The 72,089-nt window shown below is 39.6% G+C and overlaps 1 protein-coding gene and 1 long non-coding RNA gene across 2 annotated transcripts in view; one reads left to right on the plus strand and one right to left on the minus strand.

The window, feature by feature from the left end:
• LOC133659135 (uncharacterized) overlaps positions 1 to 1,876 on the plus strand; it is an 8,958-nt gene extending 7,082 nt beyond the window's left edge. The window contains exon 5 of the mRNA XM_062061869.1: positions 1,844 to 1,876. Coding sequence (XP_061917853.1) covers positions 1,844 to 1,876 — 33 coding nt within the window. The remainder of the gene's footprint in view (positions 1 to 1,843) is intronic.
• A 9,657-nt stretch (positions 1,877 to 11,533) lies between these two features.
• LOC133659346 (uncharacterized) lies at positions 11,534 to 41,824 on the minus strand. Its single transcript, XR_009827623.1, has 3 exons — positions 41,754 to 41,824; positions 11,864 to 12,145; positions 11,534 to 11,629 (listed from the first exon to the last, which is right to left on the minus strand). It is a non-coding gene; the product is annotated as an uncharacterized LOC133659346 (long non-coding RNA).
• Between the last annotated feature and the right edge of the window lie 30,265 nt (positions 41,825 to 72,089).

The following is a 72,089-nucleotide window of genomic DNA, read 5'->3' on the forward strand; positions in this document are numbered from 1 at the left end:
AGCTCTCCAATCAGCTAAACAGACTCAATAACTCCACAGTGACGTTCTGGTGAATTTACGGAACTGAAACCATACGAAAAGAAGGCCATTGTAAGTTAATAATACTAACACAGATACATGTAAACATGTTACCATATTTGCTAATATCAACAACGCTAGCTTGATTACATTACGATAGCACGTACAAATATGCATGAAAACACTCCTACAGACATCACACATGGCACTGTTTAATAAGTATGAATTGTTTTAGTTAAATTGTAAAATGTAAAAACGTGGCTTGGAGTGACGAATGAAGAATCTTTTTGAGCAGCTTTCGAAATGCAAAGCACAAAAAGGACGTCGATTTTCAACCGCCGCACCTGCAAGTGAGCGAACTTGGCCAAAAGATGGCACTGTAGCACAAACAATAACACACCTTTTCAGTGTCTCTGCTGGTTTTAAAATCAATGTGTTGAATACAAAACATTATGGCCGTTAGCGAAGAAAAATGCATGAATTAGCCGCACCGTTTTATAAGCCGCAGGATGTAAAGCATAGGGAGAAAGTAGCAGCTTATAGTCCGGAAAATACGGTACCTTTGAATGTTGCACAATACTCCTCTTGTTTGGCTTTTTGAATTTGTCTTACTTGTGGAGGACAACTCGCTCTTATTTTGCATCTGACTGTCGATTGTTCAGCTGCTGTGAGCTGTCTATCAGTGTCACTTTGGCAAGAAGGCAGCCCTTTGAAAGCTGATCAATGAGCTTGTGTGTGGTCTAAAGGGACAAGACTCAGCCCGAGTGTCCATTTTCTTCTTGGCACAAGTGTTTGACTTGTCTCCATTCAATAGCGTAACATTATTTTTGGACGGTAAAAAGTGCAGGGAACTGAAAAACATTACAACTATGCCCAAACGCATTATATTCTCTGCTCAACTCACTGTGCCACACTTTGAACACCCCTGCTCTATGTGTGGCGGTTCTCGCGGGAATTCGGGCATTGCCTCATTCAAATTCTGATTATTGTTTTTTGCCGTCTGGCCTTGGTAGTTGGGGATGAGAGCAGTCCACAATGAATCATGAATGAATGTCAAGGCTATCTCATCTGACATTCACTTTGGTTAACAGAAAAATGAGATTTGGCAAAGGAGCTGGGGCAGTTCATATTGTTAGAGACCAATCCCTCTGGCGGGCCAGTCGTCTTTCGTCCCTGCTGATTTATTTCTTCAAGTAGAGAACACTGAGAAATACTCGTGGCTCCATGCCTTTTTTTTTTTTTTAATGAATGTTCAAGTTTAGGTCCCAAAAGCTATTCCAACAAACTCTTTTAGGTGTCCATCTACTTATTAGCTGGACACCCTACCCACCCAGCCAACCCCCTACCGGTATGTGTGCAGCACTCATCATCGTCTCTTGTCAAATCCAAGGCTTTCCACCCCGGGAAGATAAGGGAAAAGCTGATCTTATGAACCGACACTGCTGGGGAGGATCTTTAATAGGAACAGAAGGGTTTGATGTTTTTTTTTCCAGAGTCCAATAATACGATATATAAGACAGATGAGTGCGTGGCAAAGACGCGGAGACGCTGATCGTGAAATAACCTTTGCGCTGGGGTGGCGGTGTGGAACTTGGTTCAAACTTTTTTCTTTCTTTTCTAATTTATGGCATCTTGTATCTGACAGTTTGGAGTCAGCACACAGTTTTTGTTTTTCTCTCAGGGACGCAGTTTGTGTTCACAGTCTGTGAGCACTGATTAGGCAATATGACGGTCGAAAAACACTTTGTGTGTATTTGCAGCGGGCCAGGAGGATTAGACTGTTAGGATACTGAAGTGCATTTCTGGTCTTGTCGCCCTCTCCCAGGCAGAAGGGCAACACGGCTGCGTAACTGGATAAAAGGGAGGTCGGAGACGCCGTACTGAACCAAAAGTTGCTTTATTACAAGCGTGCGTCATTACACAGGACTGCAGTTTCTGGGAGGATGTCAGGTCAAATATGAAGGACTCCTAAACTGGAGAAGCCAAACCACCAGTCTTATATTCCTACCTCCTGTCTGTGTGTGTGTGCTGGGTCAGGAGAGCATATCCTGACCATAAAAGGAGATGTTTGTGGGTAAGTGTCTGGAAAACAACTGCTTTAAGTCACAACTTAAATGTTGGCGTTGAGCTAGACAGGTAGTCTCCTCTCAAGGATATGGTTATCGCTTTTGCATTCCGAAGTCCCAATTAGGGTCTCTTTCCTACGAGAAGTGATCCAATCCACCTGCAAATTTCAAACTAAGGGGCCTTATCTTATTATGTGCTTAAACTGAAATGCCACTGTTTACTTAAACTTGAAAGTTTCCTTTCTCCAAGATGAATATGAACATTCACCATGTACAAAACATATAATGAGTTAAATACTGTAATTCACTTCAATACAAACCAAGGTATGGTGTGGATTGAAAGGTTTTGCTGGATGAACATGGCAAAGAAAAGTAACAGAACGGCCTGATTTTTTGTAGCTCAGCAAAATCAGGGCTCCACCAATTCTAAAGAATTTGTACTCCTTGCTAATCAAAAAGCCAATCATTTAGATTAATCAATGGCGACCTTCTGTACAGGCTGTGGGTCAATGAGACATGGCAGAGCAAATTAAATGCAGGTCCCTTGCGGTATCGTCGATACTTCTTCATGATTGGCAGATAGCTCAGCACCAACTTACCATTTTCTGCAGGTATAGGACATTTAATGATGTTTGAACTGTGGTCGACGGGGCGGGAGGGGAATCAATGATTGAACTAAAGAGTTTCTCTATTCAATGAACACGGTGCAACACAGAAAAACAACAATGAAAGTGAAATGTTATTCTATATATATTATACTTTGTGTTGGAGTACATGTACAAAACAGAACTGAATTAATAACAAAAATATGGAAAAACATTCTAATATATGTATTGATTAAATTAATTAAAATGATTAGTATATTGAGAATAATTTAAATAATTTTCAATATTTTTAAGTTAGTTTAATCTGTATTTTTAAGAATATATCCATCCATCCATCCATTTTCTACCGCTTATTCCCTTTGGGGTTACGGGGGCGCCGGAGCCTATCTCAGCTTCAATCGGGCGGAAGGCGGGGTGCACCCTGGACAAGTCTCCACCTCATCACAGGGCCAACACAGATAGACAGACAACATTCACACTCACATTCACACACTAGGGCCAATTTAGTGTTGCCAATCAACCTATCCCCAGGTGCATGTCTTTGGTGGTGGGAGGAAGCCGGAGTACCTGGAGGGAACCCACGCAGTCACGGGGAGAACATGCAAACTCCAATATAATGTTTAAAAAAACAAATACAAATTATGCATTATTGCTGCAATAGCAAATGTATTTTTTTTTTAGTAAACTTTTTGATCAATACATTTTAGCCCCTTCTTCCTGTTCTACATCAAACTGTACATCAAAAGGGATTTGAAAATGATTATAAATAAATTATATAATTTCATTAATTGTAACAGCCAATTATTTTTTGTCTGTAAATGTGTTAGTAAATATATCTTCGAACCTACATGGTATGCCCCGAAATGTATGGCTTTATCAAAAAAAAAACAACAACAAAAAAAATAAAAAAAATAAAATTAAATTAAAAAATATATATATATATAAATATATATATGTGTGTTTGTACTATTTGTAATATATAATTTTAATCATTGTAAAATGCAGATAATGATATAGAATATAGATGATTATTATTATTATCGTTATTGTTCTCATTATTATTGTTCTCATTATTAATGTTAACAGTCATGTTGTTGTTATTATTCGTGTTGTTGTTTTTATTACTATTAACAGTATATACTAATAATGAATAAATACATTGGTTTATTATTTTCTTTAGCCTTTGACTAAGGTACATTTAGTAATGTTGGTCACAAAAAAAGCCAAAAAATAAAATAAAATTGGTGCATGATAAATATCAGACAGATAATGATGATATAATATGAATATACTGAACAAAAATATGAACACAATACTTTTGTTTTTGCTCCCAATTTTCATGAGTTCCACTCAAAGATTTAAAACTTTTATTATATACACAAAAGACCTATTCCTCTCAAATATTGCTCACAAATATGTCTAAATCTGTGTTAGTGAGCCTGTCTTCTTTGCCAAGATAATCCATCCCACCTCACAGGTGTGGCATATGAAGATGCTGATTAAACAGCATGATTATTGCACAGGTGTGCCTTAGGCTGCCCACAATAAAAGGCCACTCTGAAATGTGCAGTTTTGCTTTATTGGGGGTCTGGGGAGGTCAAAAAATCAGTCAGTATCTGGTGTGACCACTATTTGCCTCACACAGTGCAACACATCTCCTTTACATAGAGTTGATCAGGTTGTGGATTGTGGCCTGTGGAATGTTGGTCCACTCCTCTTCAATGGCTGTGCCAAGTTGCTGGATATTGGCAGGAACTGGAACACGCTGTCGTATACGCCAATCCACAGCATCCCAAACATGCTCAGTGGGTGACATGCCCGGTGAGTATACTGGCCATGAAACAACTGGGATGTTTTCAGCTCCCAGGAATTGTGTACAGATCCTTGCAACATGGGGTCGTGCATTTTCAAGCTTCAACATGAGGTGATGGTCTCGGGTGAATGGCACAACAATGGGCCTCAGTATCTTGTCACTGTATATCTGTGCATTTAAAATGCCATCAATAAAATTCACTTGTGTTCGTTGCCCATACCATAACCCCAACCACACCATGGGCCACTCGATTCACAACGTGGAAATTAGCCACACACGCTGTCTGCCATCTGCCCTGAACATAAAAAAAAAAATGTGATTCATCCATGAAGAGAACACCTCTCCAACGTGCCAGATGCCATTGAATGTGAGCATTTGCCCACTCAAGTCGGTTACGACATCAAACTGCAGTCAGGTCAACACCCCGATGAGGACGACGAGCATGCAGATGAGTTTCCCTAAGAAGGTTTCTCACAGTTTGCACAGAAATTATTTGGTTATGCGAACCAATTGTTGCAACAGCTGTCTGGGTGGCTGGTCTCAGACGATCATGGAGGTGCACCTGCTGGATGTGGAGGTCCTGGGCTAGTGTGGTTACACAAGGTCTGCGGTTGTGCGGTCGATTGGATGTACTGCCAAATTCTCTGAAACGCCTTTGGAGACGGATTATGGTAAAGAAATGAACATTCAATTCATGGGCAACAGCTCTGGTGGACATTCCTGCAGTCAGCATGCCAACTGCACGCTCCCTCAAAACTGGCGACAGCTGTGGCATTGTGCTGTGTGATAAAACTGCAGATTTCAGCATGGTCTTTTTTTGTGGGCAGCTAATGCTGTTTAATCAGCATCTTGATATGCCACACCTGTGAGGTGGGATGGATTATCTCAGCAAAGAAGAAATGCTCACTAACACAGATTTAAACAATATTTGAGAGGAATAGGTCTTTTGTGTATATAGTAAAAGTTTTAGATCTTTGAGTTCAACTCATGAAAAATGGGAGCAAAAACAAAAGTGTTGTGTTTATATTTTTGTTCAGTGAGTACATTTAAAAGGAATATAATTTGATAGTGATATCAATATGATAATAATAATGTCAAGCCGATATGAGCAATTATAACGACATATTGATCAATTTAAAAAAAAAGTGGGTTAGGGTGTGTAAATCGAGCGCTCTCATCACTGATCTGTAAACGGATTGTCGCAAACTTACACTGAGCTCAAACATGGCGTCAATCATGTAGGACTTCCTAACCGTTTCAAAGGGAGACATTTTGCATGTACCAAATTTTCTGCAAACATTTTACGAGGGGGAATAAAAGCACATTAGGCTTCAACACATCATACCTTACCAGCTACCTACGACGGTGCTTTAAAAGCCTCAAAATAAGGGTGTGAAAAAACTACAGTTAAATCTAAATAAAAAATATATATATACGTTATCAGTTGTTAGTCATGACAAGCAGGAAGTTAAATGTAAAATATTGTGTATCCCTAATAAATAACAAAAAGTACACACTTTAAAAAATGTAATACACTTAAACTCTGTTGTTTCATGTTTAGTCTTTATTTGAAGGGACAATGCACAGAGACATTAAGCTTAAAGACAGATATGTTCTGCACCAGGTTATAGCTAATTTCCATCTGCAGTCCCTGGTTACCTAAATTAAAGAGATAAAAAAAACATGCAACAGATTTATAACAATAAAAATATACTATAGCATGTAATCAAATTAAGAAAAGTCATAAAATGCCCTTTCATTGACACATACTTATAATACATGACAACCACACCTCATTTACATCATCACACATAGACAATACATGTTCTTGTTCACATCTGTCATCAGTTGTAAAAAAAAACAACCACGATTTTAACACACACACTTCAGAGCTTACAACAAAATGTTCTCATGCATAAATATGATACACATTAAGTTGACATGTCAAACATAGTGCCCACCTCAGTGACCGTGTGAGCAGCAAAGCCACTTTTTAACTTCAATTGTGAATGAAGAGCAATCTGTTAGACTTTTTAAGTTTGTTGTGAGGTCGTTCCGTTCCTTTATGGCTTTATATGAAAAGGCTGATTGTGCAAAAGAGGTTTTACATCTGGGTACGCTACACTGCCCCCTGGTGGAGGCTCGTGTGTTTCTAGTTGTCACAGCAGATGTAAACTGGACAAAATGCTGAAGTGGCGCTGATGCAGTGTTATTTAGGATTTGATGGGCCATTCGTATTGATGTTGATCTTTGAATGTTAGCAAAATGTAACTATTTATATTTTTATCATCTATATCTCTGGATCATGAGCTTGATAATTTATTTACCTTTGTTTCATTTTTTAATTCTAAACTCAGTCCATCCTGAATAAATGGCAATTCTTTGCACTGATTTTGAGGGAAGTTTTTATTCAGGGTTTGTACAGACTGGATGAAATGTTCATTCAAATTGTTACTTATGTCCAGACTGTCTGTGACAGTAATGCCATTGATATGTAATGTTACAGTGTTGTTTCTTGTTTGCTCTCTTCCAGTGAGTTTGTCAATGCTTTTCCACAACTGTGTTATGGTTTTAACAGAGGGGAGATGACGGCTCAGACACCAGGGGGTAGTAATGTTCAGTAATGTTCAATAATGTATTATATAAATAGTCAATATGTATATATAATAATAATAAACAATACTAACTAATAAACTAAACTGAGGAAATGGAGTGTGACAAAACCCAAGAGTGTGTGTGTGTGTGTGTGTGTGTGTGTGTGTGTGTGTGTGTGTGTGTGTGTGTGTGTGTGTGTGTGTGTGTGTGTGTGTGTGTGTGTGTGTGTGTGTGTGTGTGTGTGTGTGTGTGTGTGTGTGTGTGTGTGTGTGAGTGTGTGTGTGTGTGTGTGTGGCTATGTGTAAGGTTAACTGAGTGTGTGTTACCAAGTGTTGATGAGAGCGAAGGAACAAGGCAGTCCGTGGGGCAGGCAGGTGATCCAGGGCAGGAGAGGAGTGACAAGGTCCGTGTCCGGGCGAGGGTCAAGGATCGAGGAAGGCAGTCCAAAGTCCACAGGGGAAAACAATGGAAGAATCACCAAGGGCAAAACTCGGGAGGGCACTGAGGGAGGACAAACAAGGACGTCAGGCACGGAGGGAAAACGCAGAGAGAAAACAGAGAGCATCAAGCTAGAGTAGGCTTACGGTCCACCATTGAGAACTAAGTTCCCGCCAGGATCCTTGGATCCACTGGTTCTTTATTCAGCTCCCTCTCATCAGGTCCAGGTGCGCTGATTGTTGATCACCTCTGGCTGCGGCGGCACGTGGGCACGGTCTGCGCGGCAAACGGGGCGGGGGGCGTGTCTTGCCGAGCTCACAGCGGAGCTTCTAGTTGCTCCCGCCGAGGAGGGAGAAGCAGACTGTGCGTGCGCCATAACAAACTGTCTAATGTTCCCTTTTGCAGCTTTGATTAATTCTTTTTTATTTTTTTTATTTTTTTATTTTTTTATAATGTCCTGCCCAGCTTCTCGGGCAAATCATATAGCAGATGTAGATGCCCATATCGGCTGTTCAGATTTACTTTACAAAAGAGAAGTGTAGGATACTTCTCTTGTTGCCTTACTTGTATTTTGACTTTATTAAATGTATTTATATTATCATTTGGTGCAGCCGGGCCGGAGCAGGAGGGGATAGAAAGAGAGAAAAAGGAAGACAGAGGGGGGAATTGTGGGGACAAGAGGGGGATTAGACAGAGAGACAAAAACAACAACAGCAAACACAACAACAACAACAACAACAGAGCAACATCAGCAAATACGACATGTACAAATATGATGGTAAAAGTAATAGCAAATAAGCAGTTAGCGAAAATAAAAAAATAATACAGAAATGACAATGAGCATGATTACACTAAAAATGGAGCAATATGAATACCAATAGAAATATTGCTATTGATAATAAACAATACCAATACTTTACCTTTATTATCAACAATACAATTGTTCAAATGCAACAATACATATACGTAATGATAACTTGAGATACGAAAGAATGCAGAAAAATGGAGGGGAAGAAAGAGAAGCAACCTACATTAACCTTGTAGATTGTTATAGTAACAATAGGTTAAGCGTTGTCAGTGTGCCATGTGTTATACCCAGTTTACCCTAGGGCAACAACGTTAATATATGTTTGATGAAACGTGATTATGTGCATGAGTGTATGTGTGCATATGTACCTGTATATGTACAGTATGTGTATATGTGTGCTTGTACAGTGAATGTATATGTACAGTATGTGTATATGTGTGTACAGCGAATGTATATGTACAGTATGTGTATACAGTATGTGTGTTTGAACAGTGAATGTATATGTACAGTATGTGCATATGTGTGTTTGTACAGTGAATGTATATGTACAGTATATGTATGTGTGTGTTTGTACAGTGAATGTGTATGTGTAGTATGTGTATGTGTGTGTCTGTACAGTGAGTGTATATGTACAGTATGTGTATATGTATGTTTTTACAGTGAATGTATATGTACAGTATGTGTATACAGTATGTTTGTATAATGAATGTGCGTGTGGATGTACGAACTTTGAGTGTGTAAATATGTACTGTATTTATTTGTATATGTATGTGGGAGCGTAGGTACCTATGTATGTCTGTATGTATGTGTATGAGTATATGTGAATTTGCATGTACAATATATTTGACTCCCAGTGTGTGCGGGAGCCAGAGTACGGCCCCAGCCTCCCCGAGAGCCCATCCCACAAACAGTAGGTGTGGTGCCCAGGGAACCAGGGGCCACCGCCCCCACGCAGCCAAGCCGGACAGCGACAGGAACCCCAGAGCCTGGCCCACCGTGCCGCCCACAAGAGCCAGCAGCAGGCCGCAGACAGACTCACCCGGCAGAGGACAAGGCACGAGAAAAGCAGGGGGCAGCCAGACCCCAAGCCAGCGAGAGACCACACCCCACACGGACAGAAAGGCGGGACGCCCCGCCCGAGGGCCCCGGAGACCCCCCGCAACCGGACGGGAAGACCGCCCCCGCCCCACCGGCAACCGGGCCCCCACGCGCCCCCCCCCCCCCCCCCCCGGAGAGTGCGGCGAGGCCAGCCCACGGCCACCCCACCCAAGCCGGCCGCCACAGGACCACCCAGCACGGGGCCACAGGAACCACCCACCCCACCCGCAGGGACCCCAACGATGGAGATGGAACAACCAGCAACCGCCCCGCCGAGTCCCCCCCTGAGGTAGGGGAAATAAATAAATAAAATAAACAAATACATAATAATAATAATAATAATATTAATAAAATATATTAAAAAATAAGAATGATTAATTCTAAGTGAAAGTCTGTTTTCACTCAGAGATGGTCCACATGAACTCAGGGGTGTCCTGAAATTCAAACATAACATGGTGAATTCCACATTCAAGACTCAAACGTTATCTATAGCGGGGGGTGAAACTCTGGGACAATGTGAGCGGAGAAATTTAACTTCTAGCCTAAGAGTGTTCAACCTTGCGGTAATAAAATTGTTGTTGGGAAACTATCAAAAACATGACTAATTGTTTGGACTATCTCAACTGTGGGACACAGGTGCAAAAGAACTCACTGTGGAATAAGGGACATAACACACCAGACAAGGCTCCAGAAGTCTGCTGTTGAAACTTGGACTATATAACCAACATATATAACTAACATATAAGTTGATTGTAAATTAGGGGCGGGACATGGATAAGCATTCTTGCTTTTTTTCCTGTATCCCTTTTTGGTGGGTGCCGTTGCATGTCTGTCAAATTACAAAGAGTGATGAAGTGTTGCTATATATGTCTGCCGGAATAAATAAATAAATACATTCATTCATTCATTCAAAGTCAGCCCTGGGGCCGTATTTATCAAGCGTCTTAGAGTGCCATTTTACACTTAAGTCCTGAGAATTTGCAAAATTTAGTCCTACTCTCAAACTTAAGAATGAAAGCTATTTATCAACTTTCTTAAGTCTAAGAATCACTCCTACTCTACACGATATTTAAGAGACCTTCAGAGGTGTTCTAAGTGGTTAGGAGCTGCCAGAGGGGGATGGCACTGAGGCGAGAGAGACGTGCGCAAACGTTCAGGGAGCGGAAGGATGTCCTGGCTTTGTTTGATGACGAGCAGCTGATCAAACGGTATCGCTTAGACAGAGCGGGTATTATTTTTGTCACAGATTTTTTATAATTTTCGATTCCATGTTGATTTCTGCGTGTGGCTGCAGTTGGCTAGTATACATAGAGCCACCCACACCAGTTTCAAATTAGTTGCCTAATTAATGAATTGGAAAGAAAAGGAAACATTTACTTTTGATTTATTGCCAATATTGTTTGTTTGTTTTGTATTATTTTGTAGTTTATTGTCAAAATATATACTCCCATTGTCCACTTAAATGTTTCTAAGATATTTCTTTATTCTTAGGATTCCCTTCCGTGATTGGTCATTTCTATGGACACAGAAATGACGTCACCTAAAATTCCGTTTACGGCACATAGTAATGTCGTAATTCAGCTCTGAGTGTGACACTTAAGATTCAGTCCTACACTTCGCTGAAAGTGTGAGTAAGACGCTTGATAACTAACTTTTAAGTGCAGCTTTCAGCGAAGAATTTCTTTGCTCATAAGTCAACTCTTAGCAGACTTCTTAGGAGTAATTCTAAGAAGCTTGATAAATACGGCCCGTGGTCTTCCGCAGCAGCGTTGTAACTTTGTTCCTCAAACTTTTAAAAATCATACGATCCGTATTTAGACCTGTTTTAATAGCTCTTTTGAGAGCTGAGAGCTTTTGTGACAGTCAAGTCTTATATAATCTGGCAGAAACAAGTATTTCAGTCTGGCTTTTGTTGAATTACACAGAGGTTCTGGACTTGTGTGCACTCATCTTGTATTTGCTTGCTGCACAGCGCTGTCTACCTGCATGCTGTATGGCCACCAGCCCACCCGCCCACCTGGATTTTCACTCAAGACACCAAAGCCTCCTTGCGCTTTACCTCTTCTGTACTTCAACCTCCCCGCGCCTCTGTATCTGTCTTTGTAGCATGTGATCTCCACAGAGTTGGAGAATTGGCGCCACAAGAAAGCAGGCGTTAAAGTTGTCGTCCCTGCTGCCTCGTTCTTACCTGTGAGAGATTATCGTGTTGATCTCATAGTGGGAATCAATTAAGCTCTCTCCACATTTGTAATCGATGCACAGCAAAGCCACTTGCAGCTTTTTTCTTCAGTCCTTTACCTCTCAGCACCTAAACATTTTAATTTCTGTATTTACAGTGGCACTCATTATCCATTCTAAGCATGTATATATTTGAGAGCTGTGGGGATTAGGTGGGTGGACCAGGGGTGATAGAAGTACAAACCTTAGAGATGGATTTCTGTCATGATTGTCAATGATCTGCTCACTCGCCCTCTCAGCCAGACAGCGCAGGCCCAATTTATATTCCTGTTTCTTTTTTGTAGCTGTCAACGAGATAGACGTGTGTCCATGTTTGCTGCTGGGGAGAGTCAATGAGCCATTGATTTGGAGAAGCAAGCTGAATCCTGAGAGTACTCCATGATGGATGGCCCTTCGTCTTGGAAGAGAGGTGGGCAAATATAAAGAGGTAGGAATACACGGGACGGTGACATCCCTGAAGTAGAACCTATTGAAGCAAATACAAGACAGCATGTTTGGAAGAAGACATCTTGTTTTCAGGCTGCAGAGATTTAGATTTAGGTCAGTGGTGTCAAATTCATTTTAGACCGGGGCCACATGGAGAAAAATGTACTCCCAAGTGGGCCGGAATGGTAAAATCACGGCACGATAACTTAAAAATAAAGACAACTTCAGATTGTTTTCTTTGTTTAGAAATAGAACAAGCACATTCTGAAAATGTACAAATTATAATGCTGTTGGGTTTTTTTTACACTTACATGTTGTGGTTAGTAATATTCTAACTTTTACTTGTCGTTATTTATATTTTCTGAATAAATCATGTGATAATGTTCATCAGTCAACTCATTGGTGTTAATTTGCAATCTATCAAGATAACAAAATTATATCAAAATTAAATTACAGGATGTTATTTATGTAGTTTGATCATTTTCCTCGACTTATGTGTTTTTTTTGTACATATGTAGCATCATCTACAAAGATACGAAGAATTGCTATTGCGACATCCAGTGGACACATTTAGAACAGCGGTTTCCTTCATTCAAAAATTTCAGGTTAATTTTTATACTTAGCAAACTCATCCCACCGCCTGATCCGGCCCTCGGGCCGCACGTTCGACACCCCTGATTTAGGTGCTCGGAACAAGTTAATCAGAGCTTTTCTTCTTGTCACGCACGCACACCAGTGACCTATCGCCACTGGGTAATTCATAGAGGTGGAAAGTAACAAACTACTGCAGAAGTGTCAAACTCCTTTTCTTTGTGGGCCACATCCTAGTAACGACTGCCCTCAGAAGGCTGCTTGTAACAGGGAATATATATGAAAATGAATGTACAATCACCTCATGATATTATGGTATCACAAAATTGCATTTCATTATATTAATGTAATTGATTTGAAATCTTATGTCACGGACAAGTAGCTATAAAAGTATTTATTTTTGTTTTAACAAAAACACTGTTTGGAAGATACCATATTTTTTCGGACCATAGGGCGCACCGGATTATAAGGCGCACTGTCGATGAATGGTCTATTTTTGATATTTTTTCATATAAAAGGCGCACCGGATTATAGGGCACATTAAAGGAGTCATATTATTATTATTTTTTTATAAATGTAAAACACTTCCTTGTGGTCTACATAACATGTAATGGTGGTTCTTTGGTCAAAATGTTGCATAGATTATGTTTTACAGACCATCTTCAAGCCGCATTCTGACAGTCGCCTCCGGATGCGCCATTTTGTGGGCGGTCTTATTTACGTGGCTCACCTTTGACAGCATCTTCTCCCCGTCATCTTTGTTGTCGCAGTGTAGCGTGCAAGGACGGCAGTGGAAGAAGTGTCAAAAGATGGAGCTAACTGTTTTAATGACATTCAGACTTTACTTAAATGAATAACGGAGCAGAATCTCCTCATCCGGAAACAACAACACAGGAAATGTGTCCTGTGAAAAACCGTCCGACCGGAACTCTCTAATAACTAAAGTTCATTTGGTGAATAATATAAACTCACAACACCAGTATGTTTTAGCGCTTTCATGGCGAGTTTACTGACAGATATAAGTAAGAACTTTACACTACTTTATAATAGAAATGGCAACAGCGGAGGATGAATGTCCCATACCAAGAAGATAGAGAAAAAGAAGAAGCTTATCGACTACGGCGTTGGCACGGACTACAAAAGCGGATACGCACAATTTTTTAGGATTTACGCAGATCCAAAATACAGATCAGCAGGTACCAGAAGGTAAGAAACTTTGCTTTTGCGTAATATTGTGAAACAAAAAGCCAGATAATATGTCTTATCTTATACACACACCATAATAATACTTGTATGTTTAATGTGCCGACAATCCTTCAAACGGTGCGGCTTCATAGTTTACCAAAGTCGTACTAAAACATTTTGATAGATTTTTGAGCGCCGTGTGTAATGTTCTATATTTTCAATGGAACATTTGAAAAGGTTGGTGTTGTTTACTTGAGACCCATCATAGTGCAGTCTACACATATATCTTATGTTTGACTGCCATCTACTGGTCACACTTATCATTAAACCATGTACCAAATAAAATAGCTTTGAGGTGGGTAAGCTCAACCCAACTTATTCCTTACATTAGGCGCACAGGGTTATAAGGCGCACTGTCGAGTTTTGAGGGAAAAAAACATTTGAAGTGCGCCTTATAGTTCGGAAAATACGGTATGCTAATAAACAGGTGAAACTAAAACAAATAGAATGCATAGATAGATAAACCTTTATTGTTTGTTACAAAACAGAAATGTATCTTTGACAGGCTCTAAGACAAGACAAGACAAGGTTACAGGACGGAACAATAAGAGACAACAAATAAAATCATAAAAACATAGACACAACATGTAAAATATAAAAGATGATGCAAAAGTGTTCATTTATTTTTTGTTTAAAGTGATGATGGCAGTGGGAATTAAAGGTTTTTTTTATACCGTATTTTTCGGTGTATAAGTCGCTCTGGAGTATACGTCGCACCGACCGAAAATGCACAATAAAGAAGGAAAAAAACATATATATATATACGTCGCACTGGAGTATAAGTCGCATTTTTGGGGGAAATTTATTTGATAAAATCCAACACCAAGAATAGACATTTGAAAGGCAATTTAAAATAAATAAAGAATAGTGAACAACAGGCTGAATAAGTGTACGTTATATGACGCATAAATAAACAACTGAGAACTTGCCTGGTATGTTAACGTAACATATTATGGTAAGAGTCATTCAAATAACTATAACATATAGAACATGCTATACGTTTACCAAACAATGTGTCACTCCTAATCGCTAAATCCGATGAAATCTTCCTCCCCGGTGTCGCCTCTGGTATGCGCCGTTTCTTTTCTTTCTGCTGCTCGATCGCCGTTCTCTGCTGCATATTTCACTACGTCCAGCTTGTAATCTGCAGTATATGATTTCCTTTTCGGTGCCATTTTAGTTCAGCCCTTCTCAGTTTTTATAAGTTACCGCCAATGTTGAAATAATCCATTTTAATAGCTACGGATGTAGCAGCAGTTACCATGCCATGACCCAAAATGCACTTCTGCCATGACCCGCCCCCGCCAAATTCTTATTGGTTGACGTCTGTGACGATTGCTGATGTGTGTGTGATGATTGCGGACATGTGCTTCGTCTCTTACGCGAATGAGATAAATAATATTATTTGATATTTTACGGTAATGTGTTAATAATTTCACACATAAATAGCTCAGGAGTATCTGTCGCACCCCAAACTATGAAAAAAACTGCGATTCATAATCCGAAAAATACGGTATATGTTTTTTCTGGGCAAGTGGGACCTCAAAGCGACGGCTTAATGGTAGCAGCTGGAATGATGATGAGTGGATGTGAGGGGTCCTGAATGATGGAGGTGGCTTTCCTGGTAACTGCCTGAGTGTAGAGATCTCTGGGGGAGGTCCGGGGGAATCCACTTATTTTACGAGCCTGTTTCGTTATGAAGGAAAGTTTTTATGTTTGATTGGAAGTGAGTTGTACCAGGAAGCCATGTTGAAAATTAGTAAGGATTCTATTAATGATGTGTAGACCAGGGTCAAAGTGTGTGCTACTACAAAATATTAAATTCAACAATATACACTAAGGGCCTGATTTACTAAAGGTTTGCGTGTACTAAAACGTGTGTAAACTTGATAGCATATGCAACGCTGATCTACTAAACGTGTGCAAAGTGGATTGCCTCTGTTAAGTGAGCAGATACATTTTGCAATGTATTCAGAATAAAAGTTACTTTTCAATAGGGAAAGAATGCAATACTAAGAAAATACTATGTATACGAAAATTGACTGGCTTGTATTGAACCGTGGACTTGTTCATTCATCAGTAGAGCAGCTTTCAATCTTAATACAACTAAAACTATTTGCAAAATGTACCACGCCGCTGGAACCGCAACTAATCCTTATAACTCATTCGAAACAGCAACATGGACTCTGCATTCATTTGAATCGTGATGCATCGTGATCAAGATGTAAATCATATGTAATTGAATCGACAATTGATGAAGAGGTATCTGAAATGTATTGGACTATTGCTTGCAAATTGAGATGTATATCGTATCGGGTAGAGACCTCTAGTGGACTGTTGTTTAAAGGTAATCTCATCGGATTGGGGATCACGGAATCCAATTCTAGTTTAATTTGGATCAAACCTTCAGTTTGTGTTGTTCAAAATGTTTCGGTTGGATTTGGATAACTCTGATAATAAAACATAAACAAAACAAAAAAACAGGCTTAGCCTGATCCCAACAGGGAGTCGAGTTTCAAGGAAGAAAATGTAGTAAAACTTTCAAAATGGTCAAATAATACATCCTAATTCTATGTGTGTTGACTACAAAACAGTGTGGACTTGTAACAGGTATATTTGTGTTCCCTATGAGTGGAGGCGAGGTTTAGTCAACCTTTCTCCACCCTAATTATTTTTGAAATGGTCGTATTGACCGGCTGTTATGACTGTAAATTTGTAAAATCTGACCTCATCTGATGCACAAAAAAGGAGTTGTTATTACTATTTGCATGGAGATTTTTTGTATTCATATTGTTCCTGATATGTTCTTTATAATAATGTGTTCTCTTTTCCTGTATAATTTGTAATTTTTGTGTGTGTCAAGTAACCATTGGAATTCAGCAAGAGGGGTATATAACAAGTTACTGTATGTATTTGATTCCACTTGTTTTAACAAGGGTTTATTTGAGTCCTCAATGGCGCCCCTTCTCAGACATGATCTATGAATAGGTTGGACTGGCATTACAGTCGCCAGTTCAGTACTGCCATGATCGAAATACTATTTTTCGTAGTGTGTTGTAAAGAGCCTCACTGTATCGACCGGTGCACATTCCATCAGAAAGTAAACAGTGCCCATAACATCACTCAAGTCCATACTTGCCAACCCTCCAGATTTTTCCGGGAGACTCCCGAGTTTCAGTGCCCCTCCCGAAAATCTCCCGGGGCAACCATTCTCCCGAATTTCTCCCGAATTTCACCCAGACAACAATATTAAGGGCGTGCCGTGATGGCACTGCCTTTAGCGTCCTCTACAACCTGTCAACGCGTCTGCTTTTTCACAATACAAACATTGTGCCGGCCCAGTCACATATTGTATGCGGCTTCTGCATACACACGAAAGTGACTGCAAGACATACTTGATCAACAGCCATACAGGTCACACTGAGGGTGACGATATAAACAACTTTAACACTGTTGCAAATATGCGCCACACTGTGAACCCACACCAAACAAGAATGACAAACACATTTCGGGAGAACATTCGCACCGTAACACAACATAAACACAACAGAACAAATACCCAGAATCCCTTGCATCCCTAACTCTTCCGGGCTACAATATACACACCCTGTACCACCAAAGCCCGCCCCCCCAACCACCCAACACCTCAACCCCCCCACACCTCAACCCCCCCAACCCCAATCTCCCGAATTTGAAGGTCTCAAGGTTGGCAAGTATGCTCAAGTCTCCTGTCCATCATTACCACAAACATAACGCAGAGTCCAGTAGGCTTTAACTAGTGACAATTACAGTGCATTCAGCGGGGATTACATATTATTAGTGGGCGTGTTACGTGTGATCTACTAAGACTGTGAGTACAATTCAAAAGTGGTGCAGACCGCCTCATTTATATGAGGATTTTGCATGTATTTTGGGCAGAAACAGTTGATCATTTACTGCACACTCTTGTTATCATGGTCCTACCTGTGGCGATCGCTATGTTTTACAGCTTGCAGTACACATCGACCACTTTTTTATGGGCATTTTAGACAAAGCCCAAAGTGCATCTACAACGGAAGCCAGCGCCCAAGGTGTGCTCATGGGAGGAAGTCTGCACTTGTTCTTACCATATCTGCAAAAAATGGAGATATGGTAATATTTATTATAAAAGAAAACACGGACGGCATTTAAAAAAAATTCGCCAGCAGACATCAAAACGGATAAAAAAATGTGCTTTTATCAGCCACTTAAGTCATTCAGCATGTAGCTATAAAATTATAAAAGGGTGTTGCTGAATACACTATGTCTAATATTTTTTTAAGTCTGACAGACAATGCAAATATGTTGACACACACGTGACTGATGGTTTTCTGTCAATCGTATGTTTGCAGGCACTTGTCAGATGAGCAAAATAAAATGCTAAACACTGCTTGCAAAACGGTGATGAGGGTTGATAAATCACATTGCGTGTGCTGTTTAGGCAAGGCAAGGCAAGGCAACTTTATTTGTATAGCGCTTTTCATACACAAGGCAGACTCAAAGTGCTTCACAGACAACAAAGTGAAATGAAAGAAAATAAAAGCAAAATTAAAATGCAGACAATAAAAATAAAAACAGTGCAGACGTTAAAAGTTAAAAGATTAAAAGATTTAGCTGAAAGCTAAGGTGAACATAAAAGTCTTCAGTCTAGTTTTAAAAGTAGTGAGAGTTGGGGAGAGTCTGACATCTTCAGGAAGTTTATTCCAGCTATGTGTTGCATAGTGACTGAATGATGATCTCCCTTGATTTGAGTTTACTCTTGGAACCGCTAACAGATTGGTCTCAGAAGATCTTAGTGATCTAGAGGGCGTATATAGTGGGAGCATATCAGTGATATACTTGGGCCCTAGACCATGTAGTGATTTATATGTGAGCAGGAGGATTTTGAAATCTATTCTCTGATGTACAGGGAGCCAATGTAAGGATTTAATATATTTGCATTTTTGCCTCCAAGTATGGTGGGTGTTTTGCTAATCAGCATATATTCTGGAAATTGTAGCTTTACTTTTATATATATTTGGCCCAATTTTTGATATTTTCATTACTTCCTGTAACTGGAAATACTTTTTCAAGACAATATTGTATACAATTTGCAGGGAAAAAACAACAGGCACACATTTTTACAAGGCTATTATATGAAAAACTTGCACTGTTTGCTTTGTCTGATTGTCAACACATTTCATTTGTGCCTGTGTTTGCATTGTGTCTTTGTTGGCTTTTGCATGCTTGAAGGTGTTTATCCAGGATTTTTTTGTTTTTTTCCCCTATGAATTGTGAAGGATGCTACACGCACCGGCCCAATTACGGCAGCCGATGCTGCGCGGCACAAAACAGCGCTCGCTTGTTAGTTAAATAGATGGCGTGAACAAGCCCTCATTATTACAACGTATTACTGTGTTTGCGCGCCGAATGGAAAAATAGATCTCAGATTATGAGCTGAAAAAGTTTGTATGTGTGCTGACACGACACAAAAACAAAATGACTATAAATACGCACAATTACCATACACAATTGAAAAGGATCGCTTTGAAACACGAAGTGGAAGTTGTTTCGGCAATATCCTTGCAGCAGTCAGCAAACGTGTTTCTTCCTTGCCTCTGTTGCCAAAGTGTGCACACTGAGTCTCAAGTTTTTTATTTTTTTGGTTTTTTTTTGAGTCTCAAGTTTGCTGAAAGTTTCAACCTTAGAGGGAGTTTGTTTGTCAACTCTATCTCTTAGGTGCCCTCACTGATTGACTATGTGTTCTGTTTAAGGTATTTTCCTTATAGCAGAGTTTTCCTTTCCTTAGTCACCAAGACAACGCTGAATGTATGTTCTGTTCGAGGTTCCTTTATTAGAGGGAGTTTTCCTTGCCTCTGTTGTCCAGGTGCGCACACTGAATCTTAGTCTCTCACCAAAGGGCCAACACTATGGGCCTTAAGATCCAAACACCTCGCGCTAAAAATCATGTGCAATCTTTAAAATAGCGTGTACTATTAGTGGGCATGTCGCGTGTGCTCTACTAAGACTGCGTGTGCTATTCAAAAGTGGTGCAGACCGCTTAATTTTAAATGAGTATTTTAATACAAACAAATAAAAAAATAAAACAAATTCAGTTGATGTGTTTTGGTGTTTTAAAATGACATATGTTTTTTCATTTATATGAAAAATAATGTTTTGCAATATCCATTTTCTTGGGATTGGAACATTGGAGTAGACCAGGGGTCCCCAAACTTTTTGACTCCGGGTCCGCATTGGGGTAAAACAATTTGGCTGGGGGCCGCGCTATATATATATATATATATATATATATATATATATATATATATATATATATATATATATATATATATATATATTATATATATATATATATATATATATATATATATATATTATATGTAAATGTGTGTGTGTGTGTGTGTGTGTGTGTGTATATATGTATATGTATATGTAAATGTGTATATATGTATATGTATATGTCCATGTATATATATATGTATATGTGTATATATGTATGTATATGTGTATATATGTATATATATATATATATATGTATACGTGTATATATGTGTATATCAGAGGTGGGACCAAGTCATTGCTTTGCAAGTCACAAGTAAGTCTCAAGTCTTTGCCCTCAAGTCTCGAGTCAAGTCCCGAGTCAAGACAGGCAAGTCCCGAGTCAAGTCCAAAGTCAAGACTGGAAAGTCTCAAGTCAAGTCACAAGTCCTGCATTTTGAGTTTCGAGTCCTTTCAAGTCCTTTTGACCACAGACTAATATTTTTACACAGATTGTGTATGCTTTTAAACCGCTGCATTTATTTATTAAAACAAGTGCATTTGAAATAGCAGGAAAGAAAATAGTACTGACATTGCAATTCATAATAGCACTATTAACCAGTCATTTTAATAGTTTAAACAATTTTAAACATTTAACTCATTCCTTTACAGAATAAACACATTTGCAAAAACAAGTGCAACTGTACTTATTTGTACAAAAGTGTTAACATTGTATTTCCATGGCATATTGCATTGTAACTAGTTCCACAGCAGTTTCTATTCTGTTCTTACCTTATCTCATTGATCTCATCTCATACTGTATGTGTGTTGATGTGTGCGTACACATGAAAAACATAACAAATACATGAACATAACAATGAACAGAGTTGTACTTTTTAGATGTCAGGGCCCTATGCAATATGTACACATATTCTTAATATAGTATATATTTTAACTGACCTTTATTTGACTATGTTTGTCTTTTTGTAGGTGGCTAAAATATGCGGTGCTGCTGACCGCCGTCTAACGTTATGTTACTGTGTGTGATACATTGACTAACGTAACGTTAAGTATAGGTACCTCATGCAACCCTGCTTAAAAAATCACTTGACAAAAAGTATGAATAAGGTAGCAAACTGCAGTGGACGCAACATATTGCCGTGTTTGAAATGACGTTATAACCATAAACATCTTATAAGTAGACGCAATATTGGTTGCTGTGACGCCAGCAATTTGCATCTTGAAGTGGTGATGAGGAGCCGGCGAGCAGCCTAAACTGACAGTTGACAGGTAGAAAACAAAGATGCCGGGCTGGTGTTCAGCGTTTTCCTGCTCAAATGAGCGGACTGTTGAAAATAGGAATCGGGGGATTACTTTTCACAAGTAAGATTTAACATTAATGTACTATTGGTTGTATTTTATGAAAATAACATTACCACAGAGTTGAGAAGGAGCAAAGATCTTCAATATTTGTATGTGAAAATCACAAATAAATCTTCTGGGGGAGGATGACGCCCCTACAGGGGTTTGGTTTACAAACTTTCTGCCCCACCTAAAACAAAATTCACCAGCCGCCATTGATTATAATGCATTCTCATTTTAGGCAAAATATAAGACAATACTTTCTTAACAGTATAATTGTAACCAGGAATAAGTCTTCAAGTAACAATATTCAAATACTAACATTGTTGGGTAAAACAGAATTTGCTTTTATTCTGAATCCAGTGAAACAGATTGGTGGTTTTAGCTGATATAAAGACTTTCAGGTGTTTATATATGTTTAAGTATTTGGCAGACGCTTTTATCCAAAGCGACATACATAAAAAATACATATATAACAATCACTGTAAACATGATAATTTAAGGGAATAATGTAATACAAAATATCAATACAAAGTGTCACGACAGAATAAACTCTCTGCTGCTGCAGCAACAGAGATACGGTCTATAAGATATATAGATATCTAATGTATTCATACATTGTTTATGTAGCATGTATATATAACGTAATCATATTGTTTCTTCAATTTAAAAATAGCTGACCGTTTTTTCCCCCCTTCTCTGGGATTATATTCCCAGTTTTAATCTCGGACGTTTGGTCACTTATAGCGTATAAGAATATTCTATTACTGTTAAGCAAACTATGAATAATAAAACATGTGTCCGTTATCATAGCTACACGTATGACAAAAAAGTGCGTGAAAATGAGTGGTATTCAATGAGGTAAAATGAATTAAATGCGTTGACAGTTCATTGCTCCTGCCAAATGAATTGCACTGAGTGGAGCGGATCACCACTCCAAGATGGCGGCCCCGCGTCTCGTCTGCGCCAGTAGGCAGTAGCGCTCGATGCTGTGTACCCTTATAAGATGTCTATGGTTATGACGTTAGCAGTGAGTTTACAGCCTCACTGATTTAACTACACAGCAAATAAAAGTCATGTTACTTAGCCAATAAACGTTATCTTACATTCAACACTTACCCTTCTTTGTGCAACTTCAAATGTCGAACGAAGTTGGAAGTTGTTGCGTCTCCGTCTGTAATATTCGAACTGCGTGATTTGCATACGGCAATTCGTTGACCAAGTCGTAGTTTTTATACCCGAACGAAACCAACTTTGGTATAAATCTTTCTCACTGGCGCGTTGTTTGACAACTCTTGTTCATTGGTTGTCCTGCAATTTGATTGGATCAATGCTGTGTGATGAAACCAATGTAGATCTAATTTGATTGGCTGTTGTACTGAGAGCACACACGCTGACACGCAGCACACACGCTGATGGACACACATGTACAAAATGAAAGCTACGGAGCGCTCCCAAATAACTTTTTAAGCTTTAGGTTTTGGGGAAAGTAGCAAGTCATGTCAAGTCAAAAGGCTCAAGTCCAAGTGAAGTCACAAGTCATTGATGTTAAAGTCTAAGTCGAGTTGCAAGTCTCTTTACATTTTGTCAAGTCGAGTCTAAAGTCATCAAATTCATGACTCGAGTCTGACTCGAGTCCAAGTCATGTGACTCGAGTCCACACCTCTGGTGTATATATGTATATAAATGATAATGATAAATGATAAATGGGTTATACTTGTATAGCGCTTTTCTACCTTCAAGGTACTCTAAGCGCTTTGACAGTATTTCCACATTCAACCATTCACACACTGATGGCGGGAGCTGCCATGCAAGGCGCTAGCCAGCAGCCATCAGGAGCAAGGGTGAAGTGTCTTGCCCAAGGACACAACGGACGTGACTAGGATGGTAGAAGGTGGGGATTGAACCCCAGTAACCAGCAACCCTCCGATTGCTGACACGGCCACTCTACCAACTTCGCCACGCCGCACATATGTGTCTATATGTGTATATATATATATATATATACATATATATGTATTCATACATATATATTCCTCGCGCACTAATTGACTTAAAGAGCGCACTTGCTGCATGTCACGTTATCGATGGTAAAATGCATTTTTAGACAATATGATTTGCCTGAGTGGCTAGGAGACGGTAGAAAATGGACTAGTAAGGACAAATTTAAAAAAAATAGTAATAATACAAAAAAATATATATATATATATATATATATATTTTTTTTTTAACTTGGGACTTCCCGTGGGCCGGATTTTGGACACTGGGGGGCCGTAACCAGCCCGCGGGCCATAGTTTGGGGACCCCTGGAGTAGACGTTCACAGTTAGTGGCAGCATCTTCCATGAAGGCTCCTTCAGCGCGCTAAAAAAGTGCGTTCCATTGTACAGTAGATCACATTGCACGACTGCCTCTGAAATAGTGGTACATGTCTGCTACATGTTTCAAAAGATAGCCAGAATGTGCGGTAATTGGAATGCAGTAAATCTCATTTAAATAAGGCGGTCTGCACCACTTTTGCACTTGTTGTCAATTTGCACAAAGTCTTACTAGATCACACGCAACATGCCCACTAATAATATACCCAATTTTATATTTTGCACATGCTGTTCAGCACGTGGTATTTGGATCTATGTAGATCAGTCACCAAGTCTCGACTATGTTTTAGGATTATTCTTGTTCAGAACGCTGCTGCTAGAGTTCTAACAAAGACCAAAAAATGTGAGCACATTACACCAATCTTTAAATCCTTACATTGGCTCCCTGTACATCAGAGAATTGATTTCAAAATCCTCCTGCTCACATATAAATCACTACATGGTCTAGGACCGAAGTATATCACCGATATGCTCCCACTATATAAGCCCTCTAGATCACTAAGATCTTCTGAGACCAATCTGTTAGCGGTTCCCAGAATAAACTCAAATCAAGGGAGAGCATCATTCAGTCACTATGCAACAAATAGCTGGAATAAACTTCCTGAAGATGTCAGACTCTCCCCAACTCTGACTACTTTTAAAACTAGACTGAAGACTTTTATGTTCACCTTAGCTTTCAGCTAAATCTTTTAATCTTTTAACATTTAACGTCCGCACTGTTTTTATTTTTATTGTCTGCATTTTAATTTTGCTTTTATTTTGTTTCATTTCACTTTTTGTCTGTGAAGCACTTTGAGTCTGCCTTGTGTATGAAAAGTGCTATACAAATAAAGTTGCCTTGCCTTGCCTTGCCTTGCCTTTAGAGGGAATTTTTCCATTACTCTGTCGCCAGAGAAAGTGAAGTGAAGTGAAGTGAAGTGAATTATATTTATATAGAACTTTTTCTGTAGTGACTCAAAGCGCTTTTACATAGTGAACCCCAATATCTAAGTTACATTTAAACCAGTGTGGGTGGCACTGGGAGCAGGTGGGTAAAGTGTCTTGCCCAAGGACACAACAGCAGTGACTAAGATGGCGGAAGCTGGGATCGAACCTGGAACCCTCAAGTTGCTGGCACGGCCGCTCTACCAACCGAGCTATACCGCCCCTTGTGGGGCCCCTAGTTGCCAACATTAGGGGCCAACACTAGGTGCCTCATCTACTTAGATCAAAAAACTAGAAAATTGCGTGTACTAATAGTGGGGTGGTATAGCTCGGTTGGGGCCAACACTAGGTGCCAACACTAGGTGCCAACACTAGGGGCCAACACTAGGTGCCTCATCTACTGCGGTATAGCTCGGTTGGTAGAGTGGCCGTGCCGGCAACTTAAGGGTTGCAGGTTCGATCCCTGCTTCCGCCATCCTAGTCACTGCCGTTGTGTTCTTGGGCAAGACACACCACCTGCTCCCAGTGCCACCCACACTGGTTTAAATGTAACTTAGATATTGGGTGTCACTATGTAAAGCGTTTTGAGTCACTATAGAAAAAGCGCTATATAAATATAATTCACTTCACTTCACTACTAAGATCAAAAAACTAGAAAATTGCGTGTACTAATAGTGGGAGTGTGATCTACTAAGACTGGAATTGCAGACAGTCCTACTTAAGTTATTATGTTTTATGCATTGTAAATAAACCGTGAATAAAAGCTAGCAATAGGTGGCTGACAATGTATAAAGCAGGCTAAAAACATCCAAGTAAAGTTTTATACAGTGCAGGTCAAAAGTTTGGACACATCTTTTCATTTCAATGTGTTTTCTTTATTTTCATGACTATTTACGTCGTAGATTATCACTTAAGGTATCACAACTATGACACCTGTGAAGTGAAAACCCTTTCAGGTGACTACCTCTTGAAGCTCATCGAGAGAATGCCAAGAGTGTGCGAAAAAGTAATCAGAGCAAACGGTGGCTATTTTGAAGAAACAAGAATATAAAACATGTTTTCAGTTATTTCACCATTCTTTGTTAAATACATAACTCCACGTGGTTTTGATGCCTTCAGTGACAATCTACAATGTAAATAGTCATGAAAATAAAGAAAACGCATTAATGACAAGGTGTGTCCAAAATTTTGGCCTGTACTGTATGTAATGTAGTAACAGGCATATTCATAATAAAATGTAATAGTTACGTATTTTGGTCATTTTAAGCATACAGCAGCACCTTAATTTCTCAGACTCATCCCAATATTTGACGTCATGAGAGCCAACAAAGATAACTTTTGACAAACAATGTGTCACGGCCCGGGCACATGCCAATGTGCATTCCTCAATGAGCGCAGCAGAGCGCACCTCTGGACACGCCCACGGCCGCTCCTCTCCTGCACGCGTCACTCCACCGGCTGCAATCAATCTGAAATCAGCGCACCTGTCGGTGTTGATCTTCCTGGTCTTCTTAAGCCTGCACAACCTGCCATCGCTCGCCGGAATATAATCTTCTGTTGGCGTACCGTAAGCTCGTCTCCAGCTTCCTAGTTACCTTCTGTCCTGATCTCTGTGTTTTTCCCTGCGTTGATTGTCGTGCCCTCCCTCATCCCGCAGTTCCCTGTGTGCATTCCCGAGTCAAGCTGTGCGTCTTGTGCTCCTGGATCTTCCCTGCCTCCCTCGTGCTTCCTGGTTCTCGACTCCTCGCTTGCTCCGGACTACGAAGACTCGCTCCTGCCTCTCGACCCCGCTTCCGCCCCTGGACAACCCTGCCTGCCTTGCCCTCGTCGGACAGCACCGCTCCTCTCAACACGCACCTCCAACATTTACAGTAAAACGCTCCAGTTAAATACTACACATAGTCTTGCACCATACACACTCTTGGATTTTGTCACACACCATTCTATAGTCTATTAGTATTGTTTGATTATTATTATTATATATATATATATATATATATATATATATATATATATATATATATATATATATATATATATATATATATATATATATATATATATATATATAATACATAGAGCTACATCGCCCCCTGGTGTCTGAGCCGTCATCTCCTCCTGTTAAACCATGACACAATAATCCAGAACCTAATATTTTTAGGCCTGAATATACGGAGCATAAACCACAAGTTTTAGACACTAAGTCATGCTGACTGATGGGATATTCGTACCTTCCCATTTTGATGAAGAATTAATCATAATCCTCACGCAGGTACAGAAAAAAAAAGTGGGCTTAAACAAGTGTCTTGTCATGTCTTTTTTGCTATCTCCGGGTCTAAGTTGAATCAAAGTTGACCAACTTCTTGGTATATGGCTACAACCTTCTACTATACAAGTAAGAGACATGATTTATAATTTAACTTTTACCAACTCAGAGGTGATGCAGCAGCTCACCGGCTCAGTATGGCAATAACTGCATAAACTCTCTGTGATTAATGCATTGCTAAAAGTAGTTCATCCACTTTAGCACTTATAATAACAATGTCGCTACTTGGTCATTATTTTTTATGTTTTTATAGAAGGCTTTATGGGCACAATAAAGTTCTCCCATTAGCTGCATTGTTAGCCACCTCGTACTTGCTGTATACAAGTTAGAATGAATAAAAAAAGAAAGACATATGTGTTATTGTCTCACACAGGGAGTGTAATGATAGGCAACATTTCCAAAAAAGAGCAGTTCACCTTTGCCCTCCAGTTTAGTAGCTCAGCAACACGCAAACCTTTGGTATATTTTATAATATAAGTACTTTCTCTTTTCAAGGATTATTCCTGAAATGCTGTTTTTCCTTGACTCTGTCGCCAAACTACCTAAGAAATTAACAAATTAAAATGATGGTTTGACAAAATCAGACTATCTTTGAATCTCAATAAGACTAAAATATTGCTATTTGGTAACAGTAGAAGAGAAAGTCAAATACGAATACAAATAGACGGAGTAGATACTGAAGGGGTAAAATAAAACAAATGTTTTGGGTGTAATAATAGATGATAAAATGAATTGGAAATCTCATGTAAAAAATATACAACATAAAGTAGCAGGAAACACGTCAATAATGAATAAAGCAAAACATGTTCTGGACCAAAAATCACTTCATATTCTTTACTGCTCACTAGTGTTACCATATCTGAGTTATTGTGTAGAAATATGGGGAAAGAACTACAAATGTGTGCTTCATTCACTAACGGTGTTACAAAAAAGATCAATTAGAATAACACATAATGTTGGATATAGAGAACATACAAACCCTTTATTTATTGAATCACAAATATTGAAATTCAACGATTTGGTGAATTTACAAACAGCTAAAAACCTTTTTTTTTCCTTTTTTTTTATTGAGACAAAGATTATGTATTTAATATTTGTTTGCTTACTATGGTATATTATTTATTTATTATTTATTTGTTCACTGTTCTGTTACAGACAACAAGGAAATTGGATAAAATTGCTATGGTATGAAAAGGGGTAGGATTAAATAAGCTCTGCTTCTTCCTACTCCTTTTCGGACGTGCTGTAATGAAACAACTGGAATTGTGTGATGCATTACATTGTATAGTATGCATGTTCCAAATAAACTGAAACTGAACTGAACTGAACCTATACTGAATATTTATTCTGTAAGGGGTTTATTCCTTACAGTGAGTTTGTACTTGCCTCTGTTGCCTAAGTGCCTATATTAGGTGTATTCTCTGTTTAGGAATTATTCCTTGGACCACAGGTGCCCATTACGTTGTTCGCGAGCTACCTGTCGATCACGGAGTAGGTGTGGGTCGATCGATTATATCAAAACGGATCATCAATCCTCACCGTTATGTCACATTTGTCACTGGATTGACACATGTCAACCGAGGGTCAGCTGGCTGCTGTGAGCTCAGTATGAAGAAAAAACAGTGGCCAGGAAACACTTTTTATTTCAACACAGTCTCTCTCTCCAAATACCTGCCGTCAAGGGTCTGAAGACCAATGGCACAGTTCCTGTCCTCAAAATTAAAGTGCTGCTCCATCCTGTCTGCACTAACAAAGCAAAGGTCTCAGAAAACTGGCTTACACAAGCGAGCGAGCTACGGAATTACCCATACTCCTTTTTTCTAAAGGGTAAAAAAAGGAGTATGGGAGCTGGATAAAGCTAAAAACCTACCATTTTAAAGTGAATTATATTTATATAGCGCTTTTCTCTAGTGACTCAAAGCGCTTTACATTGTGAAACCCAATATCTAAGTTACATTTTTAAACCAGTGTGGGTGGCACTGGGAGCTGGTGGGTAAAGTGTCTTGCACAAGGACACAACGGAAGTGACTAGGATAGCAGAAGCGGGGATCGAACCTGGAACCCTCAAGTTGCTGGCACAGCCACTCTACCAACCGAGCAATACCGCCCCATTTTAATGTGTTATTGGAATGGGAGGAAGACTCGTTGTAAATTCGAACTTGTGGAACGTATCAGCAACATTCTGTCTTGTCTGATTCCAATCAATGCAAGTAATCGGAGTAAGTACCGTATTTTTCAAGGCTTAGGGCGCACCGGATTATAGGGCGCATTAAAAGGGTAATATTATGATTTTGTTTCTACCTTTGAAACACTTCCTTGTGGTCTACATCAGTGTTTTTCAACCTTTTTTAAGCCAAGGAACATTTTTTGCGTTGAAAAAATCCGGAGGCACACCACCAGCAGAAATCGTTAAAAACGAAACTCAGTTGACAGTAAAAAGTCGTTGTCGCAATTGTTGGATATGAATTCAAACCATAACCAAGCATGCATCACTATACCTCTTGTCTCAAAGTAGGTCTACTGTCACGACCTGTCACATCCCGCCGTGACTTGTTTTGAGTTTTTCGGTGTTTTCCTGTGTGTAGTGTATTAGTTCTTGTCTTGCGCTCCTATTTTGGTGTTGATTTTCATGTCATGTACGGATGTACTTTGTGGACGCCGTCTGCTCCACACGCTGTAAGTCTTTGCTGTCGTCCAGCATTCTGTTTTTGTTTACTTTGTAGCCAGTTCAGTTTTAGTTTCGTTCTGCATAGCTTTCCCTAAGCTTCAATGCTTTTTCTTAGGGGCACTCACCTTTTGTTTATTTTTGGTTTAAGCATCAGACACCTTTTTACCACTCAACAACAACACATAATTTGCAGACTATAATTACTGGTATGCAAAAAATATTTTTAACCAAAATAGGTGAATTTAGATAATCTCCCACGGCACACCAGACTGTGTCTCACGGCAAACTAGTGTGCCGCGGCACAGTGGTTGAAAAACACTGGTTTACATAACATGTAATGTTTGTTCTTTGGTCAACCTGTTGCAAAGATTATGTTTTACGGACCATTTTCAAGCCGCTTTCTGATCGTGTCTTCAGAATGTGCCGTTTTGTGGATGGTCTTATTTACGTCGCTCCACTTCAACAGCGTCTTCTCTCGTCATCTTTGTTGTACCGGTAGTTTTTAGCGCTTCCATAGCGAGTCTACTGACGGATATGAGTTAGAACTGTTTGCTACTTCATATTAGAAATGGCAACAGCAGAGGAGGAATGCCCCACAACAAGAGGATAGGGAAACTACAATGGCAGACGAGCGCAAATTTTCCGGATTTATGCATATCCTAAATACACATCAGCAGGAACCAATAGGTAAGAAAAGTTGGCTTAGCAAAAAAAAAAAAATGCCAGATAATATGTCTCCTACTCGGTGCCCTTTTAGGTCCTCATACACACACACCATAATAATACCCAAACCCGGCTGCGGAAAAATATTTAATGGGGGGGCGTCAATTATTTCCAGGGGGGCCCCGGCTAAAAATGTATTCTCGCCGAGGTAGCGCGCACACTTTTTAAAGTCAACGTGCCTTTCATTTGATTACTTATCATCTTGTTTTAATTAATAAATACAATTTAAATTAAATAAACAGCTTCCAGCCCAGGACTAATAATACCTATATGTTGAAGCACAGTATGTCTGACTACGGTAGCCGTAATGCGCCGACAATCCATTAAGTGGTGCGTCTTCGTAGCTTACCCAAGTCCTACTAAAACATTTTGACAGGTCTTTGAGCACCATGTATATTCTTAATGAAACATCAACGTTTTGGTATTGCTTGCTCGAGTCATTTATTGAACAGGCCTCATCCTGCAGTCACCACGTAGCTCTTAGTTTTGACTGCCATTTACCGGATGACACTTGCCATTACACCATGTACAAAATAAAATAGCTTCAAGGTTGTTAAGAATAACCATAATTAATCAGTACATTAGGCACACCGGATTATGAGGCGCACTTTCGATTGTGCGCCTTATAGTCCGAAAAATACGGTAATGCAAAATACACCAATATATATATGCATCTAACAAGTTTGTGTTTGTATTAAACACTTGTATATGTATATTAGGGAAGAAGAAAGTTAACACGATAATAACGCGTTAACTATAAATTCCTTTAACGGAAGGATTTTCTTTTTTAACGCACGATTAATGTGCTTGCATCCTGACTCCTTTTTGAACCTCAGGCAATTCCATAGTGAGGGGAAATGTACAAGTGTCTAATTACTGTTGGGCCACAAGCAGGAAAATAGTGAGCAGAAATACCTCCCAACAAAGGGTACATTATGGAAATCCGATGTCCAAAGTCAAGACAAGTCATTGTACCGCCAATACAGGACTATTGTATCTTTGATCACCGTGAGATGACGTCACTGGAGTGAATGCAGGCTGGCGTGCTTTGCCGTTTGCAGGGAGGAGCTTTTTTTCCGTGTTTAGATGCAGTTTACTGCATTGATAACATAAAATGTGGATTGTGGATTGTAACTGCTTTAGTAAGGTGAAGTAAACGCTCAACAGAAAGGTAATACAGAGGCTGGAGGCAGACAGTAGGCAGGACGTCTTTATCATGTTTTATTCTTGTCATCATAACATATCAAGACTCCTTCTCAAACCAAACGCAGACTTCCGGCTTCACAATAAAAGCGCTATGCGTCACATCCACTACAGTAACAAAACGAAAAATGTATTCCATTACGATCGTGCTTTGATTGTCAGAGATGTTTTGTAATGTAATCTGTAATATTTTACCGACATAAAAGTTAGTACTTCAGTTGAGGAATTTATTGTAGAGGGGGACATTTTGGGGCAGATTTGAAATAAAGTGAACTGTATATTCTTGTATAACATGCTCAAATTGACAGTCCTCCATTACAGAATGTTTATCAGGCTGAATATCACACCTTATTAATAAATAGAGAAGGTTAAGATATTGTCATGCAGTAAAACAAATATGATTAACTTGTACAACATGTAATTTACAGTGGTAATATCACATTTTACTTTACCAAACATCTTTGACAATCAAAGTATGATCCTAACAATCCACCTATTGTGGTATAAATGGTATAACTGGTATCTGAACATGGTGTGGCTCCCCCTCTGCATGCAAGTGCTCCTACAGCAGGAATAAAAATGATGTATTCCTACAAAATACAAAATCTGTTGAAACACCAACGCACTGCAGGTAATTTTTTTATTTTCATTAAAAACATGTGCATGTGCTTTTTGTGTTGCGCTGTTGTATTAAATAAATGTAATTGTCCAGTTAAGGATAATAAAAACTTTAAAATCTCTGTCTAGGGTACACTTAATAATGATGAAAAATTATGTTTATCTGCAATTAATTGCGATATTTTTTTTCTTTTGTATCACGATTAAATTTGAGTTAACTATGAACTAACTTTGAGCATTACAAATAAATATTTTAATCCTTTGACAGCCCTAATATATATATATATATATATATATATATATATATATATATATATATATATATATATATATATATATATATATATATACAGTATATATATATATACAGTATATATATATATATATATATATATATTATATATATATATATATATATATATATATATATATATATATATATATATATATACTGTATATATGTATATGATATATATACAGTATATATATATATATATATATATATATATATATATATATATATATATATATATATACTGTATATATGTATATGATATATATACAGTACAGACCAAAAGTTTGGATACACCTTCTCATTTAATGTGTTTTCTTTATTTTCATGACTATTTACATTGTAGATTGTCACTGAAGGCATCAAAACTATGAATGAACACATGTGGAGTTATGTACTTAACAAAAAAAGGTGAAATAACTGAAAACAAGTTTTATATTCTAGTTTCCTCAAAAGAGCCACCCTTTGCTCTGATTACTGCTTTGCACACTCTAGGCATTCTCTCAATGAACTTCAGGAGGTAGTCACCTGAAATGGTTTTCACTTCACAGGTGTGCCTTATCAGGGTTGATTAGTGGAATTTCTTGCTTTATCAATGGAGTTGGGACCATCAGTTGTGTTGTGAATGAGAAGGTGTGTCCAAACTATATATATATATGTATATATATATATATATATATATATATATATATATATATATATATATATATATATATATATATATATATATATATATATATATATATATATATATATATATATATATATATATATATATGATGTTACTTCCTTGGAGGAAGTTTTTCCTGCCCTCTTTTCTTTTCAAAGATTTTTCCTAAAAGGGAGTTGTTCTTCCACTTTGTTGCCATTAGTAGCCACACTGACTTGACTCCCTTAAGGGAGTTGTTCTTGCCACTCTTTTCAAAGTTTTCACACATACAGTCAATAGTTCTGCTCAATGTTTTATTCTTTAGAGAGATTTTTTTGTTCTCTGCTTCCATCGCCAAAAGTGTCCACACTGAGTCTCAGCTCTGTTCGCCGTTTCTTGCTTAGCGGGAGATTATTATTCGCGCCTTTGAAGTTTTTTTACACTGAGACTTGGTTCCGCTCAAGGTTTCATCCTTACTGAGATGTTTTTCTTAGTTTCTATCGCCGATGTGACCACACTACGTCTCTTACATCTGTCACAAAAGTGCCCACACAATCTGTTCTGTTGGAGTTATCCATGCTTCCATCCCATCTCCAGATTGACCACATGTAGTTTCTTTAAAATGTAATCTTTTGACTGAGTTTTTTCCTGGCCTCTGTTTTTATAGCACCTTTACTAAGTATTGGTTTGTTTCCAATGTTCTTTTTTGGAGGGAGACTTTTCTTTCCGCTGTCACCAAAATTTTCATTGGGTCCACTGTTCCCAATAATCTACTTTTTGTCGATGGAAATGATCTGCTTTGAGTCCATCGAGGCCATGTAAGAACCATGAGTTCAAATGCCTTAGTCATGCGTTAAGCCTGTACAAAAATAGCATGGGAGGTGTTGTTGAAGAAAATATGCATAACATCAACCACCCTCATTTCACGGCCGGCTAACCCAGTGAGAAGTCATAGAGGAGGCGGGGGGGTGATGATGAAGTGACATGGCCAATAACTTTCATTATCAGTGTCTGTAACCTTGTTCCGTGCGCTAATTAATTCATCCGCTGGCAGTCATATGCCATGTGTGTAGTCCCTTTTCCCCAAATCCTGCTCTTTGAGTCTCACTTGTTGGAGTTCCGCATTTGTCGGTTTCTCTTCCCTGTTTTGTGAGTATACAAAAAAAAGGTAAACGTCCCTGATCCGGCCCTGCCCGAGGGCCGGATCAGGCCCGGGAACAGGTTTTAACCGGTCCGCGGGATGAGTTTTCTAAGTATAAAAATTAACCTGAAATGTTTGAATGAAAGAAACAGCTGTTCTAAATGTGTCAACTGGATATCGCGATAGCAATTCTTTGTATCTTTGTAGATGATGCTACATATGTACAAAATAAACCACTGTCATGTCTGTTGATCATGTTTTTGTTTGGCCATGTGCTGTTTGTTTTTTGGACTCTTTTTAGTTCCTGGTTGCGCACTCTTACTTGTTTTGTTTCCATGACTACTCATTAGTTTCACCCGTCTCACGTTTTGCACTCAGGCACCTGTCACTAATCATGTCGGTATTATTTAAGCTTGCAGTTGCCAGGCAGTCTGTCTGGCGACATTACCTCCCTGATACCCATGCTATCTGATAACCTTACTACTCATGCCATTGTCATGCTGCCATAGTTTTCATGCTGCTCGTTTCTTGCCACGTGAGTTTTGTGTAAGTGTTTATTTGTTTCATGTTCATAGTTTTTTGCCCAAGTGCTAGTTTTGTTTCATAGTCAAGTTTGTTCTCCGCCTTTGTGCACGCCTTTAGTTTTGTACCTTTTGTTAGTGTTAAAATAAAATCATGTATTTACCTCCAAGCCATGTCCGATCCAACTTTACTTGCATCTCGGGAAAACAAACACCCCATAGTCCACGTCTTGACAACCACATGATGTTAGTAAATCAGTCGAGGAAAATGATCAAACTACATAAATAACATCCTGTAATTTGATTTTGATAGATTGAAAATTAACACCAAAGATTGACTGATCGATGACTGATGAACATTATCACATAATTTATTCAGAAAATATAAATAACAACAAATAAATATAGAATACTATTAACCGCGACATGTACGTGTAAAAAAAACAAAAAACATTATGATTTGTACAATTTCAGAATGTACTTGTTCTATTTTTAAACAAAGAAAACAATCTGAAGTTGTCTTTATTTTTAAGTTATCGTGCTTTGATTTTACCAGTTGGGAGTAGATTTTTCTCCATGTGGCCCCCCTCATCTAAAATGAGTTTGAAGTGAATTATATTTATATAGCGCTTTTCTCTAGTGACTCAAATTGCTCGGAGCAGGTGGGTAAAGTGTCTTGCCCAAGGACACAACGGCATTGACTAGAAAGGCGGAAGGGGGTATCGAACCTGGAATCCTCAAGTTGCTGGCTCGGCCACTCTACCAAACGAGCTATATCGCCCCTATACCATTGGTGTTTGACACCACTGATGTTATTGATTTAAATCACATGAATTGCAATGCTTTGGTAAACATTCTGTAAGGATGGATTGTTCTATCTCAAATATTATTATTTTCATAATACACTGTATTGTTATTATTAGATAATGTCTCTGCCTTCTAACTCTTACGCCAGTCAAACCCCCTTCCCCAACACAGCCATAGAACAAGCATTGCAGGATTTTACTCCCATCGTGTGGCCTTTGGGGGAACAGCAGCTTGTTTGTTGAAAGGCTTGACTGCACCTCTCAGGGACTTCTTTATATATTTCAATCAAAAGGGTCTCCTTCAAATCCCTATTATCGTTTTTAGTGCTGTCAAAATTGCTGTGATCTCGTTATTTACTCACAGCTGTGTAATGTTTGTATTCCTATTAGGGCCACCATCAGAGACTTATGCTGCATCAAAGGCAACTGTGTGTATGGCTATTAACTTAATAGGAAAAATAGCTCGTGTGCCTCAGTAGTGGCACCACAATCATCCTTAACTATACTTTGGTTTAATAGTACTGCATTCCCCGGTACGTTCCTGCAAACGTAAAGCTCCTGCACTCATCTTCTTATCTTTGCTTCTGCATTTGGGTCCGTGTGCCTTCCGTTCATTCGATTTCAATTCTTAAACGCGAATCAAAAAACAAAATTAGGGCCATTTTTTGATTTTTATTATATATGTCAGATTTCAAAACAAACAAAAAGTTGGTTGATTTTCATTCAAATATTGCCATAAATTTGAATTGTGTGCTGTTTTCCTTTCATGGATTTGTATTTTTCCAGATTAACACAAAAATTTTAATATGCAAAAAAATTGTGGGTTATCTGTGTGATGACAAATTGAACCGGAAGCAGTATTTTAGCTTTTTTAGCATAACGGTAACATCTTTGTACAGCAGGAGTCATTCTGTCATTTTTTAAAAAGTGTCATTAAACAGTTGTTCAAATTTTGTTTCAGAAATGAAAATAGGAAAAATGGCCCGAAATTAGTTTTTTGATTTGTAATTAAGAATTCGAAAACAGAATGAACGACCCATTTGCCGCCATGTCTCATCATTTTTTGAATGGGCGCAGAGTCATTTTAATCATCAAAGATGCTTGATAAAGGTGAGTCATACCAAAGACTATAAAAATAGGACCCATTACCTCCCTGCTTGGCACTCAGCATCAAGGGTTGGAATTTGGGGTTAAATCACCAAAAATGATTCCCGGGCGCGGCCACCGCTGCTGCTCACTGCTCCCCTCACCTCCCAGGGGGTGATCAAGGGTGATGGGTCAAATGCCGAGAATCATTTTGCCACACTTAGTGTGTGTGTTACTTTAACTTAACCTTTGTACCAATATTCAATATACACCAAATGTTTCACTTTATTTGTGATACGGTTATTAACGGAAAACCGATATATTGTAGGGTATTTGTCATGATTTGTTACCCGGGTCATGGCATGATTTATGTATGGTAGTTTCCTATGTTTTATGTTTTATGTTTTTTCCCAAGTGCACCCTCTTTCCTTTTGTTTACTGTTGGTTTCCAAGGGCACTGATTCTCCTCACCTGTCTTAGTTTAGCAATTAGTGTTCTCACCAGGTGTTTTGGTTGATCACTCCCCTTTATAGTTTTCTGTCACCCTGCACGAGTTGCTGGGTCAATGCTTGCTATATGCAACAGTTACGTGACTTCTAGTTTTTTCGCACTCTACTATTTCTCGCTGTTCACCCTTGGTGACGATTTGATTTGTTCGCTCCACGCTGGTTTAGCGTCTGAGTTTTGTTTTCTATTTTTGTCCTGCGTTTAATATTAAAACTCATCCTACCTGCACGCTGCTCCAGCTTGTTTTCTGCATCGGAGGGAACACGACCAGCACAGCCACGCGCCCAAGTCATAACAATATTGTTTTTTTTGTTTTTGTTTTTTCCAAACATAGACCAAAAATACCAGACCACGGACGCAATCTTGTGTCAGGCTCAGATGAGCGTTGCTTGCGACGTGTACGAGAGAAGCAGCAGGTAAAAGTATATTTAATGACCAGGCAAAAGCTATAGTGCAGCTGGACAGTGCACCGGAAGCATAGGGAAAGCTATGCAGGACCAAAGTTGAAAAGAGCACAAGCACACTACACAGAATACCAGCATAATAAACAGTCGACAAAGTAATGATCCAGCCCTGTTCATTGCCGGCATATAAAGCAGCCTGATTGGCAAACAGGAACAGGTGTGTCTAGACTACAGTGCCAATCAGAGACAGGTGAAGGAGGCAGCTCTCAGGACAGAGGTACAGTGACAGGAATTTGAAACCAAAATAACAACGCTGCAAAGGAAAAGACACAGAACACAGAATAGAACACAGAACAAATATAGTCATGAAGGACCATGACATCTTGTTTGATGTGCACTGAAATCGAGGCGTTATCTCAGTCCCTCAAAGATTTTGCGAGTACGCCATTTCAAGCAAATTCAACCAATCCCCACGAATTATGCAAGACCTTGCGATTTTTATCCCATGCATGTAACTTCCTCGCATATTTTGGCTAATCAGCATCATTTACACCAATCAAATTTGTCTCTGAGCTGCGTTGAAACACAACTGTCTAATCGAAACCTGTTTGCTTCTTATGTCGACAAAGCAAGAATAACAAGGTGTAACAATATATCAACTCTTCCTTGCTCAGGCGACAATTGTCGTCCTCCTTGTCCTTTACATGTATTAATATACACCGGGGTCACCAACGCGGTGCCCGCGGGCACCAGGTAGCCCGTAAGGACCAGATGAGTAGCCCGCTGGCCTGTTCTAAAAATAGCTCAAATAGCAGCACTTACCAGTGAGCTGCCTCTATTTTTTAAATTATATTTATTTACTAGCAAGCTGGTCTCCCTTTGCTCGACATTTTTAATTCTAAGAGAGACAAAACTCAAATAGAATTTGAAAATCCAAGAAAATATTTTAAAGACTTGGTCTTCACTAACTGACAAAGAAACAGATAACAGATTTGGTGTCCAGTTGAAAGTGTGACATGATTTATTTAAAAATTTGAGAGTTGACTTTTGCATTTTATATGAGTTATTATTTGTACAAACATGGTGCAAAGTAATTCATGATTTGTTAAAAAAAATGTTAGTGGCTAGCTAGTTAAAATGGGATATTGTGATTTCACAAGACTGTCTTAGAAGTGATCATTTGAAAATGTTCAATTTGAAAAATGTGCACTTAGATATAAAATATAAAAATAAAGTGTTGCATATTGATATTTATCTGTTTCTATATATATGTATTGTGAAAAATCATTAAGATGATCAGTGTTTCCACAAAGATAAATATCATTAATTATTAATAATAACATAGAGTTAAAGGTAACTTGAGCAAATTGGCTATTTCTGGCAATTTATTTAAGTGTGTATCAAACTGGTAGCCCTTCGCATTAATCAGTACCCAAGAAGTAGCTCTTGGGTTCAAAAAGGTTGGTGACCCCTGATATACACTATATTGCCAAAGGTATTTGGCCACCCATCCAAATGATGAGAATCAGGGGTCCTAATCACTTGACCCGGCCACAGGTGTATAAAATTAAGCACTTAGGCATGGAGACTGTTTCTACAAACATTTGTGAAAGAATGGGCCGCTCTCGGGAGCTCAGTGATTTCCAGCGTGGAACTGTCATAGGATGCCACCTGTGCAACAAATCCAGTCGTGAAATTTCCTCGCTCCTAAATATTCCAAAGTCAACTGTCGGCTTTATTATAACAAAATGGAAGAGTTTGGGAACAACAGCAACTCAGCCACTAAGTGGTAGGCCACGTAAACTGACAGAGAGGAGTCAGCAGATGCTGAAGCGCATAGTGCAAAGACTTTCTGCACACTCAGTTGCTACAGAGCTTCAAACTTCATGTGACCTTCGAATTAGCCCACGTTCAGTACGCAGAGCACTTCATGGAATGGGTTTCCATGGCCGAGCAGCTGCATTTAAGGCATTCATCACAAAGTCCAATGCAAAGCGTCTGATGCAGTGGTGTAAAGCACATCACCACTGGACTCTAGAGCAGTGAAGACGCCTTCTCTGGAGTGATGAATTACGCTTTTCCATCTGGCAATCTGATGGACGAGTCTAAGTTTGGAGGTTGCCAGGAGAACGGTACATTTCGGACTGCATTGTGCTGAGTGTGAAATTTGGTGGAGGAGGAATTATGGTGTGGGGCTGTTTTTCAGGAGTTTGGCTTTCCCTTTTAGTTCCAGTGAGAGGAACTTTGAATGCTCCAGGATACCAAAACATGTTGGACAATTCCATGCTCCCATCCTTGTGGGAACAGTTTGGAGCGGGCCCCTTCCTCTTCCAACATGACTGTGCACCAGTGCACAAAGCAAGGTCCATAAAGACATGGATGACAGAGTCTGGTGTAGATTAACTTGACTGGCCTGCACAGAGTCCTGACCTGAACCCGATAGAACCCCTTTGGGATGCTTTAGAACGGAGACTGAGAGCCAGGCCTTCTCGAATCTCGACCAACATCAGTGTGTGACCTCACCAATGCGCTTTTGGAAGAAAGGTAAAAAATTCCTATAAACACACTCCGCAACCTTGTGGACAGCCTTCCCAGAAGAGTTGAAGCTGTAATAGCTGCAAAAGGTGGACCGACATCATATTGAACCCTATGGGTTAGGAATGGGATGGCACTTCAAGTTCATATGTGAGTCAAGGCAGGTGGCCCAATACTTTTGGCCATATAGTGTATTTATTCAACCTTCATGTATCCATTATAAGGCAATTATTAACATATTTTCAATTGCAATTAAGACCCATCAAAGAGGCAGCATTTCCATGTTAGAGATGTTGAAGTGTGATGAGAACCTCTCATTGTCTCCCATTTACCATCCAAAATGTGTGCTATTAATCGCTCTCAACAATTTACAAAAATCTCATAACGTGCGCTATAAAATGTGTTGGAACATAAATAATTGTTTAAGATGGACACTTTTAAAATGTAAAAGATACATGGAGAATGTCTGCAACTTGTAGACGACAGAACACTTGCGCAGAACATAATAATATTTAATTTCTACTATTGTTAATTATGACTAATTAAAACAATACAGGATTTTGGCAATGAGCTCGGAGTATCAGAATCAGGTGTAAAGAGAGTATGGAAAACTAAACAACAGCCGCCATTACTGCTACCAAGGTGTGCATGCGATTGCTGTCGTTTTGATGTTAGTTTTTCTGACGAAAGAAACCAAATTAATACATCTATATATAGTTCCAAACATACTCCAGCTCATAAACTTAAAATGCTTTTATATCCTGAAAGTAGAATTTTGCGGCCGTATTTGACGCACACAAAAAATTAACTTATTACCCTCATTTTGCCAACATCTTCTTTGGCTATGGACCAACAATTAGAGAGAAATTGTGGCTTTTGTGTGAAGTGTGCCAACTGCTTGCAACATATTTGTAAACACTATGTATCACTCCTTATGTATTATTCTAACTGATCTTTCTTTTTTGTAACATGCTAAGTGAATAAGTGAACTTTTGTATTTATTTCTGTTATGATCCGTTGCCCGGATCATAGTTTATTTTGGGTTTTGTTTCACTTGTGGTTTAAGTTCTGTTTCAGCACCCCTGTTTTGTGTTTCTTGGTTGTCATGGGTGCTGATTGTTTTCACCTGCCTCTGATTAGTGTTTGGGACGCTCACCTGCTGCCGGACTACTAATCAGAGAGCTATTTAGTCCTGGTTTTCCCCTCAATCAGGCTGGTGTGCTTGTTTGCTTTACGCAACTGCTATGTTTGATGTTTTCTAGTTCACTGTGTGTGTGTTTTACGCTATGTCCCGTCTTAGTGTTTCCTTGGGAGCTATTCCGCTAGCTTTCCTTGTATTAGGCACGCTTCTTTTGTCTTTGTTTCATGATTTATGTGAATAAATAATTTCCTACCTGCACGCTGTCTCCGGAGTTCCGTTTCAACTCGTGGAAGAACAATCCACGCATCATCATGCCTCCTAGACGTTACAATTCCCCCATATTTCTGCACAATACCTCAGATATGGCAACACTTGCGAGCAGTTGCGAATTTGGAGGGATTTTTGGTGCAGAACATATTTTGCTCTGTTCATTATTGACATATTTCTTGACACTTTGTGTTATATATTTTTTTGAGATTTCCATTTCATTTTCATCTATGATTACACCCAGAAATTGGTTTCTTTTACTCACTGTCCGTCTATTTGTATTTGTGTTTAACTTTCTCTTACAAAATCGAATTATTTTAGTTTTACTGAGATTCAAAGATGTTTTTTTCAAACTACACTACCGTTCAAAAGTTTGGGGTCACATTGAAATGTCCTTATTTTTTAAAGAAAAGCACTGTACTTTTCTATGAAGATAACTTTAAACTAGTCTTAACTTTAAAGAAATACACTCTATACATTGCTAATGTGGTAAATGACTATTCTAGCTGCAAATGTCTGGTTTTTGGTGCAATATCTACATAGGTGTATAGAGGCCCATTTCCAGCAACTATCACTCCAGTGTTCTAATGGTACAATGTGTTTGCTCATTGGCTCAGAAGGCTAATTGATGATTAGAAAACCCTTGTGCAATCATGTTTACACATCTGAAAACAGTTTAGCTTGTTACAGAAGCTACAAAACTGACCTTCCTTTGAGCAGATTGAGTTTCTGGAGCATCACATTTGTGGGCTCAATTAAACGCTCAAAATGGCCAGAAAAAGATAACTTTCATCTAAAACTCGACAGTCTATTCTTGTTCTTAGAAATGAAGGCTATTCCACAAAATTGTTTGGGTGACCCCAAACTTTTGAACGGTAGTGTATCTCTTAAATGTATTTTTTTTTTTTGTTATTATTTGTATTAGCTTCTGTGTGTTCTCTGAACAAAACGCAAACGTTGTGTGGTGTATTTACCTGGCACAAGACGCATTAATCGGTGGCTTTCCAGTGTTGATGGCGAACCTTCACTTCCCATACCTGTCTTCTTTACGGGTTGTGGGGAAAGCGATGTAAAAGCTTTCCACAATTATCGTGGGTGGAGCAGCCCTATGCTGCACAACAGGGCATTTTTATACACTGCAAAACGGACGAGGAAGCACCGCAAACACATAGCATTAGCTCAAAGTTGGTAGCAGTCATGGCGCCCTTGGGCTGCTTTTGACCAATAATTGAGGAGATCGCCTGAAACCGAGTTGGCCATACTCCCTTTCTACACCACTTTGCTGAGTATGTGTTTTTACTGCCAACTAGCGCCTACTAGGGTTGTACGGTATACCGGTATTAGTATAGTACCGCGATACTAATCAATCATATTCGGTACTATACCACCTCTGAAAAGTACCGTATTTATTGTTTTGGCATCACAAAATCTTCTTTCATTTTTTTTAATTTATATTATGTTTATAACCTCAGGAAATACGTTCCTGGACACATGAGGACTTTGAATATGACCAATGTATGATTCTGTAACTACTTGGTATCGGATTGTGGTATCATCCAAAACTAATGTAAATGTGCCTTAAAATATATCCGGCCCTAATATTTGTCTTGTCAACTCAGGTTTACTGTATGGTGTCCATGAGTGATTCAGTTGGAGTGTGAATAAAAATGGAAGAAAAAAAAACAAGACTAAGGCTATGTCTACACTAAGCCGAATAACCCCTTCAACGAATAATTATTTAGCCTAGGCATCGTGTCAGCCACACTAATCCATCGTTTAAGGTTCCCCTCTTTGGATAATTTTTTTACACAGGTAAGTGCGCCGTTTATTTCTTAAATCTTCGGCTCTTAGCTTTGTATGGACTCATTGATCATTTACAAACTGAGTTCGGAGAGGAAGTGAAGTCAGTCAGAAAGACCGCGCCCCACAGAGGAAGTGACGTCAGAAAGAACGCGCCACAGCCAGCTTCATAATAATCGGAGCTAACCACTGGAAAGATGGAGGCGAGTCATCCAGACATGCCCGTGTTTCTCATTCTTCTACATGTACAGACGCTTGTGGAAATCACACATGAATACCTTAAAGAGAAGGAAACGCGTGATTGCAGCTATTTGGGATACAACACATCTCAGACGGCAAGAGAACTTTCGAATGTCCGGGTCAGCTGTGAGTCTACTTACCGAAAAACTTCGTCCATTTGTCGAAGGAGAGTCAAGGAGAATGCGAGCTCCGGCGGATGTGATAAAAATGGTAGCGTGTGCTTTATATTGCCTGGCCGTCGAGTGAAGACTACGGAAAACATCAAACGCTTTTGGACTGGCAAATCAGACTGTATCAGTTATTTTCCGCCATGTATGTCGCGGACTCAACGTCTCGGTCCAGAGTATATAACGTCACCAAAAACGAATGGACAATGAAGGTGAAGGCAAAATGATGAGGGGTGTCCTGACCAGATATCTAAATCCCTAGATTGACTGATGTAAAATGATCTTCATCACATTGTTTACTTTCACATGTTTTTAAAGATTTGATCAATTTATGATGGCTCAGGTGTGATTCACTACAATAGGGCCCCACAGCACACTGGATTCCAGTTAATTGAAATACCACAACACTAAATATTGTTCCGATAAGTTAAATTTCATTTATGAACTTGCACACAAAGCAACACTGGAGGTGACTATGACGTGCGCATTTTCCACGCATGCGTACTAGGTCGCGTTGCGCCGGCGAACGGAGGTGGGGAGGGGGTCTTAAACGACCATTGTGTGCGTGTGGACGAGGATAAGGTTAAGTGGGATTTACCCTGGATAACCTTAGTGTGGAAGGGGCCTAAAACATATCCTTCACTGAAAGATAGCTTTTACCTTGGATGACGTGCTTTATGTTATCCAAAGCAGTGAGTCTTAAACTGTGGCATGAGGGCTCCATGGCGGTATAGCTCAGTTGGTAGAGCGGCCGTGCCAGCAACTTGAGGGTTGCAGGTTCTATACCCGCTTCCGCCATCCTAGTCACTGCCGTTGTGTCCTTGGGCAAGACACTTTACCCACCTGCTCTCAGTGCCACCCACACTGGTTTGAATGTAACTTAGATATTGGGTTTCACTATGTAAAGCGTTTTGAGTCACTTGAGAAAAAGCGCTATATAAATGTAATTCACTTCACTTCACTTCCATCTAGTGGTACGTCAAATAATCCCTTAATTAGATATTCAAACACAGTGTTACTGTTCAAACTGTGTGTCATGTAGCAGTGGCCTCAAATATTCAATACACTTATGATAAATGATAAATGGGTTATACTTGTATAGCGCTTTTCTACCTTCAAGGTACTCAAAGCGCTTTGACAGTATTTCCACATTCACCCATTCACACACACATTCACACACTGATGGTGGGAGCTGCCATGCAAGGCGCTAACCAGCAGCCATCAGGAGCAAGGGTGAAGTGTCTTGCCCAAGGACACAACGGACGTGACTAGGATGGTAGAAGGTGGGGATTGAACCCCAGTAACCAGCAACACTCCGATTGCTGACACGGCCACTCTACCAACTTCGCCACGCCGTCACTTCCTAAATAAAACCTCTGCCTTGTTTTTAATGAATACTTAGGCAGATCACACTACTGTATTTTAATGTTGGCCATTATGGTGGTATTGGAGAGCCAAATGTTTTCTGAGGTGGTACTGGGTGAAAAACGTTTGAGAACCACTGCTCTAAAGCTGTCAAAGGCTGCTGCTGGTACCACTCCCAGTTCATGGGGTTTTATAAAAATAAAAAAAACATGACCATTCTGGGCTGATGCAGGAAAAAGACGGAGGAGAACTTGTGGGATGGAAAGAGAGTAGGTGGGTCTTGGCTATATGCAAACAAAGCCTTGGCTATTTCAAGGTCGCCATGTGTCATGCTGCCCATGAGCCTTTCTTTGCTCAAGCCTGTTTGCATTATGAATGGCTATCATGATCCCCAGCTGTCAATCAAAGCTGAATACAAAGAGAAGAAGGCTCAAGGCTGGCGCGGGCACTTTTTCACCATCGCCACATCTGACCTCAGTGGGGGCCGCGCTGCAAGCCTGGCCCACAAAATAAAGAGGACTCCGGCGTTATGTCTTTAGCTGAACAGAAGCAGAACATTATATGGCTTTGACCTCACAGAAGTGAGTGCCTTCGCACATTTCACTCTACTGTACATGTTCTCCAGGGACAATAGTACAGAAATCGAACTTGGATAAACATCAGGGTATTTAAGGTTGGATCTATTAAAGATTTGCGTGTATTAAAACATGTGCAAGCAATGCTGATCGACTAAATTTGTGTGCAGAGGATTGTGTCTCTCAAATGAGCAAAATAGAGAGCGCAATACATTTAGCGTGAATATCCAGTAGAATATATCGTATTTTACGGACTATAAGGCGCACTTAAAAGCCTTTTTTTCTATCAAAACTCGACAGTGCGCCTTATAACCCGGTGTGTCTAATGTACGGAATAATCCTGGCTTTGCTTACCAACCTCGAAACAATTTTATTTGGTACATGGTGTAATGATAAGTGTGACCAGTAGATGGCAGTCAAAAACAAGAGATACGTGTAGGTTGCACTATGATGGCAATATGACTCAAGTAAACAACACCAACATTTTATATGTTCCATTGAAAATATAGAACATTACACCCGGCGCTCAATAATCTAACAAAATGTTTTAGTACGACTTTGATAAGCTTTGAAGCCGCACCGCTTGATGGATTGTCGGCGCATTAAACATACGAGTATTATTATGGTGTATATAAAAGGTAAGACATATTATTTGGTGTTTAGTTTCACAATATTATGCAAAACCAAGTTTTCTTACCTTCTGGTATCTGCTGATCTGTATTTGGGATCTGCATAAGTCCTGAAAAATTACTCGCATCCGCCTTTGTAGTCCGTGCTGATGCCGTAGTCGCTAAGCTTCTTCTTTTTCACTATCTTCTTGTTATGTGACATTCATCCTCCGCTGTTTCCATTTCTAATATAAAGTAGTGTAAAGTTCTTACTTATATCTGTCAGTAAACTCGCCATGAAAGCGCTAAAACATACCGGTGTAGTGAGTTTACATTATTCACCCAAGGAACCTTAGTTATTAGAGAGTTCCGGTCAGACGGTTTTTCACTGGACGCATTTCCAGCCTTGTTGTTGTTTCCGGATGAGGAGATGCTGCTCCGTTGGTGATTTAAGTAAAGTCTGAATGTCATTAAAACAGTTAGCTCCATCTTTTGACACTTCTTCCACTCCCGTCCTTGCACGCTACAACAAAGATGACGGGGAGAATGCGCTGCCGAAGGTGAGCCACGTAAATAAGACCACCCACAAATAGGGATGATCCTCGAACCCGGTTTTCCCGGTTGTTCGATAAGAAAAGAACCGAGTCCTCGGACTCGAATCCCTTTTTGAGAACCGGTACCCGTTATCGAGACCACTATAGTAAAGAAAAAGAGTTGGTTCTTTATTCAAATCCCTGGGAACGAATCCCGTCCCGACAAGAAATGCCCCGTGAGACATCACATGAAATGACGTCACGTAGCTCAGTCATTTGTTACGATGGGGTGCAACTGCAGCGTGCTGCGGTTCGTTCTCCCGGGACGCAAAACTGACGGCTCCGGTCGAAAGCGTGCAGGTAGGAGATGATTTATTTCTCATAAATCATACACATTACAACAGACAGGAACGACGAGTGACCGGAAAAGGCAGGCTTAAATAGAGTCTCTGATGAGCAACAGGTGCGCATACAAGGCAGGTGAAAATCATAAGTAACCATGGTGACTAAAACAAACCCCTGAAGTGCACAAAACAACTAAGGAAGTCCAAAATTAACAGAACATAACTAAACAAAACATGATCCGACCACGGATCATGACATCACTAGGCATCATTCACTAGTGCTTTCTTTATTTATTTAGTTTATTTGGAACATGAACACACTTACAGTATAATAGATCACAGTTTCATATAATTTTACTTTACAGGAGTAGGGAGAAGTAAAGCTTATTTAATCCTACCCCTTTCCCACTTCATAATGACCTTTTTATAATAAAATATCTGTGAATTAGTATATACAACAGTTTTGTAGTATGTAATTAAATAATTCAGTCATTATTAATATACTGAGATGAAGAACATCTTATTTTCAATAAGGTTGAAAGTATTTCTCATAATTCTTCTTCTTTGTACTTTGTAAGCACTATTGATTTGAACAACCTCTTAAACTGGATCATATCTTTTAACTTCTTTACTTAATCCATTCCATCATTTAATTCCACGTCATTTTAGCTGTTTGCAATTTTACCAAATCATCGAACTTTAATATTTTTGACTCAATAAATAAAGTGTTTGTATGTTCTCTATATCCAACATTATGTATCAGTCTAATTGATCTTTTTTGTAACACGGTTAACGAATTTGTAGTTATTTCCCCACATTTCTGCACAATAACGCAGATATGGTAATACTGTAGTAGCGAGCAGTAGAGAATGTGAAGGGATTTGTTAAACCAAATATTGTGTGTTTTTTTCCATATACAACAACCTATCTGGACTCGATAAGAGAATCGATAAGGAATCGGTTCGATAAAAGGATTCGATAATAGGATTCGATAATAGGCTCGAACTCGATAATTTCTTATCAAACATCATCCTTACACACAAAATGGCGCATCCTGAAGCGACTGTCAGAAAGCGGCTTGAAGATGGTCTGTAAAACATAATCTATTCAACATTTTGACCAAATAACCACCATTACATGTAGACCACAAGGAAGTGGTTTCAATTTAGAAAAAAAATAATAATAATATGACGGCGTAGCGAAGTTGGTAGAGTGGCCGTGCCAGCAATCGGAGGGTTGCTGGTTACTGGGGTTTAATCCCCACCTTCTACCATCCTAGTCACGTCCGTTGTGTCCTTGGGCAAGACACTTCACCCTTGCTCCTGATGGCTGCTGGTTAGCGCCTTGCATGGCAGCTCCCGCCATCAGTGTGTAAATGTGTGTGTGAATGGGTGAATGTGGAAATACTGTCAAAGCGTTTTGAGTACCTTGAAGGTAGAAAAGCGCTATACAAGTATAACCCATTTATCATTTATTTATTTATGACTCCTTTAATGCACCCTATATAATTGTTTTGTATTATTTGTATATATCTGTATATGTGTATATATATATATATATATATATATATATATATATATATATATATATATATATATATATATATATATATATATATATATATATATATATATATATATATACACTGTATATGTATATATGTTCATGTATATATGTGTGTGTGTATTTATGTATATGTATATTTATATATGTGTATATATACAGTATATATATATATATATGTATATATGTGTGTGTATGTATATATACATGTATATATGTGTGTGTATGTATATATATATGTATGTGTGTGTGTGTGTATATATATATATATATATATATATATATATATATATATATATATATATATATATATATATATATATATATATATATATATATATATATATATATATACACACACATGTCTTCAAAGTGTGCAGATTTTTACTAAAATAAGGACTTTTGTAGAGAATAGAACCAATTATTCATGTCCCTTTGCTACACTACATGAACTTTTCAGCACCAATCATGATCAAGAACCAATTATATTTGCAAATTGAGGTTCCACTGCACTGTCATTAGCTCTTCTAAGAAAAACTCTTCAGAAAAAGCTAATTCATGAAAGGTTCTTACATTTTTCGGAACCCTGTCAATTGCGTGTCCTTTGTACAGGAGACAAAAAGCACCCATTTATATAACACCCATGTTTTTGTGTAAACATGTCCATTTGAATATGTACTGCCTACACTTTGGAAATGTGATTTGTTTTTGCACACACATTTATCTACCATGCAGAAAAATAAACCTCAATTACAAATCTACTTCCTGGTAAAAGATTAGGGTAAATGCAATTTTTTGCATGATTAATATTGCTTTATGGTGCATGTGTTTCAGTTACTTTTTTATGCCAATACCAAAATTGCAGAAAACAAAGTTTCCTCGGCTTCTTGACTTTCAATCTTTTTTTTTGTCCTTTTTTTTTTATTTTGCCGCCACAAGCATAGTTTGCAAAGTACTGACAAAACAAGATGGAATGTTAGCTTGATATACTTTTATTTGTTACAGCAGAGGTTTAATTTACTTTCCCTCTCTTTGCGCTAAGAAGGACAGATCCACATTGTCCTCCCTGGAACTGGCTTTGAGGAGGAGGAGGAGGAGGAGGGGCGACTGCTTTGCATCTTCAGACGTGGGCATGCTCGCCGCCTGAGGAGGAAGAGGGAATATGAGCCCATCTCGGGGCGGCAAAAAGGTCAGAAACCAAACAAGCAGGTGTGTTTACTCATTTGTTCCACACTCAGGTGTTTGGAGGAGCACAGTGTTTCCATCTCTTTGAACTCAAGGTCAAGTTATTTTCAGAAAATGTGTTTTTATACGAATTGTTATTGTAGCAAACAGCAGGCAGTGAGTCAGTGCATTCTTTTGGCCAAGTATCCATTTTTCCATCCATTGTCTACCGCTTATCCCTTTTGGGGTCACTGGGGCTGCTGGAGCCTATCTCAGCTGCATGCGGGCAGAAGGTAGGGTATACCCTGGACAAGTCGCCACCTCATCACAGGGCCAACATAGATAGCCAGACAACATTCACACCCAAATTCACACACTAGGGCCAATTGGATGTCATTTAATAATAAGGTTGCTTAAATCTAATTAAAAATGTCTCATGTCTCTTAACTCTTAAGCACCGCCCTAGTGGCTCCCTAGAGCTTTTTCAAAACTGTATGAAAATAGAAAAAGATTGGTTTAAAAAATATATTTTTTGTTTTAATATGGTTTCTGTAGGAGGAAAAACATGACACAAACCTTTCTAATTGTTAGAAATCCCACTGTTTATAGTAAACATGCTTCACTAATGAGAGTATTGGGCGAGTGCCGTTTTGTCCTACTAATTCCGGCGGACCTTGAACTCATCAAAGTTTGTTTACATGTACAACTTTCTCCGACGCTGCCACGGAAAGACGTGTTTTATGCCACTCCTTTTTTGTCTAATTTTGTCCATCAAACATTTTATGCTATATATATATATATATATATATATATATATATATATATATATATATATATATATATATATATATATATATATATATATATATATATATATATATATATATATATATATATATATATATATTTATTTGTTTATTTATTTATATATATACACTACCGTTCAAAAGTTTGGGGTCACCCAAACAATTTTGTGGAATAGCCTTCATTTCTAAGAACAAGAATAGACTGTCGAGTTTCAGATGAAAGTTCTCTTTTTCTGGCCATTTTGAGCGTTTAATTGACCCCACAAATGTGATGCTCCAGAAACTCAATCTGCTCAAAGGAAGGTCAGTTTTGTAGCTTCTGTAACGAGCTAAACTGTTTTCAGATGTGTGAACATGATTGCACAAGCTAGCTCCTCCTCTTTCAATGAGAGATGACGCAAAGAAAAAGGCTCCGCTTCTGCTACCGGAGTTTTTGTTAAGTCTGAAGATTTTGACCACTGATTTGCGATGATTTGCGATCACAGCCACAGGAGAGTCACCCTGCATCTTCGATCTGATTTTGGTCAGTTGAGAGGCACGGATACGCTGAAATAAGGCGAGTTGGAAGAGCCGTTAGCCTAGCTGAGAGAGCCAGCACGGACCATTGTTTTGACTGCTCGAAGGAAAACAACATCTTAATCTACGATTTGACTCCCTCGAATGGCCTTGATGCAACCAAAAGCTACGGCGAGTTTACAGCTGTTTTAAAGTGATTCAGACGTCGCAGAGTGATATAAGTTGACAGGCTGACACCTCAAATTGATCTCTGAACGGCGCAAGGTACGAAATTGTTGAAAAAACAAGTTAAAAGTGCCGCAAGTCGCTAAAGAAGTAACTGCCGTTAAGACATAAGAGGCACTGACGTCAGCGACTGCCGCAATGCCAAAAGCTAAAGGAAAGACTGATACAGAACATGATGAGAATCAAGAAGGGATACTACAAAAAATACTCCAGGAATTTAAAGAAGAAATGATAGAAAAATGGAAAGAAATGATGGATGGATGGAAAGATGATATAAAAGAAATTAAAGAAGAAATTAAAGAAATGAAAAAAGAGAACAACTCCAGAAATAATGAAGCCACTGAAATGAGCAAACAAATGAAGACCCTTCAAGAAGACAACAACATGCTGAGGAACATCATAGATGAAATGGATCCGGATAAACGAATGAATTATATCATCGTGACAGGGCACCGAATTAAACCAAGATCCTATGTGAAAGCTGTGAATAATGAAGGTGAACCAGATGAAATGGATATGGTCTCAGCAGAACAGCAAGTGGTCAACTTTCTGAAATCAAAAGAAATTGAAATTGACATTAATACCATCGAAACATGCATCCCACTGAACGGAAGAAACAACAACGCCACTCCAGTCGTGCTCGTGAAACTCGTAAACAGAAAATCTAAAATGGCATTGCTGAGACAGGGAAAGAAGCTGAAGGGAACAAATGTGTACATGAATGAGCATCTCACAAAACGTAATGCTGGAATCGCCAAGAAAGCACGCGACTTGAGAAGGCAGGGAAAAATCCAGGGAACTTGGAGCGCCAACTGTACAATCTACATCAAGCTGAATGGAAGTCCAGAAACAAGAGTAATTGTTGTCCATGACATCAAGGACCTGGACAATTTTTAAAGTTTACACAGCTACCACAACAACGATGATAATGGACTCTGACAGAAAACAAGCACCTAAATTCAGCATCGACACTACTATGTTCCAAGGGACGACTAAACAAGAGGACCTACATTCAGGATTGCATCCACCTACACTTATAGAGATTATTGAAACAACATCAAAGATTGTTGAACAAGAAAATATGGAACTACAAAAATTTCTGCAACAAAGATCACAAAAACCAGGATTTGGAAAATGACATAGATCCAGATACAACATTTTTCTCCCACATCAGTAGTAATTGTTTTTATTAGACGGATGATCAATATAATAGCAACATTAAATGTGATAACAAATTGTCAATTATTCATTTTAATAGCAAAAGCTTGTATGCAAACTACAACAACATTAAGAACTTTTTGGAACACATCAACAAACCCTTCAAAGTGATTGCTGTCACAGAAACATGGATTGATGATAAAAAAAAAGGAATAGATTTTGATCTGGAAGGATATGAACTAAACTACATCAACAGAACCAACACAAATGGAGGAGGAGTAGCTGTGTACGTGATGAAGAACCTGAATTACAAAGTGTACAGGAAGTGAACAAAAAGTTTTAGCAACTGTTATGTATAGAAAAGGGTTAGGATTAAATAAGCTCTGATTCTTCCTACTCCTTTTCGAACACGTTGAAAAGAGAAACTGGAAATTGTGATGTATCATGTTGTATGCTTGCATGTTCGAAATAAACTCAAACTCAAACTCAAACTCAAGGATTTTCTAATCATCAATTAGCCTTCTGAGCCAATGAGCAAACACATTGTACCATTAGAACACTGGAGTGATAGTTGCTGGAAATGGGCCTCTATACACCTATGTAGATATTGCACCAAAAAACAGACATTTGCAGCTAGAATAGTCATTTACCACATAAGCAATGTATAGAGTGTATTTCTTTAAAGTTAAGACTAGTTTAAAGTTATCTTCATTGAAAAGTACAGTGCTTTTCCTTCAAAAATAAGGACATTTCAATGTGACTACCGTTCAAAAGTTTGGGGTCACCCAAACAATTTTGTGGAATAGCCTTCATTTCTAAGAACAAGAATAGACTGTCGAGTTTCAGATGAAACTTCTCTCTTTCTGGTTATTTTGAGCGTTTAACTGACCCTACAAATGTGATGCTCCAGAAACTCAATTTGCTCAAAGGAAGGTCAGTTGTGTAGCTTCTGTAACGAGCTAAACTGTTTTCAGATGTGTGAACATGATTGCACAAGGGTTTTCTAATCATCAATTAGCCTTCTGAGCCAATGAGCAAACATATTGTACCATTAGAACACTGAAGTGATAGTTGCTGGAAATGGGCCTCTATACACCTATGTAAATATTGCACCAAAAACCAGACATTTGCAGCTAGAATAGTCATTTACCACATTAGCAATGTATAAAGTGTATTTCTTTAAAGTTAAGACTAGTTTAAAGTTATCTTCATTGAAAATAAGGACATTTCAATGTGACCCCAAACTTTTGAACGGTAGTATATATATATATATATATATATATATATATATATATATATATATATATATATATATATATATATATATATATATATATATATATATATATATATATATATATATATATATATTTACTGAATAATGACAGGTTTTATGATTTAAATGCATATTCTGACCACTTTGTATTGGCCCTTTTTTTAATATAAAATAAAAATATAAACATATCTTTATATATATATATTTTGGGGGTTTATCTAGAAATGTTAATCTCATCTTCAAAAAGTCAAAAACCTAATTAATCAATCAATCCACTTTATTTATATAGCACATTTAAACAACAAAATGTTTCCAAAGTGCTGCACAACAAAAATGAATACATATAAAACCAATATAAAATAAATATGATTAAAAAACAAGAAGGCCAAACAGCTAAATTTTTGTTTCATCTGACCACAGAACTTTCCTCCAGAAGGTCTTATCTTTGTCCATGTGATGTCAGATTAAATGATAAATGATAATGATAAATGGGTTATACTTGTATAGCGCTTTTCTACCTTCAAGGTACTCAAAGCGCTTTGACAGTATTTCCACATTCACCCATTCACACACACATTCACACACTGATGGCGGGAGCTGCCATGCAAGGCGCTAACCAGCACCCATCAGGAGCAAGGGTGAAGTGTCTTGCCCAAGGACACAACGGACGTGACTAGGATGGTAGAAGGTGGGGATTGAACCCCAGTAACCAGCAACCCTCCGATTGCTGACACGGCCACTCTACCAACTTCGCCACGCCGTCCCCAAACAAAAATTGAGCCCATAATAAAGTCATAAAAGAACCAAACTTCATGAAAGTGTTTTTTGTGACTAACAAGTATGTGGTCCGATCACTCTATCACAAAAAAATAAGAGTTGTAGAAAGTATTGGAAACTCAGACACCCATGACATTATGTCCTTCACAAGTGTATGTAAACTTTTGACCACGACTGTAGATACCTGGACTGAAATGTCTGGGATTGTAGTGGGCCAAAAAGTCCAGGGCCAAATGTTTGTCCCATGCAGTGCACCTCTGGTAGATACATTCTCAGATGGGCCAGGACCCCTGCTGTGAGCCGCCATCCAAAGGCCATCGAGTGTACACAAACCTAATGAGTTCTGGACATGTCCTATTGAATGCCATCTAATTGAGTCCAGTGGTGATTAATTAGCAAAACCAAGGTCTGAAAGGTTGAATATGTAAAGCAGGAAGTCTCTGTGTTTTGTTGTTGTTTCTCCCGGACAAATCCACCTGATTTACATAAATAAATATCCCCGTGCTTCATAAAAATATGTTTCACACAATCCCTCTTTGATTGTGCTCATGTCCTCGTCAGGCCCTGAGGCTGAACCGGAGGGTAAATATTTTTACTGTGCTTCAATTCTGATGCATAAACAACAAGCGGTAAGCGAATGAATGATTAAGAAGATAGTGTGCATTGCCTGTCTTTGGAAGGAACCTTATGAATTTTGCCGAGCAACAAGTGGGCGACTGCTAAAAATGTGTAGCATGACCAGAAAAAAGAATCAACTTCGAATTATTATGGAATACCTGCCTTTAATTCACTGTATTATCAAATGAAAAAATTCTGATTTGCATGAATGTTACCAATATTAATTGAATTTCGAATAAAAAAATGGAGTTTCGAATTCATCGCGATTCTTATTTGTAACGATTATTTTTTTTATTTTAATTTTTTATTGATATTTTAATTTTTTACATTTTTTTTTTGTTTTTATCTGTCCTGTATAGCCGCTCAGGCAAATCATATTTTTGATGTAGATGCTCATATCTGCTGTTCAGATTGACTTTAGAAAAGAGAGGTGTGGGATACTTCTCTCGTTGCCTTATTAATATTTGACTTTATTAAATGTTTGGAAAAAAAAAAGTTTTTAAACAAAACCTGTTTTCTTTAAAGTATTTTTTTTTTCCAGAGCTGTTTATCTATTGAATTGAGAATTGATTCTGAATCGAATTGTTACCCCCAAGAATCGAATCGAATTGTGTAGTGCCCAAAGATTCACAGCCCTAGTTTGTATGTTGATGTTGTTATTTTATTGTAGATTTGAACAATTATACTGTAGGGAAGAAATTAATACGGCCAGATGAGGGTTAACCATTTTAAAGTACCAATGATTATCACACACACACTAGGTGTGGTGAAATTTGTCCTTTGCATTTGACCTATCTCCTTGTTCCACCCCCTGGGAGGTGAGGGGAGCAGTTTTGCAATGCAGTCTGCTGAAAATGATGGAAAATGCCACTCTACATAGCAACTGTTAAAATTGCCACAAACCACATTTTAAGATTTTCAACACCCTGTTGCCATCTGGCGGCGAACGTTCATCACGTTTTAATGTGTCTTTAAACCACAACAAATGGGGCCCATATGAATCTTCTTTCTTCTGTACATCTGACTATTCTGGTTTTGTACCACATACTATTTATTACCTGCAGCGCTCATGTAAATCAGGGTTGTCAAAGTCAATCGCACACGAACCAAATGTCAAAGCACACTTAAGATCGCAGGACATACAGGATTAATTCATAGTGCGGTTGCCCATTCTCGTAACGTAATTGTTTATCGACCGCCCCCTCGTCATCCTTTTAACTTTGGGGCAAAATCTAAAATATTTTATATGCACACAAAAACCATCAGGTTACAGGAGGGTGGTGACTTCAGTCGGTATGTCGGTAGACAAGGGCAATTTCCGTCAGTCTAAATCGGAAAGAGTTGGCAAGTGTGAGAGTGTATTCGGGGAAGCAAGCGTTTCCCAGCATGCCTTGTGTTGTCGTTACAACTTTGACAGTGTTTCGTGCATCTTTAATGAATTATTTTGTACGGACTAAATGTATTAGTTACAATGGTGTCGTTTGTAGTCGTGTACAATTACATGTTTGCAACTTTAGTTGGTGATGTGACACCCTTAGTAAGAATGGTTAGTGCAATGCATCCAATCAATACCACGATATTGTTATTTTAGGTGATGTAGTTTGGGTTGATTTTTACATAGTTTTGACACCTGTGGTGTAAAAACAAAACCAGTGAAGTTGGCACGTTGTGTAAATTGTAAATAAAAACAGAATGCAATGATTTGCAAATCCTTTTCAACTTATATTCAATTGAATAAACTGCAAAGACAATGTATTTAATGTTCGAACTGAGAAACTTTTTTTTTTTTTTTTTGCAAATAATCATTAAGTTAGAATTTAATGGCAGCAACACATTGCAAAAAAGTTGGCACAGGGGCATTTTTACCACTGTTTTACATGGCCTTTCCTTTTAACAACACTCAGTAAACGTTTGGGAACTGAGTAGAGCAATTGTTTACGCTTTTCAGGTGGAATTCTTTCCCATTCTTGCTTGATGTACAGCTTAAGTTGTTCAACAGTCTGGGCTCTAAGTTGTCATATTTTATGCTTCATAATGCGCCACACATTTTCAACGGGAGACAGGTCTGGACTACAGGCAGGCCAGTCTCGTACCCACACTCTTTTACTACGAAGCCATGCTGTTGTAACACGTGCAGAATGTGGCTTGGCATTGTCTTGCTGAAATAAGCAGGGGCGTCCATGAAAAAAACGTTGCTTGGATGGCAACATACACTATATTGCCAAAAGTATTTGGCCACCTGCCTTGACTCACATATGAACTTGAAGTGCCATCCCATTCCTAACCCATAGGGTTCAATATGATGTCGGTCCAACTTTTGCAGCTATTACAGCTTCAACTCTTCTGGGAAGGCTGTCCACAAGGTTGCGGAGTGTGTTTATAGGAATTTTCGACCATTCTTCCAAAAGCGCATTGGTGAGGTCACACACTGATGTTGGCCGAGAAGGCCTGGCTCTCAGTCTCCGTTGTAATTCATCCCAAAAGTGTTCTATCGGGTTAAGGTCAAAAGACTCTGTGCAGGCCAGTCAAGTTCATTCACACCAGACTCTGTCATCCATGTCTTTATGGACCTTGCTTTGTGCACTGGTGCACAGTCATGTTGGAAGAGGAAGGGGTCCGCTCCAAACTGTTCCCACAAGGTTGGGAGCATGTAATTGTCCAAAATGTTTTGGTATCCTGGAGCATTCAAAGTTCCTTTCACTGGAACTAAGGGGCCAAGCCCAATTCCTGAAAGACAACCCCACAGCATAATTCCTCCTCCACCAAATTTGACACTCGGCACAATGCAGTCCGAAATGTACCTGTGACAGTCCTAAGCTGTCGGGTGTGTTCGCAGGACCATCAAAGGACGACATCGTCGTGAGTAGGTTTAGAATTCTTTATTTCAATAAAGACGTCTCCAGGTCGGGTCGCTTTTCAGCTGCGTCTCCCTCTGCTGCTCGCCCCGCCGTCTGCTTTCAGCTTTTCAGCCGGCCGCGTCTTCGTCTGCGTCTTGCTGTCTGTTTCTCTCGCTCCTCCAGCACTCCTGGCTCTCCACCTCCTTCTGCCCCGTCGTCCTCAGCTGCTGCCTTCTTAAACACCGCGAGGAGATCAGCTGATTGTGAACAGGTGCGCGATCCCCGCACCTGTTCAAGATTGCCGCGTCGCTCTCGGCGCTCCCCGTCCCGCCGCTTGCTCGCCGTCCCCGCCTCCTCGCCGCCATCTTGGAGCGGGCTTCGGCGCAGCATGCCTCGCCGTCGATCCTCCGGCCCCGCCTCCCCACAGTACCGTTCTCCTGGCAACCTCCAAACCCAGACTCATTCATCAGATTGCCAGATGGAAAAGCGTGATTCATCACTCCAGAGAAGGCGTCTTCACTGCTCTAGAGTCCAGTTGGGACGTGCTTTACACCACTGCATCCGACGCTTTGCATTGGACTTGTTGATGTATGGCTTAGATGCAGCTGTTCGGCCATGGAAACCCATTCCATGAAGCTCTCTGCGTACTGTACGTGGGCTAATTGGAAGGTCACATGAAGTTTGGAGCTCTGTAGCAACTGACTGGGCAGAAAGTCTTTGCACTATGCGCTTCAGCATCCGCTGACCCCTCTCTGTCAGTTTACGTGGCCTACCACTTGGTGGCTGAGTTGCTGTTGTTCCCAAACTCTTTCATTTTCTTATAATAAAGCCGACAGTTGACTTTGGAATATTTAGGAGCGAGGAAATTTCACGACTGGATTTGTTGCACAGGTGGCATCCTATGACAGTTCCACGCTGGAAATCACCGAGCTCCTGAGAGCGGCCCATTCTTTCACAAATGTTTGTAGAAACAGTCTCCATGCCTAAGTGCTTGATTTTATACACCTGTGGCTCGTGCCACCTGATTCTGATCATTTGGATGGTTGGCCTAATACTTTTGGCAATATAGTGTATGTTGCTCCAAAACCTGTATGTACCTTTCAGCATTAATGGTGCCTTCACAGATGTGTAAGTTACCCATGCTTTGGGCACTAATACACCCCTATACCATCACAGATGCCGGCTTTTCAACTTTGCGCCTATGGTTCTTTTCCTCTTTGGTACGGCCAGCGGTGGTTTCATGTAACAAGTCAGCTAACTACTGTAGCAGGTTTAGTAACAATACAGCAACAAACTGGTGAGAGACTGGTAATATATTATGCTGTGTATGCAACGCAAATATGATTCTGTTTCATGTTGATTTATAAGAATGAGAAGGAAGCGACTCGTCAAGCAGGCCGGCATGCATGTGATAAAAGGAGCCGCACAAAGGAAGTGTCACGTAAAGAGTTCCTAAAATAAAAAGAACTGAACTAATTATGCTCTGTTGTTGTTTATAAGGCGCCCGAGCCCCCATCTTTTATTCATCGGGACTCAAGGCAGCTGGAGGTTCTCTTGTCATACTCGCTCACGCTCACTCCCTCAAATCTCATTTCAAACAGAACCCATTGAGCCGTGGAACCGCGTTCCGCATCACAATGAACGTGTTGCCTCAGCTTTGAGGAGGAAAAGATGGAAGAAAAAAAGGGCATTAGCATTGTAAACAGGTGGACGGGGGGCAGAGCGAGCGCGAAGCGGAGGCTTTCTAAATGTTACCTGACAATCACCACCACATAACTCGCCTAAGGTTCGCCAAACAGGAAGTAAAGTCCACTCGGGGCAGGCCGCCGGCGCATCGTCAATCATCGTCCGTCCTGCGTGCAACATTGCGCGTATAAGGGTGAAAGCTTCATGTTTGTTTCCCCAGAACAGCCAAAGATGATTCAAGCGCTGCCGGCCTTACAGTTGATAGCGGAAGAAATAAGTGAATAAGTGAATGCTTGGTGCCCACTAAGTAGGCATGTGTACCGAATTTGTACTTTTATTGGTACAGACCGAAGTCCGTTGCTACGGATTCATGTAAAATCAATAATTATTTAGATACCTTTGTTGCACGTGACGTCATGTACTCAAGCACTTAGCCGGTAAACAAGTATTTTTGCAATTTTCCATGCCAACAAAGCGAGAAGAACGCACTCCAAAGAACAGTAAAATTCCGCTTCTCAAAATGTGCTAGCTCAACGCTAATTGACATGGTATTTGCCATACACATGCTACCAATTAGCATTAGCAATTTTACATGGCACTTTCAACATCTCCAAATTTAGCAATTCACATGTGATGTGTAATGAATACAATATTCCACACGCTAAACAGAATGTGCAAAAAATGTGTGTACTATTAGTGGATGTGTTGTGTAGCCCGCCTTATTTAAATGAGGTTTTTTGCATGTACTACGCAGCTTTCATCATTGAGACACACTCATTTGCTACACATTCTCGTTTTGAACTATGCAGCAGAGCATTATGTTCTACTTTCTTCTGGGCATTTTAGAAGCAGTCCTGCAGTGCGATCCAATCCAGAATCCACTTTTTCAGCGCACTAATGGCAGATGCTGGCACTAACTGCAATCGTGCCCTGGAATGTTCCAGGCGCAAGAAAATGCATATTGCAATATGTGTTTATATATATAGGAGAAATATTACAATTTCTTATGTCTGGAAAAAAAAGAATATCCCTAAAAAAAACGCCAACAGACACTGAAACGAATCAACTGAATTTGACAAAATGATATTGCCGAATAGACAATGTATCGTATGTTCCAGGCGCAAGAAAATGCATATTGCAATATGTGTTTGTATATAGAAGAAATATTAACATTTCTTATGTCTGGAAAAAAAAGAACATCCCTAAAAAAAAAACGCCAACAGACACTGAAACGAATCAACTGAATTTGACAAAATTATATTGCCGAATAGACAATATACGTACCTTATGTTGCAGGCGCAAGAAAATGCATATTGCAATATGTGTTTGTATATAGAAGAAATATTAACATTTCTTATGTCTGGAAAAAAAAGAACATCCATAAAAAAAAACGCCAACAGACACTGAAACGAATCAACTGAATTTGACAAAATTATATTGCAGAATAGACAATATATCTTATTTTTTATTTCTGTCAGTCCATATATGTTGAAAAGCATACTTATGATGGAGCTGCAATGTGATCACCTACTTTCTCACAGCTATTTCTGCTCAATTGCCAGTTTGCGCATCTTTTCTAGACATACTAAATAAAGACACAAAACAACGGCCGCAGAATAGTTTCAGCCTTGATAAATCATACTGTGTGTGCTAAATACTTAACCGGAAATTCCATGTTATAACCCTGCTGCTTATAAAATGGTGCAGCTAATTTATGAATTTTCCTTTGCTGATGGCCAGCTTTAAAGTTAATAGTTAAAAAAAACCACAAGGAATGTCACTGAATAGGTGTGTTATTGTTTCTGCTATGGCGCCATGTTTTGGACAAGTTGGCTCACTGCAGGTGCTGTATTGCCCTTCTGTTTGGACTGAGCTATGAACCTACCGGAAGTACAGTTGCAGTTCGTTCTTCTAGCCTTCCATAGCGGGCTACTCAAATGAATTCTTAATTTATCACTCCAAGCAACGTTTTTATGTTTTGTAATATAACGAAAGCAGTTTTTACTACTAAACATTTCAATGTGTGATGTCTGTAGGAGCATTTTTAAGCTTAGTTAGCATTACCTATTATGCCATCACATTTACGAGTGTCTTTGTTAGTATTTTTAATTTACAGTGGCATTCATTTAGTATTGTTTCAGTTTCAGAAATTCACCAAGACGTCACTGTGGAGTTATTGAGTCTGTTTAGCTGATTAGAGACCTAGCTTCTGCAGCTAGTGGATCCATTACGATGACTTGTGTTTTGTTTAATCAGCCGTTTTACTGCCGTGTAACAGGCACCTTTCGGAAACAATTAAGGTGATTAAGTATCAGATCAATAATACTGGAAATATGCAAACATTATCAATCAATCAATCAATCAAAGTTTATTTATATAGCCCTAAATCACGAGTGTCTCAAAGGGCTGCACAAGCCACAACGACATCCCCGGCTCAGATCCCACCTCAGGGCAAGAAAAAACTCAACGCTAGCTTCTATATATTTGCCCGACGCCGCAACAAATTTGTTCAATTCAGCTAAAATCTGCTTGTGTTGGACAGGAAGTCACGCACAAACACAAAATAAATGATCCGGTTTACTTTCAAAATAAAATCATCCGTTTTAGTTGGTAGAGTGGCCGTGCCAGCAATCGGAGGGTTGCTGGTTACTGGAGTTCAATCCCCACCTTCTACCATCCTAGTCACGTCCGTTGTGTCCTTGGGCAAGACACTTCACCCTTGCTCCTGATGGGTGCTGGTTAGCGCCTTGCATGGCAGCTCCCGCCATCAGTGTGTGAATGTGTGTGTGAATGTGGAAATACTGTCAAAGCGCTTTGAGTACCTTGAAGGTAGAAAAGCGCTATACAAGTATAACCCATTTATCATTTATTTTCAAGGCGGATCGTATATTACATTTTGACAGGTCCTAATGGGCGGTGAGGTATGTGAAGTCAACTTGTCAAATTTTTTCAGACGTAAATTCACCTCGAGGACAAGCCGATTCTGTAGATCCACAAGTAAAGAATGATCTACAGGCATATTCCAGGCAGCTATCATTGGAGATATGGGGGCCTGTGTCAAATACCTGGGGTGATGTTACTGTTGTATCGTTGCCTAATAAAAAAAAGTTGTTTATCAAGCAAAACTGTCGTCTGTGTTGCCGTTTAGCGCCTGTTATTAATGGTGGGGCTGAGTTTATTTGCTTACTTTAATGACAAAGACTACTTCCTGGCCAAGGCAACACAGTGTAGTCAATACACTACTGCCATCTAATATCTTGGAATTCTTTAACGTTAATTTACATTCGTCAACACATTTGAACACACGTATAAGTACCAACAATTGCTACTGCTGAGTATCGGTATTGATTCCCAGGCACCAGAAATTGGGAGCATATTGATTGAAATGTGAGACTTTGAAGTTGACGTGGCCCATCTCTGAGCTGCCATCCGGCCTTGGCTTCTCTTAATAGCGAGCTTTGCTCTAAGCCAGGTGTGTCAAACGTACGGCCCGAGGGCCGAATCAGGCCCGCGAACAGGTTTTATCCGGCCCGCGGGATGAGTTTGCTCATTTTTTAATGAAAGAAACTGTTCTAAATGTGTCCACTGGATGTCGCAATAGCAATTATTTTGTAGATTATGCTACATATGTACAAAATAAACCACATTATGTTAGTACATCAGTCGATCAAACTACATAAATAACATAGGTAACACTTTAGTATGGGGAACATATTCTAAGTAACAAAGACTTAATTTAGAGTTCTTTGGTTTTGATTGATTGATTGACAAGTTTATTGACATCTTAAAGGCCTACTGAAATGAACTTTTTTTTATTTAAACGGGGATAGCAGATCTATTCTATGTGTCATACTTGATCATTTCGCGATATTGCCATATTTTTGCTGAAAGGATTTAGTATAGAACAACGACGATAAAGATCGCAACTTTTGGTATCTGATAAAAAAAGGCTTGCCCCTACCGGAAGTAGCGTGACGTAGTCAATTGAACATATACGCACAGTTCCCTATTGTTTACAATGATGGCCGCATGAAGTGAGAGAGATTCGGACCGAGAAAGCGACAATTTCCCCATTAATTTGAGCGAGGATGAAAGATTTGTGGATGAGTAAAGTGCAAGTGAAGGACTAGTGGGGAGTTGAAGCTATTCAGATAGGGAAGATGCTGTGAGAGCCGGGGGTGACCTGATATTCAGCTGGGAATGACTACAACAGTAAATAAACACAAGACATATATATACTCTATTAGCCACAACACAACCAGGCTTATATTTAATATGCCACAAATTAATCCTGCATAAAAACACCTACGTGTTTGTTATGCTAGCTCCTAGCTCCTCTGCTAGCTCCTAGCTCCATAGAACGCGCCAATACAATTCAAACACCTGATCAACACACACAATCACTCAGCCCAAAAGACCGTTCACCTAACCCAAGGTTCATAAAGCTTATATATTTTTAAAAAGTTACGTACGTGACGCACACATACGGTGAAGCTATCAAATGTTTAGCAGCGAAGGCTGCATACTCACGGTACCTGATATTCAGCTGGGAATGACTACAACAGTAAATAAACACAAGACATATATATACTCTATTAGCCACAACACAACCAGGCTTATATTTAATATGCCACAAATTAATCCTGCATAAAAACACCTACGTGTTTGTTATGCTAGCTCCTAGCTCCTCTGCTAGCTCCTAGCTCCATAGAACGCGCCAATACAATTCAAACACCTGATCAACACACACAATCACTCAGCCCAAAAGACCGTTCACCTAACCCAAGGTTCATAAAGCTTATATATTTTTAAAAAGTTACGTACGTGACGCGCACATACGGTGAAGCTATCAAATGTTTAGCAGCGAAGGCTGCATACTCACGGTACCTGATATTCAGCTGGGAATGACTACAACAGTAAATAAACACAAGACATATATATACTCTATTAGCCACAACACAACCAGGCTTATATTTAATATGCCACAAATTAATCCTGCATAAAAACACCTACGTGTTTGTTCTGCTAGCTCCTAGCTCCTCTGCTAGCTCCTAGCTCCATAGAACACGCCAATACAATTCAAACACCTGATCAACACACACAATCACTCAGCCCAAAAGACCGTTCACCTAACCCAAGGTTCATAAAGCTTATATATTTTTAAAAAGTTACGTACGTGACGCGCACATACGGTCAAGCTATCAAATGTTTAGCAGCCAAGGCTGCATACTCACGGTACCTGATATTCAGCTGGGAATGACTACAACAGTATATAAACACAAGACATATATATACTCTATTAGCCACAACACAACCAGGCTTATATTTAATATGCCACAAATTAATCCTGCATAAAAACACCTACGTGTTTGTTATGCTAGCTCCTAGCTCCTCTGCTAGCTCCTAGCTCCATAGAACACGCCAATACAATTCAAACACCTGATCAACACACACAATCACTCAGCCCAAAAGACAGTTCACCTAACCCAATGTTCATAAAGCTTATATATTTTTAAAAAGTTACGTACGTGACGCGCACATACGGTCAAGCTATCAAATGTTTAGCAGCCAAGGCTGCATACTCACGGTACCTGGTATTCAGCTGGGAATGACTAAAACAATAAACACAAGACATATATTTACTCTATTAGCCACAACACAACCAGGCTTATATTTAATATGACACAAATTAATCCTGCATAAAAACACCTACGTCTTTGTTATGCTAACTCCTAGCTCCTATGCTAGCTCCTAGCTCCATAGAACACGCCAATACAATTCAAACACCTGATCAACACACACAATCACTCAGCCCAAAAGACCGTTCACCTAACCCAAGGTTCATAAAGCTTATATATTTTAAAAAAGTTACGTACATACGCAAAAAAAAAGTTGCGCACATACGGTCAAGAGATCAAATGTTTAGAAGCCAAAGCTGCATACTCACAGTAGCACGTCTGCGTCTTTGTCATCCAAATCAAAGTAATCCTGGTAAGAGTCTGTGTTGTCCCAGTTCTCTACAGGCGTCTGTGTATCCAAGTCAAAAGTCCTCCTGGTTAGAGTCTCTGTTATCCGAGTTCTTCCATCTTGACTGCATCTTTCGGGAATGTAAACAAAGACGCGCCGGCTGTGTACTGTTGTTGCTGACTTCGTTCGAAAAATACGTCCGTTTCGCACCGACAACTTTCTTCTTTGCTTGCTCAGCTTCTTTCTCCATAATGCAATGAACATAATTGCAACAGATTCACGAACACAGATGTCCAGAATACTGTGGAATTATGAAATGAAAACAGAGCTTTTTTGTATTGTATTCAATGGGGAAGGCATACCTCTGTTCCCCAGGCTACGTCACGCGCATACGTCATCCTCAGAGGCGTTTCGAACCGGAAGTTTAGCGGCAAATTTAAAATGTCACTTTATAAGTTAACCCGGCCGTATTGGCATGTGTTATAATGTTAAGATTTCATCATTGATATATAAACTATCAGACTGCGTGGTCGGTAGTAGTGGGTTTCAGTAGGCCTTTAAAGAATTTAATCCATGTAATGCTTTAAAAAGGCAAATGGATGGCGCAAAAAGCCAAAAGGCTTGTTTCCATTACGGTCCATTAAATATTCATCACATTTGATGCATTCAATAATAATATATATATATATATAACCTGTAACATGTATATAAAAAATTACGTTAAAAAAATTGATAAATTATGTACATATACATGTAAGGTGATTTGAAAAACAATATATACAAAAAATAGGGGGTGGGGGGGTATATACACTATGTACATGACGCTATGTACATGACTATGTGTGACGATCGGTCACTTCATTTCTGTTTGTCTCCTTGGTTTTTGTATTACTTCCGGTCAGTGCTCTTATTTTGTTAAATTTCCTGTTCCGCGGAGCACTGTTTTCTCTTCACCTGCCGTTGATTGGCAGCCGGTCCACACCTGCTGCTGTCACGCCAATTTTCTTCCCATCACAAAAACCTTCCTAACCCCCATTTACTTCCGGGGTCATTTCCGCTTACGTCAGTTCCTCTTACGTCATTGACAGCGATCGATAGCACTTCGTTTGACTCTTTTTTATAATACAGCGTTAACAAAACGTCTGAATTATCAACAATAATGTTGATCTAAAGTACAGACATTTAACATTATACATTAATTAATATTACTGAAATGTTTCAACAATAATGTTGATTTAAAGTACAGACATTTAACAGTATTATATATTAATTAATATTAGTGAAATGGTTTCAACAATAATGTTGATTTAAAGTAGTACAGACATTTAACAGTATTATATATTAATTCATATTTTTTGCACGTTACCACGAAGACAGAAGTTCGCAGCAGCGGCCCTAACACTCCGCTTGAAATGTTGCGAAGCCTGCTGGTGTTTGACATAAGTCCCCTGGGACAGATAAAGACGAATATCATCCAGTGACACCACCATTTTCAGGAGATTTGGATTTATCGATCGCTGGCAATGACGTAAGAGGAAATGACGTAAGTAAGAGGAACTGACGTAAGCGGAAATGACCCCGGAAGTAAATGGGGGTTAGGAAGGTTTTTGTGATGGGAAGAAAATTGGCGTGACACTGCCAATCAGCATATGTCTATTTATGTTTTCTCTCGAGCACTCCTCAGTGCTCGATGATAGACTCTCTACGTTTGGAACATTTTAGGCAAGACTGCTTTATTTTCTGTTTATGATAATTAAAATCATTTTACCTGCTAATCCTGCTCCTGGTTCTTGCATCTTGGGGACACACAAACGGCAGCCATGCGAGTTCCTCACAGTATCATCGAGCCAGAATGCTGTGTCCTCGCGAGAACCCCTGTCGGCGATGCACAGCCGACGTTCTGGACCGCACAATTCATCCAGGACTTGAAAGCCAGGTTTGTGCGGTCCCAGCCCACAGCAGGCTCGGACCTTCTCCCTCCGCCTCGACCGCCGGTTCCGGCTCTCCGACCGGCGCGGCCACCGCCGCCTTCCCTCCTCCCGGCTAGGCCGCCGGCTCCGTCTCTCCGACCGGCGCGGCCACCGAGATAAACATCCAATACAAAAAAGTGCCAATCTAAATATTCTGGAGCACTGTAAACATTAAGTATTGCTTTTAAAATGTGCAAAATAAACATCCAGTCCAACACAGTACACAATAACCAATTCTACTCATTCCAGTGAGTGACTAACAGTTGTAATGAAGAAAGGTTAGCATGTCTACTTGCTTTGCTTCTTTTCTTGTTTACAATATTCCCAGCAGCTGAAAATAGGCGCTCAGAAGGGGTCGATGTGGCTGGAACTGAGAGGTAATTAGCCTTCACCTCAAGCCAGGACTGCGAGCGAGCTGAGCTGCAGTTTATATTTCTAGAAGGTCAATGGGCTCATAGTGATGTTACTAGTAGTTGACTGGGAGGTGTTTATTATCATTTGGGGAGAGTCCGCTGCCTGATGCTCACCTGCTAAACACCTATCTGCTCCACGCTGAAGCGCTGACTACATGCGCTATGAATACGCACTGCTGATTGGCTGATAATGCTTCGTGTGTACCAATCAGATGGTTGTGTGGCTGGGACAATGCTGCGTGTGTACCAATCAGATGGTTGTATGGGTGGGACAATGCTGCGTGCTGAGGCAGAGGAGCAAAGCAACTTGTTAAGACTTTAGCAGCTAAAGTTAGCTTTAGCTTAGAAACTTGTTCGGTACACCCCGTACCGAACCGAAAGCCCCGTACCGAAACGGTTCAATACAAAACACATACCGTTACACCCCTAGCAGATACAAATGACACATTCATGTTTTTGTGTAATGATGACAACGTATGCTAACGCGGACGATTGACTAGTTGATGGTTGATGGTTTTCTTTTCAAATATTCGTTCATAGCCGTTGTGCTGCTATGATAGGCCATTTCCGCTCGACACAGTGTGCATACAACATTATTAGGCTGTGTATTGAAATACTCCCACACTTTTGACGACTTTTGGCGTGCGTTTTTCCCCTCGCTCGCACAGTCTGCTTTGCGCTCCGCCATGACGGTAGTGTGACGTAATTATGCGACGCGTCGACGCACAAAAACGGCGTCGACGTATTTACATAACCGATGACGTCGACTACGTCGACGCGTCGTTTCAGCCTTAGTGGAGCCTTCCATGATGTCCCTCCTGGCCTCCTGCTGGGACTCGGCGAGGGACGTGTCTTTTTCCCCCCTCCTGGCCCCCTACCGCCCGTCCATGGTTTTCGCACCGGGGGACATCAACAACCCGGAACTCCTTCTCCCTGTGGTGAACGGCGTCTGGCATCCGCCTACTGGAGGGGGGGCTACTACCAGCAGCAGTGCAGCCAAGCACACGCCGCTGTCATCCCCGCCATCGTCTCCTCCCACGGAGACATCATCGCCGCCACCTTCATCTTCCCAGGCGCGCCTTCCCACGGCGCAGACATCTTCCGCGTCACCGACGGGACTCGATCTGCACGGTGCCGCCATCGAAGACTCCTCCCATGGCGCTGTCGTCATCGTCGCCGCCGGCTGTGCGACCTCCTCCTCATCCGCCAAAGACGCGGCGGTGTTATGGACTTCCTCCGCGCTGTCTGCTGCGATCTGCAGAACCTGCGTTTGGACCTTTGCAGCTGTTGGTGCTCAGGTACCACGAGATTCCGCCTCCTTGTCGGCCACTAATGTGGCCGTTCCGCGGTCGCCCACCTCGCCAGTGGCAGCGGCGTTCAACACGTCGCCGCCACCTGACTCTCCCTCGCTGGCTGCGAGGACATTTGGCCTGGCGACCCTCCACCAACTCCTAATCCTAGGATTAGTTGTATAATAAGGCCATGCAGAATAAGGCATTAATAAATACTTAATAATGACTAATTAAGAGCCAATATGTTACTAATTTGCATGTTAATAAGCAACTAATTAATGGTGAATATGTTCCCCATACTAAAGTGTTCCCATAACATACAATAATTTCATTTTGATATTATTTTTTTATCTTCATAGATTGAAATTTAACGACATCCTCGGCTCAGATCCCACATCAGGGCAAGGAAAAACTCAACCCAATGGGACAATGAGAAACCCTGGAGGGGACCGCAGATGTAGAGACCCCCCTGGGCGACCGGTGCAATGGATGTCGAGTGGATCTAGCATAATATTGTGAGAGTCCAGTCCATAGTGGATCTAACATACTAGTGAGAGTCCAGTCCAGAGTGGGGCCAGCAGGAGACCATCCCGAGCGGAGACAGGTCAGCACCGCAGAGATGTCCCCAACCGATGCAAAGACGAGCGGTCCACCCCGGGTCCCGACAGCCAGCGCTTCATCCGTGGCCACCGAACAGAAAAGAAACGGTAGATCAACTGGTCTAAAAGGGGGGTCTATTTAAAGGCTAGAGTATACAAATGAGTTTTAAGATGGGACTTCAATGCTTCTACTGAGGTAGCATCTCTAACTGTTACCGGGAGGGCATTCCATAGTACTGGAGCCCGAATAGAAACGCTCTATAGCCCGCAGACTTTTTTGGGACTCTGGGAATCACTAATAAGCCGGAGTTCTTTGAACGCAGGTTTCTTGCCGGGACATGTGGTCCAATACAATCAGCAAGATAGGATGGAGCTAGACCGTGCACTAATGAACTATCAGATAATTTTTTCAGAAAATATATATAATGACAAATAAAGTATATATACTACTAACCGCAACAGGTAAGTGTAAAAAAAAAAAAAAAAAACCATTACGATTTGTACAATTTCAAAATGTGCTTGTTCTATTTTTTTTATAATTTTATTTTTATTGACATCCAGCATCAGACATTCCTATCCATTACATCATATTCACATAAGTCATATAACTATTGTCTGCCCTAAATGTCAAAATATTTTTGTTTATATCCCATCCATACCACCCACCAAACCCCTCCAAAAAAGAAAGAAACAACAACAAAAACAAAGTAATATCTACAAATACATTGATTAAATAAACAGAGAAAAAAAAAAAAAAAGGAAATAATACATAAATAATAATAATAATCAGAAATAAAATAAAATATAAACAGATACATATATATATATATATATATATATATATATATATATATATATATATATATATATATATATATATATATATATATATATATATATATATACACATACACACACATACATACATGCTTGTTCTATTTTTAAACAAAGAAAACAATCTGAGGTTGTCTTTATTTTTAAGTTATCGTGCCGTGATTTTACCAGTCCGGCCCATTTGGGAGTAGATTTTTCTCCTGATCTAAAAAGAGTTTGACACCCTTGCTCTTAGCTAACACCACGTGCTAGGAGGCCGAGGACAACGGGAGGTAAAAGCAGGGCGCGGGTTAAAAAAAAGGGATAAATTGTAGGTATGTGCAGAGAGCGGGAAGACAAAAGGCCATAGCAAGAGAGGCAGGTGCAGGAGTGTAGTGCACTTCAGGGGGAACATGTGCTGTAAAGCTCCCTTGCTTTTTTCTTCATCCTAAGTACATGCACCCTTGGGAGGATGGAGTAAGCACCCTTTGTCTTCTCACCATCAGGAGCTTCTTTGGAATAAACCCAGCCATGCATTTCCCTTTTTTTTTTGTACAAATCTCACGTTGAAGAAGGGCAAAGCTTTCTCCGGGGTTTGTGATAGAATGTAGTTGTACCTCAGCCCACACAAATCCCTCCCTCAGCATCGGCGGGAAGAAGCATCACAGTTTCATTTCCCTGTTCAAGCATGGAGTAATTGCTGGATGCTTCGGCCACGATACCGCCTCGGTTGTGAGCCCGTATTTGTTGTCTGGCAGTGATTGGCACAGGGACGTGACCAATTTGATTTGCGCCTCGGTTGTCCAAAAAAAAAAAAAAAAATGACATCGCTAGGCAAGACGGGCTTTGTCTGCCGCACCGCCACCAAGTCCCCGAAGGAGATCTCGCAGGAAGAATTCATCAGCACTGATGAACGGGATAGATCTGTAATTGTCCCCTCACATGCAGGTGTGCACCGCCTGAGCCCCCGTGGGGTTTGCAAACGGAAATGAAGGCAGAACAATGAGTAT

Source organism: Entelurus aequoreus, linkage group LG10 (assembly GCF_033978785.1).
Source record: "Entelurus aequoreus isolate RoL-2023_Sb linkage group LG10, RoL_Eaeq_v1.1, whole genome shotgun sequence".
In the NCBI taxonomy this organism is placed as follows: domain Eukaryota; kingdom Metazoa; phylum Chordata; class Actinopteri; order Syngnathiformes; family Syngnathidae; genus Entelurus; species Entelurus aequoreus.